This window comes from Syzygium oleosum, unplaced genomic scaffold (genome assembly GCF_021117445.2).
Source record: "Syzygium oleosum isolate NSW1041296 unplaced genomic scaffold, Sole_v2.1 Sole_v2.01, whole genome shotgun sequence".
NCBI classification, from domain to species: Eukaryota; Viridiplantae; Streptophyta; class Magnoliopsida; order Myrtales; family Myrtaceae; genus Syzygium; species Syzygium oleosum.
This window is the reverse complement of record NW_026607485.1, coordinates 868603-940691: the sequence shown is the minus strand read 5'-3', so window position 1 is coordinate 940691 and position 72089 is coordinate 868603. Positions and strand designations below refer to the sequence as shown.

At 43.6% G+C, this 72089-nt stretch overlaps 2 pseudogenes; one reads left to right on the top strand and one right to left on the bottom strand.

Annotated features, from left to right (window-relative positions):
- Nucleotides 1-27217: 27217 nt before the first annotated feature.
- On the top strand, nt 27218-28060 carry LOC115694190 (F-box protein SKIP27-like; annotated as a pseudogene).
- A 1108-nt stretch (nt 28061-29168) lies between these two features.
- LOC115694188 (uncharacterized) lies at nt 29169-30177 on the bottom strand (annotated as a pseudogene).
- Between the last annotated feature and the right edge of the window lie 41912 nt (nt 30178-72089).

Below are 72089 nucleotides of genomic sequence, written 5' to 3'. Positions count from 1 at the left end.
AAAAAAAAAATAATTACGACAACAACAATAACAAAAATTTATGAGAAAAAAAAACACATGTCGCAATAATAATAATAATAATTGCACATAAATAGTGAAAAGTCTCAAAAATCATATTCTTCATCTTCATCTTCATCTTCACTTTCATCTTCAGCTTCGTCTTCGTTTTCATCTTCGTCTTCATCTACTTCATGCGCATCATCTTCATCATCTGTATCATAATCAAGTTCTGTACCAACTTCAAAATTTGATTCGCGAATTTCAGTTGGATCCACATCGATCATCGCTCCACATCGATCTCGTAAAGTTGGAATGGTATATTCATCAGTTTCAATCGTGTGACGAACTTTCTCTTGTTGATATGCTGTGTCCTTCCAGTGTTCCTCGATTTTTTTCCGTGCTTTGGTTTTACATACAGCCCACCAATCGGCTTTGTCACGTTTCAAACTAGGATATGATGCATAATATACTTGAATTGATTGTTGTGCTGAGACAAATGGTTCATATTTCATATATTTTTTCTTGTGATTTATTTCAACTAAATTAAACTTCGTATGCACATTCATTCCTTTGACGGGGTCGAACCACATGCACTTAAATAACACAACCCGCAAAATTAATGGTCCATGGTACTCTATCTCTACGATTTCATCCAACAACTCATAAAAATCATCTTTCGAACTGCCACTATTGGATGATTGAACACACACACCACTATTCATTGTGGCTTTTCCCATTCCATATGTTCGAGTGTGAAAATTGTACCCGTTTATGAAATATGCTGGCCAAGTTCGTACTCTGGACTTTGGACCCCACGCCAGATGATATAGCAATACTTGCTCTGTCGCATGATCATGATTACTGTGAGCCTAAGGTCACATACGCAATGTCAATAATATATATTTTAATATATGATGGATAAAAAATTCGAATAACATTTCGTCCACATACAACTTACATATGTTGTGAACCATGTTGCAAATTGTTCCTCGCACAAACGGTCAAACTCATTTGGTGGTAGTCCAAACATTGAATTTTGGAAAATCTTATTAACAAATACCATTTATATATTAGCAAATGTTTGACACACAATACATATACTTACAAATGTACACTTATTTGAAGTATGGCTCAACTTCTGGACAGTTCAGTAAAATATATGTATAGGCTGCCTACTTTTCTTTACCTGTTAAGTGCCGAAACTTATTTGCGCCGCTTGGTCGACCCAAATAATTGAAAATAGAGAATGATTTGCAATTGGGATCAATGGGGCCCTCATCATTTCTTCCTGCTCTCCGCCTCTTGCACTGCACGTGCGGCTCAAAATAGTATGATGCAAATATTGTCACTTCTTCCACAATGTATGCATTACAAATTGAAGCTTCGACACATGCCTTATTCTTCACTTTTTTCTTCAAATGATATAAGAACCTAGTTGCAATACAAAAAAATTTATCGGAACATAATATATAATGAAGTAATTTCAAATTTATTTAACAAAAAACTTACCTCTCAAATGGATACATCCATCGAAATTGGACGGGACCTGCAACTTTAGCCTCATAAGGCAAGTGAACTAAGAGATACTCCATTGAATCAAAGAACGATGGAGGAAATATCCTTTCTAAGTTGCAAAGAATAATTGGAATATCTCTCTCTAGTTTCTCCATGTGTGATGCTTTCAACGCTGTTGAGCAAATATCATGCAGGAAATTACTTAACTCTGTAATGGCGCCCCAAACAAAGTTTGGCAAAAGTTCCTTGAAGGCTATTGGAATTAGTCTTTCCATAAATACGTGACAATCATGACTCTTCAGACCTATCAACTTGCATTCATTCAAATCAATGCATCTCTCTAGATTCGAAGCATATCCATCAGGAAATCGCACCGATTTCAACCATTGACAAACGACCCGTCTCTGCTCCTTGTCCAATGTATAAACTGCTTTTGGTTTTGGTCCCCTGCTGCATGCATCCACATCTAGTGTTGGCCGATCGCAAATATCTCTCATATCTTTTCTTGCGTTTAAGTTGTCTTTTATTTTTCCAGTGACATCCATCACAGTATTTATGACATTATCGAAAATGTTCTTCTCTATGTGCATGACGTTAAGATTATAATGAATAAGATGGGCCTTCCAATATGATAGATCCCAAAATATACTGCGCTTAGTCCATTTATGTGTACTTCCGTACCTAATAGTTGTGCCGTGAGGGTTTTCAACAACCGTTGGAAACTCCTGCACTCGCTCCCAAATTTGATCACCGGTCAACCTCAATGGTGGATGTGTTCTTTCGATCCTATTCTTGATAAAATCTTTTTTATTCCTTCTGAATGTATGCTTTAGCGGCAAAAATTGCCTTTGACAGTCAAAATAGCCGGCCTTCTTACCGTGCTTTAATCTGAATGACTTCGATCTCTCCATACATATCGGACATCCTAAGATCCCAGCTGTACTCCATCCAGATAACATTCTATAAGCTGGAAAGTCATTTATCGTCCAAAGAAGAGCAGCCTTCATTACAAATGTTTTATCGGTAGAAACGTCATACGTAGGGACACCTTCATCCCATAGCCGTTGTAACTCTTCAATCAATGGTTGCATATAAACATCTATCAACTTTTTCGGATTTTGCGGGCCAGTCATGATTAATGTAAAAAACATATAAGGTGTCCTCATGCACATACCGGGTGGAAGATTATACGGAGTAAAGATAATTGGCCAGCATGAATAACTTTTTCCTGATTTCCCAAATGGGGCAAAACCATCAGCACACAGACCTAACCTAATGTTTTGAGGCTCTATCGCAAACTCGGGATATGTTCTATCAAAATGTTTCCATGCCTCTGCATCTGAAGGATGACACATTAGACCTTCTTCTGTTTTATGATTTGCATGCCAAGTCATGTGTTCAGCAGTGGCTTGAGACGCATAAAGCCTTTGCAACCTGGAGATTAAGGGCAAGTAGAACATTTGTTTACATGGTCTACGCTTCTGATTACGAACTTGCCTCCTGTTAATCTTGTACCTAGGTTGGCTGCAGAATTTGCAAGATTTTGCATTTTCATCATCTCTCCAATATAACATACAACCCATACTACATACATCAATCCTTACAACTGGAAGACCTAAATTATCTACTAGCTTTTGCATATCGTAAAAGTCACTTGGCATGATGTTATCACGAGGCATTGTTTCCCGCATTACTTCAACAAAAGAGTTGAAGCAATCCACAAACACATTATGCTCTGCCTTGATATTTAACAGTCTTGCTGTCACTGATACCTTCGTGTGGTTGTCACAACCTGCCCATAAAGGTTCATCTGCTGTTTTCAACACTTCCCATAACTGATTATATTGAAAAGTTCCATCACACACATTCTCATCAAAACCTGTAACTCCTGCCTCTTCCAATTGTGATGCATGACTAGTTCCCACTTGTTCAAGTGTAGGAGTTAAACTAGTACTTGCATGATTCGATTCTGAAACAAAATTATGGCCGGCTTCATCAAACACCATCCCTTGATATGGGTTCAATTGGTCATAATAGCTTCATTCTTCCCTAACTAACAATTGGTCGCTTCTTCGATATCTGTCATCAGATATAAATGGTTACTATGGTAAGTCCAATTATAATAGTTCGGAGTAAACCCAAATCTACAAAGATGTTCTCTAACTATGTCAATGTATTGAAATTTTCCACTACTGCACTTTCTACATGGATACCTTAACTTATTTCCATCCATGAACTCATATTTATTACTAGCAAAGTCCAAAAATAGTTCCACCCCGATTCGAAACTCATCGGTCAATGTCCAGGTAAGTTCTTATTATACATCCAACCCCTGTCTCTTTGCATTGTGTCTATATAAAAATAAAAAAATTCTCGTACAATATTAAAAATATCATATCTATTGTTTAATATTGTTAATTAAAACCATAAAATTCTAACAATTACAATTTTATTTTTTACGAAACAATTACTTTCAACTTGAAAAAAATGAAAAATTACCGTGTCAAGAAAACTTACCAAGTATTTGACTGAAACCTTGTAGTAGAAAGTGGTCTATTTGATGAGAATTGCAACGTTCACTTGGATTGCGAGACCTTCAAATGGACACGTACCTAAAATAAAAACAAATTATTTAAAATTCATTTTTTAATTATCTTTTATTTTTTTCTCTTTTTTTCTTTTTCTTTTTTTTTGTCCTTTCTTCTTGGCCGGTCGCCGGTCCGGCGACCGGCGAGCTCCACTGGGCAAGTTCAGGCGACCTCGAGCTCGCGGCGGCGAGGCTGGCCTGGCCGAAGCACGCGGCGGCCGAGCTCGCCATGGCAGCGAGCTCGCCCGGGAACTCGCCCGGATCCGGGCGAGCTCCCGAGCTTGCCGGCCATGGAGAGCTCGGCCCTCGCCGGTGCCGACGAGGGCCGGCCAAGCCGCCGCGAGCTCGGCCCTCGCCAATGCCGGCGAGGGCTGCCAAGCCGCCGGCGAGCTCGAGGTCGCCCGGATCTCGCCGAGGTCCGGGCGAGCCGGAGCTTGCCGCCATGGCGAGCTCGGCCCTCGCCGCCGGTGAGCTCGAGCTCGCCCCGGTGAGCTCGAGCTCGCCCGGATCTCGCCCGGATCTGGGCGAGCTCGAGCTCGGCCGGCCATGGCGGGCTCCGGCCCTTGCTGCGATCTTGGCGAGGGCCAGCCAAGCCGCCGGCGAGGTCGAGCTCGCCATGGCCGGCGAGGCCCAGATCTCGCCCAGATCTGGGCGAGCTCGAGCTCGCCGGCCATGGCGAGCTCAGCCCCTCGCCGCCGGCCGGGGCCGAGCTCGCCATGGCCGGCGAGCTTGGCCGGCGAGCTTGGCCGGCGAGCTTGGCTGGCGAGGCCCATGCAAGGCTAGCCCACCTGTGCGTCGGCGAGGTCGACCGACGGCCATGGCCAGGTCACTAGACCTCGCCCCATGGTCGGCGATCGGCCAAACCAGTAAGGAAGGGAAAAAAAAAATTAATAACACCAACAAATACAAATCCAGCGATGAATAATTTTGCGACGAACCGTTTTCGTCGCCAATTATTCATGAAATTAGCCACAACACTTGCCGGCAAAAAAGCTTTACCGAGATTGATTTGCGCGTGCACCGATAAGTAATTCGAGAGAAATGAAAGAGAGAGACGGAGAGAGAACATCGAGGGGATAAGAGGAATCAGTCGACAGAGAGAAATTGGGGGTCGGGACGGATATCAAAAAAATCATTTTTCGTGTCGCAAATTTGCCACGAATAAAATTCGTCGGAAATTTCCGACGAAATTTTTTTCGTCGCCAAAATTCATTGGAAATTTGCGACGAAAAAATTTTCGTTGGAAATTTGCAACGAAATTTCCCACGAAAAATAAAATCATTGGAAATTTCCGACGAAAAATGTTTCGTTGGAAAATTTCGTCGGAAATTTGCCACGAAAAATATTTCGTTGGAAAATTTCGTCGGAAATTTGCAACGAAGAATATTTCGTGGGAAAATTTCTTCGGAAATTTGCGACGAAAAGTGTTTCGTAGCAAAAATCGTCGGAAATTTGCGACGAAAATTGTTTCGTTGGAAAAAGTGTTTCGTCACAAAAGTCGTCGGAAATTTGCGACGAAAATTGTTTCGTGGGAAATTTCCGACGATTTTATTTTTCGTCGCAAATTCCCGGTTTTTTTGTAGTGATATAAGCAATACTATTCAATGCATGCTGCAAATGATTGAGAAATGGAGTCGGTTTTCTCAAAACCTATTTTTCAAATATTTTTACGTTATTTTCAAAATGCTTGTAGACACCTAATTTTTTTTAGCTAAGGTTTGACTAAAATTGACTAGGATATTACTTCCTAACAAATTCGATCCAAGGATATAATTACATCGTACTTGTTAATAGTTTTCCAACAATATCCAATTTGTTAAAGTCAAACGGCTGATTCTCAACATATTGCAACTTTTAATCATACTTACCCGATCGTTCGGTGTCGAGAATTTGGTCATACTTACCCGATCGTTCGGTGTCGAGAATTTGGTGATTGACCTGACTGATTAATTTCATCTTAATTATCAAGTCACGAGTTTTCCGATGCCTCAAGAATCACATAGATCGAATTTTTAATGAAGAAGATATCTTATTTCCACCACAATCGTTTGTTTGGCCCAATTCTCGAAAATCCGATTCAAGTCACAAGCTTTTCGTGGACGCAAAAATCGGGTCAATCAGATGTTGTTAAAACTCTATGCACAATCATAGGGGCCAGTGGCCCCTCCGCTAGAGACAGGTCGGCGCTTCGCAACGTTTGCTCGTCGCTAACAAGGCCTAGGGTGCGCCTACCCCTGCCCAGGGCACAACTGGCCTTTGTCAGGCTTTCTAGCCTTTTACGAGGGTTCTTCTAAGCACAAAATATTTCCATGGAGCTAATTAAAATTTTTTGGCCAAAGCAGATCAAATTGCCTCTACGAAGTTGTGTGACACACCCTCTACTTAGTTAAAAATATTAAACCTCATCTGAAGTTTCCACAACGTCTGTCTATGGATTCCAAGGCCTGAAATAATTAGCTTCAAAGCACAAATTGGAATTTGAATCAAATCAATTTAGAGCTAGGTCTTTATTTCCATGTACTTGGAGTATTGTCTACTCTGTCGATAATGTAAACTTCTTTTACAAAGTGATACATCCAAACTTGGTGATTTCGCCTAATCTCAATATGTTCACCTTCTACACTTAGGCTGCGTTTAGTCATCTGTATTTCTAGCAAGGATGTGATTGGATAAAATTTGATATGAAATCCAAGAGATTTGCTATAAGCTATCTATTGTTCGATGAATCGCAATAATAAAGCGGGATATTTTTACATATTTCCCTGTCTATTATTTGCTATGAACGTCATATCAGGGTAAATGAACCTAAAAATTGCACAAACTGACACGATAAAAATTTCTCACCACACTCTTACATACTTCTTTTTTATTTGCTCATTTTTTAATTACTTTTCCCTCTTTTTAAATTCTTTTCTTTTTTTATTTATTTTTTCCCCTTCCATCATTCTCTAATAAAATTTTATTAAATAGTAAACTATACTAATATACCTAAAATATGTAGTAAATATAAATACTAAATTTATATATATATATATATATATATGAAATTTATATTGTAAGAAAGAAAAAAATTGAATATATAAATAAAATAAGAATAAATAAAAACGAAATTGTTGTTACTTTTTTGTTATTTTGAATTTTTATATTAAAATTCAAATATTATTGATATTCATATATTATTTTAGTTTTATTAGTTTAATAAGTTTGTTATTTGAGAAAAATAATTTTTATGCGAATATTATAAATCCTATCCACCTTTATCTCACCTCCCCATGAGATAATTTTATCTGGGCTATATCCTTCATGTATCCGATTTTATCCTGTCCTAGGCAGGCGCCAAATACAGGGTAGGATAAATCTTGAATTTTATCCCGATTACCAAACGTAGCCTTAGGTTCTTTCAAGCATATTGATGTCCACATATTATTAAAGTCGTTCTCCTTCTATTTGGTCCGTCCAAGTACCTAATGATCTTATGTGCCTCGCTTGTTCACCCAAATCCAATGGTTCTTCCGAGTCTAACACTTTCCACTCAATATCTTGTTCTCTATAGGCAGAGAAAGAAAATTCTTTAATAATACAGACATCATGGTGTTAACATCATCTGCATATAAAAGTGTACATGTAGAGGATAATTCGTCCGCACACTCACACACACATATATCTTCAAAATGCATAAGAGTCTTACCAACATTATTTACCTTGAGAAAACGAGCATTTGACGCCATATTTAATGGAAAAAAACGGAAGCGCAAGGGAAATGCTGCGCAAGGGACTTGGGGCCTTACTCAAGGCCATCGGGCCTTTACAGACCCGGGCCTCTAGGCAATAAAGAACCAGCAAAAGGCGTGAGCTGGGCACTGCAAACGCCATGCCACCCAAGCACAATTTTTTCCTTCTCTTTTTGAAAAATCATTTGTTTTATTTATACATATATTGGAACTTTGACCCCTCATTTCTTTTCCGTCCAATTGACCCCATACCATGACCTGAATATTTTGAAAATTCACTCCGATTTTTCGAAAAGTTTTGGGATTATGGATTTCTACATGTTTGGTTGAATGGTTGGTCGCGGTGAAAAGTCAGAATATCTTCCTTGTTGAAACTCTAACCAACCCAATTCTCGAGGCGTGTTGCGACTAGATATACCTAAATGCATAAATTAATATGGGAAATCATAATTTTCTCAATACCCTCAAAATCGGACGGTCATGGTTAAAAGTCATGATATATGTGACCAGCCATCCTGATGTGGGCAATTTGGGCGTTGTTTCTCTTGTAGAACATACCCTAATTACACTGATCGATCTTAATTTTAACGCTCAAGGCTTCGATAAATTCAAAATCAAGAAATTTTCCACTAGAGCGGGTGCTATCCGAGAATAGTATGCATGGTAAAACATTGGTAATAAATTGGGTGCCTACAATAATAATTGCAAAGAGAGAAGCACTTGTATCCGTTCAGAAAATCTAAACCATCGTGCAAAGCTAATACTAAAGAATGCAAAAGTAATTGAAGGCCAATATGAGTCTATATGTCCATGAACTTTTGCATGTATAAAATTATAGACCTGGCATGGTTTTATCGCTTTTGATTTCGAGAAGAGCTCCTTGAGAGAAAGAGATATATGCTTTCGTACTACAATAGATGAGAAAGAAAAAGTGACCAGCTTCCCATAGTTGATGCGTCTTTATGGGGGTTATGTGGATACTAATTAAGAAACATTAAGTATTAATGGATAATAAGATGAATGAGAAGAGAAAGGGGCAAGTAAGAAAATGACCAAATTTCTTACCTAAGATATAGAGTAATCCTTGACGCAATTAGGAAAATTGTAGAAACAAGGAGAGTCCTCGAAAGCCACTTCCACGATAATGGAAGCTCTTTCATGAACTTTTAGTAATCCAAATGGCTACCATTTGAGTGTAACAAACTAGATTAATTTGTAATTGTATAATAACATAGATAGAGGAATGAAGCATGACAATGCCAACAATAGTGATTGAAGAATCCATCGTACCTAAATAGAATCTTGGATTGACCGATTGGTCCTGACCGCTAGTGCCGAGATCTCGGGCCCCCCGCTGGGGTCTTTGGTTTAAGTGTCAGGGTCATGAGGCTGGCTTGGGGTCCCCGAACTAGGATATCAAGTAAATTAATCGAACTTTTACACTGGGCCCTCAACCTAGCATTAGTGGGTCGAGCTTTTCTAAGTAACACAAATCCTCCAACCTTGCCCATGTTTTCTTCGAGCCTCGCAGGACCGATCGGGTTAACAACCCGGGTTGTGTTCTTATCACGTCAACTTAAGACCATGTTATCAAATAGGCTTAATTCGATTACGACCCCTAAAATAATTGTCTCACAAAATTAAACTTTAATATATCTAGATTATCAAATGAGCCAAATTTTGTCAATCCCTGAAAGAGAACCAGCAACAAGAATAACTTTTTTTTTAGAGATGTAATTTAACTTTTGTGGCTTTGATGTGCTTAATAAGTAGGCATTGTTATTTAAATGCAATCAAATATATAGAAAAACATCAATAAAATTACAAACTTAACTATTCCTTTTTTTTATTAATTTATGGAAGAATTCGATGTTCATATTAGATTGCATAGAAACAGTTTATGAGTATAATACCTTACCAAAGTATAACAATGGCTGGTGTCAATATTTGTTACTATTAGTCACTAGACGGGGGAGAACTCTATTTATAAAGTACTCACTTTTACGTGAAATACACATACGTACATGTTTGTTAAAGAAATTTCTGTCTCCCGCACATTTGCTGAACTTACGGAAAGATACTTATACTTTTTGAGTGAATCGAATTATACATCTATACAACACATGTCATATTATATTCGGGTAAAAGTACTACAAAGAATTTATTTAATATCTTTTGTTTTGTCAACTGATGTTGTAATATGTCAAAATCATTAATGCCCAAATTATGATTATTTTATTTCATATTCACAGAAATATATATAATTCTCTTGTGATTTCTCATTGAATAGCACGGATTAGTAACAAAATTCAGTTATTTGATGATTTTTTTTATAAAGTCTTGTAACTTAAATAGTCCTTCATAATATTTAAAGTCTTCTTGTTTATAATAATAACGTTGAACTTTTTTTTTTTGGTAAGGTAAGTATTGTTATAACTTTTCAACGCAATTTACATAGAGTAGCCAAACACAAAAAACCCCGCACATGAAGTAATAACGTTGAACTTTTATGTGTGGTTATACGGAAAATGACGATATATACTTGTTTGTATTCCGGATCGTATAATTTTTGTCCCATATATTGCTAACAGATGATAAGAATAGATAAGGGATAATGAAATTATAAGTATTTGAAATTTTGTTTGTTTTATAACCAAGTACCTAAACTTCTTTTTTGTTTAATCAAGTACCTCAACTGTCACGCCCCGCACCCTACGAGCGCGCGATTATCCCGCGATGGTCGTTCATTGAACGCGACGTCCCAGGACGCGTCGCCGACCCAACCCAAACATCAGAGATTAGGCACGCGCGGAAGCAAATAGAAACAACCCGGACAATTAATAATGACAAGGGGTAACAATAGCACAAAACAATAACTGTAATTCCTACACTTGGCAAATACATACAATGCTCATCAAAAGGGACAATGGTTCACGAACTTAACTCCTCTACAAAAGGGGAAACTCAAAATACGGGACACTCGACCCGTCCTCGATCTCCGAGATACCCTTGCAGCGTCTCCCATCACTCACGGTCGCGGATCTGAAATGGTTATATAATAACCGTGAGAACGAGTCTCAATAAGCAACCCCCTATACCCCACGTAGGCCAATGCGTACCCAGACAAGTCGTACATGCAAACTACCCCATAACATATAGAGTTCACATCATTATACTTACCTTGCCCTCGAATCACGAGCCAACCCTGCATATTAGTCCAAACAAGATAATGCAAGAATAGTTCATCATCATATCACGGTCACCCGGCACACGCAATCTCACTCGCATTCAACCAGCCCAGCCAAGCAAACCACACGTTCAACTGGTCAATTAAATCACACGCTCAACCAGCCAAATCAGTCACACGCTCAACCAGCCAAATCAGTCACACGCTCAACCAGCCAATTCAGTCACACGCTCAACCAGCCAATTCAATCACACTCAAATCACATGCGTGTCCGAACATCTTTCTCACAACTCGCGCCACTGCGCCTCAAATTCATTCTCACAGTACACAAGCCTCACAATTCGATCAATTCCAATGGCCGCCGTCAACACGTCCCAAGCCATACCATTCAATCAATTCCCAGGGCCGCCAACACGTCCCAAGCCACACTTTCCTTTCACGGACCGCCGTCAACACGTCCCAAGTCCGTAGCCCTCCGATCAATCCGGGCTCAAATTCCAATGACCGACGTAAACACGTCCCGGTCCAACACACCTTTAACGGGCCACCGTCAACACGTCTCAAGCCCGAATCCATTTGGCACATCGGCCATTCATGCCTTCACACGGACCGCCGTCAACACGTCCCAAGTCCGTAGCCCTCCGATCAATCCGGGCTTAAAATCGACAGGCAAGCACACGCCAATCAATTCAATCAATTTCACGCCAATTCCACCAAGCAATCCATATTCACAACTCAGTCCAATTCACAATTCGCCACCTCAATCCACAAACCCGACGTTCAAGTCGGCCACGCACACTCACCAAAATCAAACATATTATTTAATCCAATTCAAATAGCACAATTATATAGCAATATAATTAAATTAAACCATGCCCTAACCGTTCTAAACCCGAGACAAGTCTATAAGTACCCACGTACAAATCCAATTCACATCACAGCCCATTCCACCTGCCCACAAATCCGTCATTCACGCCTACCACATACGAACATCAAGCCCACCCACGAATGCCACAACAATATTATCAATTAGCCCACCATAATTAGTCATTAATTAAGCCCCACAATTCTCACAATTTAATCTATTAATTACGCATGCACAAAAATTGCCCACAGACCACGTTTAGCCCCTAAACCGATACTAATTATCCCCTAGACAAGTCTAATAATACCCAATGTACTAGGTAAGGTTTAGGAAGTCACTTACTTGGTTTTGGCCCGGAGAAAATCGGCTCGGGCCTAAAATGGCCCGGGTGAACAGTGCCGAACTAGGCGCGGGCACGGGTCAATCCTGGCGCGGTGGCCGGCCAACGCGGCACAATGGCCGGATCGGCCAAGGCCCTGGGCGCGCGGGCGCGGTGGCCGAACGGCATGCCCGGGGGCGCACGGCAAGTTGAACGGGCGAGGTGCCCGGGCTGAACGGGCAAGGCGCCGGGCCACGGCCGGCGACGCGCCCGGCTCGGACGGGCACGGCGCCGGGCAAGCTCGGCCACGGCCCGGGACGCTCGACCGGCGAGCTCGAGCACGGCCGGGCACGCCGGCCGGCGAGCCGCCTGGCCGGTGGCTGGCCTATGTGCCGGGCTGGGCCGGACGACGGCTTGGACGGCGACGGAGGCGAGCTACGGCGGCGGGCAGCAGCTGGTCGGCGGGCTGGGCGAGCTCGGGCAAGCTGGCCGGCGAGCTGGCTAGCTGGCCGGCGAGCTGACCGGCCGGCTGGCTGGCTGGCTGGCCGGCGAGGCGACACGACGGCGGCAACGGAGACTGTAGGGGAGAGGAAGAAAGCAGGGGCAGTGGTGGCGAGAGGGGGCGAGCTGGGGGCTGAGGGGGGTCGAACCGGCGGCGGCGACAACGACACTCAGGCGTTGGGGCGGAGCTGGGGAACCGGCTGGACGACTGGACGGCGGCTGAGACTCGTCGAACGCGACGGCAAGCGGCGGCGAGCTGAGCTCGCGCGCTCGGGAGGAGAAGAAGGTAGAGTCGGGGCGGAGCTGCCGGGCGACGCAACGGCGCGACGACGGCGAGAGGAGGACGGCGGCGACGGCGACCAGTGGGGCGGCGTCGGGGCGGAGGTGAAGGGCGGCCGAGCAATGGGCTGCGGAGGCGGGGAGGAGCATGCGGAGGTGGACGGGAGCTCGGGGAGAGAGGGGAGCGACCGAGCGACGGGGCGACCGACGGGATCTCGCTGCGGTTGGCGAGCGGCGGCGCAGCCTCGGTCGGGCGACGGCGGCGCGAGGCGGCCGGCGAGGTGCGGCCTGGGCGGAGGAAGAAGCGAAGCGAAGCAAGGGTCGGGGGCAGAAGAGACGAAGAAGAAGAGGAAGGGAAGAGGGAGAAAAGAAAAAGAAAACGAAAAGAAAAGAGGAGAGAGAAGGAGGAGACGTGAGCGGAAAAGAAGGGAGAGGGGACGTCTCGCATGCATGGGCGGACATGCGCGCCAGGAGAGAGAGAGAGAGAGAGAGAGAGAGAGAGAGAGAGAGAGAGAGAGAGAGAGAGAGAGAAGCAATGATCGCGATCCAACGGTCACGATTCGAACCCGAAAACTATCCCACGGTCCACAAAAATCCTAATTATAATTTAGGAAAAAGGGCCAAAAGAAAATAACCCAAAACACCCTACGAGAGAGGTCTACTAGTCCAAATTCGCACCCGGTCAAAAACTCCCATTTTTCCATTATTCCTGACAATCTCAACGCTGGCTACGATAATATTGACACCATCCAATTTATTTCGTCCTGAAACTCTCGAAAATCGACTGCCAAGTTCGAGGTCTAAATAACGGCCAAATTCGATCGAATGCGATTCTAGCGAAATCTCAAGATTTAAAAATAATAACCGGGAGTGATCAGTTCCCGGGCGAGATTTTTACTATAAGCGCACTGACGAAATACCCGTTTTATAAATCCCAAAAATGGGCCAAAATTCGGAATGTCACATCAACTTTTCAAATTTGGCTCAAACTGAAACCTCCATTAAATAAATTGTCATGTTATGTAATTATGATAAGATGGGGGGAGGGGGGGTCCATTGATGTGGTATCATTTTAAGAGGTCACATTGAATGCCAATATGGACAGTTAATTGTTATTTACAAAGATGAATAAATAAATAAAATATTTTTATTGTACACGAAAATGTTTAGACATAAATTATTATCGATAATGAAAATATTTTTCATTGTAATTATTTTATACGATACAAGTGGTCGTTTTTTGGAAAATGTTTTCATTTTACTCGAAACCAATGAAATCTTAAAATTTTAATCTGCATTCAAATGGGATTATATTGGTCGTTGCACTTAAAATAACTGTCGTATTAATAATTGTTGACAATTACACACATAACAAATAATATATTTTGAAAAAAAAAACTGAATGCATAAGGCTTTATTTTATGTTATTGCTCAAAAGGATCAGGACAATCCACCTAAGGCAAATTAGGAGAAAAAAAAAATTCATTCTAACAAAGCTGAGAGCGTCATCTCCCCGTCATCTCCTGGTCGTTCACATTCTTCATGACTATCTCGAAGCGTCGTACCACTAACTAGTAAAGCCAGAAAATTTTTATCCTCCACATTGGAAATATTTTCATAGGCTCGACTTAAAAGTCGTTACTCTTATTTTCTTCTGGTGCTAAGAGAAAAAGAAGATGCCTTGTCTCATGGTGAAGAAAGCCTTGTTCAATGTGAAAACGTTCGAACTTGACTTGGATTTGACCACAGTTTGCATTTTTATGATTTTCTTCTGTTAATTATAGCATACATTGTCATTGTCATTGTCAAAAAAGATTTATACAAGTCGCCTTATAATCCTAACATAAATTGTAGATAGGTCGATTATGTAAAAAAATTTATAAACTTGCGGTCTCTTTTTCTTTGTTCTCATTTATTTGTCATAATTAAGATTCAAGATGACTTAGATTTATACAATGATATCCAAATATGGTTTTGGGAGGGGAAGAGACCAATGATTGTAGAGGACTTGTCCCAAGGCTCTTGGGCGATTCTTTTGCCAAGAGAATTTATACGATGGCTTCTATATATGGTTTTGGGAGGGGGGAGAGACCGATAATTGTAGAGGAGCTTGTCCCGAGGTTCTCACGTAATTTTTTTCGCAAGGGAGGATAAGTGTTTTTTTTTTGGTGTAAAATGTAAGTAGTATATAACAGATGATGTACAGAAGTTTAAGGGCATTCCCCGGCATTACAACTAGTACTAATAATTCGAGAATATGGAGGTAGGAAGTCTCCATAAAGTAGCTAAAATAAAGTTAGCTTGCGAAGGTTTGATTTTTTGGTATAGCGAAGCTCTACCTCTTACATTTTTCTGCACCTTCGCCAAAATAATCTGAATGTCAGTTGGATTGTTTTGAAACCGCCTATGGTTGCGCTCCATCCAAGTACAATATACAATCGCTAGGAAAGATACTTTGAGGAGTTTCGCTGCCAAATCTTTGCCTCTTGTTGCTCTAACCATCCATTGAAGCTCCTCATTCCATCCCCATACATTATGCCTGATCCCATGTTGCGCAAGAATATTGCGCCAGATGCTACCTGTCCATTCGCATTGGAAAAAGGGAGGATAAGTGTTACTCACGGTAATACCAATCATCCAGAACCGGTGATTGCAAAGGACTTTGTCTTGAGGTTCACATGTAATTCTTTTAGCTAGAGAGGGTAAATGTTGCGCACTAGTAATACCATTATCTCGATTAATGAAGTAGAGAACGCGTGAGAGGAGATTCGGGCAATGTTAAGGGATTTGAATGCAAGGTGGTAGGCAAGAGTTTGATACATCAGTATCGGAGAGATTAAAGGTAGTTCTTTTGTTGTGAAATTAACTATCAAATAATCGGTTTAGGGTATTTACATTGAAGGATGAGAATTTCCTGTTAAACATGATGGCATATTAAAACGGTGGATGGTGTATCGCAACGTATGAGGAAGACACAAGTTAGAGGTAAGAAGCCCATGTCATAAGGGCATAAGTTGACATTAAGCACAATAAGAAAACGTTAGGGGCTGACCAGGTTTCTGAATGTGCTCCGCTCAGAATGTATGAAGTCAAAACTCTCTAAATCATTTCAAATAATGTTACCTCTGCCACCTATTCATTGTTGAGACGCTGCCTTCTGCTGAAACTTTAGACCGCCACTTTATTTATTTATTTATTTATTTATTTATTTTTGTTGCCACTTTGCTTGTCTAGAAAATTACCTTTGGAATTGGGACCTACTACTTTTTTCCTTTGATTTTTAATCTACGTTCAAATGGTATTATATTGGTCATTGCACTTAAAATAACTGCCGTATTAGTAACTGTTGTTGCGACAATTGTGTTGAGGAAAACCCCTATTGATTTTGAAGATGACAAAACCTTCTATGTTATTGTAAATCTAATACTTATTCTGAACAATTTTATTCCAGGTCTGTATATTCTGGAAGCTCAGAAGAAAGTTATTCAGACTTTACAAACTGTCAAGTATGTTTTTGAAGACCCACATAATCGAAGTTCTGAGATTCAGACGCAGAAGTTATTCAAATGCAGAAGCATAAGTTATTCAGATGCAGATGCAGACGAAGAAATTATTCAGACGCAGAAATTCTTCAGACGCAGACGCAGAAGTTCTTCTGATATAGACGCAGAATTTCTTCAGACGCAGAATTCAGAACATAACACAACAGTTAGTGATCTGGCATGGATTTCACAGAAGGAATGTTCTGATTGTCTCAATCTAAATCAAATTGATTGACAATCAAACATCACGACAAGAATGCATTACAACGGACAAAGCTCTACTTATGGAAACCAAGATTCTGATTGTATGGGCGACCAGAATCAGCGGGATTCAGAATCTGTCACCCAACGGCTACTCAATCCTTTCTATACAAATCTGTCCAAGGTGAAGATTGGAAGATGATCCTCTGAATGCTGTCCAACGGCTAGTTTGGAAGCAGAGGAGTATTTAAGGAGATCAACGAGCAGCAGAAGGTGTACAGAATCAAGAATCAACAAGTCCAAAGTCTGAGCATACTCCAATCATTTCTCTTGTCATTCTGAGCAAAACATTAAGATCTTGAGGGACACTTTGTAAGAGTGATTCTGTGAGATAGAGAGTCCTATCATACACAAGAGTGTTGATACTCAAAAGTTGTAATTCCTCTTGATTACATAGTGAAATCCAGCCGGTAGGCTGTAAGCGTGGGAGAGTGGACGTAGGCTTGCTATAAGCCGAACCACTATAAACTTGTGTGCAGATTTTCTATCCCTTATCTCTTACTTTACATTCTGCACATCAAGAGCACCGTCTATATAATCTGTCTTGAATCTAAATTTTATTCAGACTCTTCTGTGGTTTATTTTGTTTCCGCATAAATTATTTAAAATTGTTTTAGATCACCTATTCACCCCCCTCTAGGTGATCCTTGCTAGCTACATCAATTGGTATCAGAGCTTGGTTGCTCATTTATTGAAGTGTCTTACTTCTGAGCTAACGATCTATATGGCTAGTTATGGTGCTCCAGGGCTCATTGAAGGACAGAGCAACAACAGACCACCATATTTCGATGGCAAGGAATATAGTGTCTGGAAGAATAAGATGAAGGCATTCATAAAGTCAATTGATCACATGCAATGGGATGTCATCATCAGAGGAGTCAATCCAAGATCTTCTGATTCAAAAGAAAAGGCAGATGCAAGCTTAGCAGCAGTTCCTCCATTATCTCAAGCTGAGATATCCAAAGAGAAACCTTAGATTCCAAAGCAATTTATTCTCTCTATTGTGCTTTATCTCCTATTGAATATAAAAAAATTGCTGCTTGTGAATCAGCTAAGGAAATCTGGGATACTCTCCTTGTTACTTATGAAGGAACAGATCGAGCCAAGGAAACTCAAATTAATCTTTTGCTTGGTCAATATGAATCCTTCAAAATGAAGCCTGGAGAATCAATTGCTGATTTGTATGACAGGTTTACTGATATAGTAAACGGTCTTGCTTATCAAGGACAACCAGTTCCAGATGCAATGAAAGTCAACAAACTTCTGAGAGGACTGACAAATCAGTGGGATAACATCAAAACATCTCTTCGAGAGACACAAAGGATCAAGCCTCTATCAGTGAATGAGTTAATTGGAACTCTTCAATCATATGAGACTGAGAAACGGAATGAGGAGATTGAATCCAAAGGTAATAAATCAATTGCTTTGAAGACTAACATTGATTCTGATGCAGATTCTGAAGATGAAGACGTTGATGATGAAGAACTAGCTCTCTTTATAAAGAAGTATAAGAAAATGAAGATCAAAGGAAGAAACCTCAGAGGTAAGAAGCCTTTTGAGAAGAAGAAATTTTTCGATGAAACCGAGAGATCGAAAGATGTTATATGCTTTCACTGTAAGAAACGTGGACATATCAAGCCAAATTGTCCACTTTTGAAAAAGAAGACCAAGTTTGAGAAAGCAAAGAAGGCCTTAAAAGCAGAAACCTGGAGTGACACAGAGTGTGAAGACAGTGATGAAGATATCTCAAATTTCTGTCTAATGGCTAAGTCAGACTCAGACTCAGATTCAGATTCTGATCCCAAAGTGGAGATTGAGGTAAAACATTCTGACATGCCTCTTGAAGTATCAAATTACATTGATGAATTATGCTTTGAATTTAAGACTGCTCTTAAATGCATCTCTTCTTTGAAAAAGGAAAATTCATCACTGAGGCAACAGGATGTTTCACAAAAAGAAAAAATCGATTTCCTTCAAAAAGAATTTCATCAAGTCAAGGAAAGTCGAGATTTTCTTTCCAAAGAAAATGCGGTTTTGAAAAAGCAAGTTTCAGAAATTACTTCCCAGTTTTCAAAGGGTTCAGAAACCTTGAAGCATATCCTTTCTATCCAAATTTCTTACTACAACAAATCTGGTCTCGGATTTGCGAAGGAAAGTGATAGCTTGATTGATTTTCCAAAGGTCAAGGAGAGATTAAAACAAAGACCTCCTCGACAAGCTTATAAAAACCATTTCAAAAGGAATTTTGTAAAACCTGTTGGCCGAAGTGCACTCAGGTGCTCAAAATGTGGAGATCCACAACATTTTGAGAATGAATGTCCTAAGGTCTGGAGACCTGTTAGAAGAGATTTTGTTAAGACAGCGTATACTAATACTCAAGGACCCAAACAAATTTGGGTACCAAAGAAAACTTGAGATGTTGTGATTTTTGCAGGTTACCACAAAGAGAAAAAAGAAGTGGTACCTAGACAGTGGATGCTCTAGACATATGACAGGAGATCCAAGCATATTCGCTGATCTACACAGTCTGAATGGTGGAAAAGTTTCCTTTGGAGGAAATACCAAAGGAAAAATTGTTGGCAAAGGAACAGTTGAAATTGGAGGACTTACAATCAATGATGTCTCTTTGGTGAAAGGACTCAACTACAACTTGATAAGCATAAGCCAACTATGTGATACAGGTTTCAGAATCAACTTTCAAAAAGATACATGCTCAGGGACAAGCAAAGATTCTTCTCAAACATTTACAGGAAGGAGACATGGCAATATCTATCTTCTAGATGTCAATCCAAACTCCACTCATTGCTTGATCTCAATAAAAGAGGATGAAGATTTATGGCATAGAAGATTGGGGCATATCAGTATGAAACAAATCTCAAAGATCTCAAACAAGAAACTGGTTCGAGGTCTACCAGATTTGAAATACAAGAAAACAGAGTTATGCAATGCCTGCACTCTAGGAAAACAAGTAATAAGTTCCTTCAAGTCTATTCATCATGTTTCCACTAATCGTGCCTTGCAGCTTCTTCATATGGATCTTTTTGGACCAATCAGAACACAAAGTATTGGTGGTAAGAAATATTGTTTAGTCATCATTGATGACTTCACAAGATTCTCTTGGGTGTTCTTCCTTGCTCATAAAAATGAAGCATTTTCATATTTTTCAAAATTTGCAAAAAGAGTTCAAAATGAAAAGGGCTATTCCATTTCCTGTATTAAAACTGATCATGGGGGAGAATTTGAAAATCAAAGTTTTTCAGATTTTTGTGAGGAAAATGGCTTTCAACACAATTTTTCTACTCCTTATACACCAGAACAAAATGGTGTTGTGGAGAGGAAAAATCGTTCTTTGCAAGAAATGGCAAGAACTCTGTTGATTGAAAGCAAAATTCCTTTTCATTTCTGGGGCGAAGCAGTTTTTACAGCATGTTATATCATTAACAGAACTTTTCTCAGACCTATTCTTGAGAAAACCCCCTATGAGCTTTACAAAGGTAGAAAGCCCAACATTTCATATTTTCGTGTGTTTGGTTGTAAATGCTTTATTCTGAAAAATCCAAATAACCGCACTGGTAAGTTTGATGAGAAAGCAGATGAAGGATTTTTCCTTGGATATTCTACTTCAAGTAAAGCATACAGAGTCTTCAACAAGAATTCTCAGACTGTTGAAGAATCAATGAATGTAAGGTTTGAAGAAAACATTCAAACTCACAGAGATGAATCTGAACCATCTCCCAACATTCAAGAATTATCAGAAGATCATCAACAATCAGTATCAGAAGGAAAAGAAGAAAAAGAAGATACAATACAGACTCAACCAGAAAGTTCAGAGTCTGCAGATTTTCAGAAGAAAAGATTTGACAAAAACTGAAAACATAAATCCAGTCATCCGAAGAACCTAATCATTGGAGAAATTGAAGATGGCATCAAGACAAGATCCAAATACAAAGAGAACATCAGCAACTTGGCGTTGATATCAGAAATAGAACCAAAAGAAGTTAGTGAAGCTTTATCAGATGAAAGCTGGATCGATGCTATGCAGGAGGAACTTCAGCAGTTCAAAATCAATAAAGTATGGGAGCTTGTGCCAAGACCCAAAAATCATCCAGTAATTGGAACAAAATGGGTGTTCAGAAACAAACTGGATGACAAAGGGAAAGTTACAAGAAACAAAGCAAGACTGGTTGTAAAAGGCTATTCTCAAGAAGAAGGCATAGATTATGATAAAACATATGCACCAGTTGCAAGGTTAGAAGCCATTCGGCTACTATTAGCTTATGCTTGTTTCCATAACTTTAAATTGTTTCAGATGGACGTGAAAAGTGCCTTTCGAATGGATATATCAAAGAAGAAGTATATGTGGAACAACCACCTGGTTTCAAGAACCAAGAAAGACGATCATGTCTACGACTCAAGAAGGCTCTTTATGGTCTGAAACAAGCACCCAGAGCTTGGTACGAAAGGTTAAGTAACTTCCTTCTGCAAAATGGCTTCACCAAAGGTAAGGTTGATACAACTTTATTTGTTAAGAAAAAGGGTAAGGATTTCCTACTTGTTCAAATTTATGTTGATGATATAATCTTTGGATCCTCTAGCGAATTGCTTTGCAAGGAATTCTCAAAAAATATGCAGAACGAGTTCGAGATGAGTATGATGGGAGAATTATCATTCTTTCTTGGCCTTCAAGTGAAACAAACCAAAGATGGTACATTCATTTGCCAAGAGAAGTATGCAAAGGAGATTATCAAGAAGTTTGGATTACAGAATTGCAAGAAAACAGACATTCCCATGTCTCATTCATCCACACTGGACAAAGATGAAAATGGTAAAAAGGTTGATCAGAAGGTATATAGAAGCATGATAGGTTTATTATTGCATCTAACTGCATCTCGACCTGACATTCTTTTTAGTGTCTATATGTGTGCGAGATTTCAATCAGACCCAAGGGAATCTCATTTTTCTGCAGTAAAGAGAATAATCAAATACATTGGAACATATCCAATGTTAGGTCTTTGGTATTCCAAAGATTCAGATTTTACTCTTCTTGGATATTCGATGCTGATTTAGCGGATGTAAAGTGGACAGAAAAGTACTTCGGTACATGTCAACTGCTTGGGAATATGTTGGTATCCTGGTACTCAAAGAAGCAGAATACGGTTGCACTTTCTACACGAAGCGAGAATATGTAGCATTGGGAAGTTGCTTGTGCACGATTCTGTGGATGAAGCAAGAATTACAAGACTTTGATATTGAAGAATCAAGTGTTGCAATCAAATGTGACAACACAAGTGCAATCAATTTGACAAAAAACCCGATTCTTCATTCTCGAGCTAAGCATATTGAAATCAAGCATCACTTTATTCGAGATCATGTTCAAAATGGCGATGTGAATATTCAATTCATTGATTCTAAGAATCAATTAGCTGATATATTTACAAAACCTCTTGATAAATCTTCATTTGAGTTTATAAGAGACAAACTGTGTATCACTTATCCATTTTCTTGAAGTGTTTGATAGACAGGAATTTTTTTCAGACTCAAGTACCTTCAGTCTGAACATTTTTCAGACTCACAAAGAAAGGTACGTTCCTTATTCAAATTTTTTGGCGGGTATATTTTTGGCATTTTTGGTAGGATATTTTTATAATCATTACTTTTGGAAGCACATCAGGTATGTATTCTAATTTATCTGATAATATGTGCTTAATATATTGTAATGATATCATCATGCTCGGTTAAGCTTCAAAGTGTATATTTTCTTCCTATTTGTTTGGGATATCTTTTTATTTTCTAAAAGTAACTTTTCCTTCCAAAAATTATCCACCTCCTTTTTAAACCCGTCCTTCTCTTTTCAAAACCCTATCAGTACGATCTTTTTCTCTCAAAACCCTTCCGATATTCAGAGACTCTCCTCTTCTTCCTATAAAGATCGAAACTTTCGTCTCCAAAGGTGATCATAATGCCGGTCAAGATGGTGGCCCATAGAAGATCTTCTCGTATTCTCAATCAAGACTCAAAATCTACTGCACCGGCGGAATATTTGGAAGTTTCAAACTCAGAATCCGATCATCCTGTAGACCCTTCTGAAGCGTCAACACCTCAGCAATTGTCTCCACCAAAATCGTCTGGTAAAACTGATTTTCGGTTCAGAAGCATTAAACATGTGTGGGAACATTATCAAAGGTTGAAAAGGTTCAATGCCTCTGAGTCGGCTCTTCGTGCTTGTCTGAAAGACAACGATCTTCGCTCTGAAACTCACCTTGTGAAAACCTATTCTGATTACTGCACTAAATCTGGACAAGTTCCAACCCGTTCTACCCCACAAGAGACTTCCTCCAGAAAGGGCAAAGAAAAGGTTGGAGAAGCTTCAACTCCTTCTGAAAAGAAATCGGTCCATGTAAGCCCTAAATCCACTAGTGCTTCAAAATTTGTTGTTCCTGATGATGATGCACGATTTTTTGAGACTTTTGAGATAAAAGTGGGAATAGCATCTGGTTTGCTTAAATCAGGAGGCTTGTTCAGAAGCACTGCGCATCATATGTACTACAAGTTGTTACTTGCTAGAGGAGTAATGAACAATAGAACTGTGGATTTCGAATACCTGGAGAAGGCTGGCATTTCTGTACAGCACCTGTTTGAGAAGTTAGGGATTTATGAATTTTGTCTTCAATCTGCCAATACTTATGCTGAATTAACTGCCTACTTCTATTCCAATCTTTCAATTCTGTCACCAAATTGGATACAGTTTACTGTTGGTGACAAGAAGGTTGATTTAAAGGCGCATGAGTTGGCAAGGATAATTGGAGCCACACACTCCACTTTTACTCCATTGGCAGTAAATCTTGAAGAGGCTTCTCAGGTAGCTTCTGAAAATCCGAATTTTGCTTAAGGATCAAAGCGACATCTCTCCTATTCTGACTTATCCAGACGATCTGTGATCTTGCATAAGATCATAATAAACTGTTTGAAGCCAAAGGATGCCTCAAAAACTGACCTATCAAAATCAGAGATCAAGCTCATTTGGGCTATCTTGACAGGTCAATCTTTCTCTCTCCCTCACCTCATCATATTCCATATGTACAGAGCATTACAGAAGGATAAGGGTCATCTGCCATATGGAGCTTTAATCTCTCGTATCTTCATGTTTCTCAATCTATCTATTCCTGGTGAGTTGCGAGAAACTATGCTTCCTCGTATGTTTGTTGGAGAACGAATGCTCTCCAAAATGAAGAAATTTGAAGATATAAGGGACAGAGTAAAAGGAAAAGAGGCTGAAAAGTCAGAGGTAAAATCTGTTGGCAAGAAAATTGAGACAGTAAAGGAGCAAAGGAAAAGAACCAGTTCAGCCAGCAAGCAGCCTGATTCTCCTACCCCACTAAAAGTGTACAATAAGAAGCGTAAAATACTTCTGCATGATGAAAATGATGAAGCAGAAGCAGAACACTTTGCAACAGGAGGCTCAGAACATGTTCCTGAACCAGATCCCAAGGTTTCAGAATCCATTCATGCAGAACATGTTTCTGAAGATCCATCACCTGTTCAGGGGGAGATTCCACCAGAATCAGCCATAGGGTAAAATCAGTCTGAGGAAGCTAATGTCCAAGGTCAGCCATCCGAAAATCAGAACATCCTTTCTATTCTGCTTGAGATTAAAGACAAGCAAGCTGCTCTAGAACAACATATGCAGAATCTACAGAACATTGTTGAGGAAAACACTAAGGCTCAACAACTACAGGCAGCAGCAGATAAAGCAGCATTAGAGGAAGCCATTACTATATGCTCATCCAACATGGATAAGGCCATAAGTCAATGCAGTTCAAAGATTGAGGAGGCTGTCTCAATATTGGAAAATTTTCAACTGATTCGTACTCCTAAAAAATAGCATGTTTTTCAACTTTTCTCTCCACATTTTTGTAAATTGGTCTGTAATATATATCATACTTTTTGTTCGACTGGTTGATTACTTAATCTCAGTACATTATTCTATCTATTATTATACTTTTTGTTGATGATAAAAAGGAGGAGAAATTATATGCAGATTTGAAGATTCACAGGTTATATTCAAAGGAAGAAAGACACAGATATCAACAAAGTTTGCTCTTTCAATCCGTGTTTAATGAGCTTAATATGTTTATTTATTTTCAAAATAATTCAATCTGCAAAGAAAGTTTTGTCACCATAAAAAATGGGGAGATTGTTGAGGAAAACCCCTATTGATTTTGAAGATGACAAAACCTTCTATGTTATTGTAAATCTAATACCTATTCTGAACAATTTTATTCCAGGTCCGTATATTCTGGAAGCTCAGAAGAAAGTTATTCAGACTTTACAAACTGTCAAGTATGTTTTTGAAGACCCACATAATTGAAGTTCTGAGATTCAGACGCAGAAGTTATTCAAATGCAGAAGCAGAAGTTATTCAGATGCAGATGCAGACGCAGAAATTCTTCAGACGCAGACGCAGAAGTTCTTCTGATACAAACGCAGAATTCAGAACATAACACAACAGCTAGTGATCTGGCATGGATTTCACAGAAGGAATATTCTGATTGTCTCAATCTAAATCAAATTGATTGACAATCAAACATCACGATAGGAATGCATTACAACAGACAAAGCTCTACTTATGGAAACCAAGATTCTGATTGTATGGGCGACCAGAATCAGCGGGATTCAGAATCTGTCATCTAACGGCTACTCAATCCTTTCTATACAAATCTGTCTAAGGTGAAGATTGGAAGATGATCCTCTGAATGTTGTCCAACGGCTAGTTTGGAAGCAGAGGAGTATTTAAGGAGATCAACGAGCAGCAGAAGGTGTACAGAATCAAGAATCAACAAGTCCAAAGTCTGAGCATACTCCAATCATTTCTCTTGTCATTCTGAGCAAAACATTAAGATCTCGAGGGACACTTTGTAAGAGTGATTCTGTGAGATAGAGAGTCCTATCATACACAAGAGTGTTGATACTCAGAAGTTGTAATTCCTCTTGGTTACATAGTGAAATCCAGCCGGTAGGCTATAAGCGTGGGAGAGTGGACGTAGGCTTGCTATAAGCCGAACCACTATAAACTTGTGTGCATATTTTCTATCCCTTATCTCTTACTTTACATTATGCACATCAAGAGCACCGTCTATATAATCTGTCTTGAATCTGAATTTTATTCAGACTCTTCTATGGTTTATTTTGTTTCCGCATAAATTATTTAAAATTGTTTTAGATCACCTATTCACCCCCCCCTCTAGGTGATCCTTGCTAGCTACATCAAATTGCACACATAACAAATAATAGATGTCCAAAAAACTGAATGCATAGAGCTTTGTACTAAGTTATTGATCAAAAGGAACAGGACAATCCACCTAAGGCAAATTAGGATAAAAAAAAAATTCATTCTTGCATAAAACCTTTTACAGACACCTCGAAACAAAGCTGAAAGCGTTGTCTTTGTCTCCTGCTCGTCTCCTGGTCGCGCAAATTCTTCATGACTATCTCGAAGTATCGCTCCTCTGACTAGAAAAGCCGGAAACTTTTTCCTCCCACTTTGGAATGATTTCATGGGCTTTGACCTAAAGTCGTTGTCGCTGTTCTTTCGGTGCTAAAGGAGAAAATATTCAGTGGTTAGCGCACGCCAAGTCATCCGCTACGTGGCGCGCATGAGCTTAGTTGGCTCCACTCAATGGGAGACACGTGGCGCTGAGTTGGACTTGCTGAAAAATAAAAAAAAGGCTTTCTTTTCTCTACGTGGGGACAGAGCTGAAAAATTAAGTTCCCGCCTAAAACATCCCCCCTCTCTCTCTCCTCTTTTCAATTTCCAAGGCCCTTATTTACCTGCACTCCTGGGGAAGAACAGCCAAAACACACACTCTCTCTCTTTCTCCACCGCCTCCGCCTTCGCCTCCGCCTCTGCCTCCGCCTCCACCTCTCCCAAGAGCCCCGCCGGTCGCTCCGAGCTCAGATCTGCGCCCAAGAGGGAGAGCCCCGCGTCGCTGCGAGCTCGGATCTGCATCTGGCACGTCGCCTCCCCCAAGAGCCCCTCCCTCTCAGTTGCTGGATCCCGAGCCCCTCCGCCTCCGCCGAGCTCAGATCTGCGCTCAAGAGGGAGAGCCCGCGTCGCTTTCTTGTTCTTTATCTTGAGTCCCCCATATGCTGAGTTTTCTTTACTGTGTGCCTGAGCAGCACCGTAAAATGGTTTCTTGACGCAAAGCGTGAACGAGAAGCAGCGAAATCACTCCGAGTACACACACACACACTTCACACGAATCGATCGAATCCGACCAGGTTCGTGTCTTTTAGCTCCTTCGATGTCCGACGAATTCGTTCTCGGACGGTGGTTTTGATGCGCGGTTTTGCGCGCTTCGTTCGTTTCCTGTTTGTGGGTGTTCTTCATTACTGACTATGGTTTGGTTTCTGCAGAGGGGGGAGTAGTAGAAATGGCGTTGTACGGTTTGGACTCGAAGGCATGCGTAGTTGGAGGGCAGAGCGAGGTGAGGGATGGGGAGGAGGCATTGGGGTTCGGGCTCGTGAGGTGCACGCGGGGTCTCGGGAGGAAGAGGGTCGGGATCTCGGAGGGCCCCGATGCGGCGGCGTGGCAGGCCGAGTCGGCAGAGTTCAGAGCTCCGCTGAAGAGGCAGTGCAGCGCGAGGCTGTTGCTCGACGGCTCCGAGAAGTCCAGTCTCGAGGCCCTGCCTCAGGACATTCTGGTGAGTTGGCTTGCGCTTTCGATTTGCTCGAATGCTGCTTAAATCAATGCCCGGTTTGGATTATGATATGATACTTTATAATGGGTTTTAATGATTGAGCATTTTGGGTTTAACGGATTAGGATACTCGGTCACGTCGTGCACGGCGATTTGAAGGAGCTGTTTCGCGTGCCCAAGACAATCAAAGAAGCTGTAAGTTCATTTGTAGTAATAGTATTGCAATTTTTCTATGCTCAATTTGTTTCTTGCGGGGCGGCGGTTGATTCGTTTCTTCTGCTGCAGACTGTCGTGGCGAAGCAGTGGCATTTTGCGTACACAATGCCCACGAAGATCCGCGCGTTCAGGAACTCGATCGATCCGCAGAACTCGAGTGACTGCAAGGAGATTGAAGCCCGAAACGCCCTATTGAGGACTTTCAGGTCGTGTATCAGCCAGAGGAAGCTCGTGGATGTCACGACAGTGCTGTTCGCCTCGCCCGATGATGGCAGTGGACCCGGAGAGGTCTGTTCATGGAAACTGAGATATGAATTAATCAGCTTAGTGCTCCAGATCCGGGTTCTGTAGAGTATAGATAAATTTCTCATTGTAGATTGGTTGACACGGATTTGGCGGGGAGAGAGACGGAGACGATGAATAGGGTTATGATGAACATGTAGAAAGAATCATTGAGCCGCGGTTTCTTCAAATGTTTCATTGAAGATGGATTGGCTTCAGAAGCTTATTTTTTTTGTGTGTACATTGTAAAGAGACAGATTTTTAGGTGATTTCCGAGTTGTTTGAAGGGCCATGGGCTATCCTATGGCCCTTCCCATGCTGATAAAAACACGAGAGAGAAGTGCAGAGTTAATCCTGCGCTCTCCTTGTTCTGTGTAATAAACCTGAGAAATGATATATTTGCTTCTGTTGTTCTATTCTTATCTTGGTTTCATCTGTTCTTGTGTGTGATCACTTTGAAATCTGTGGCCTGACTTGCACCACCACCATCACTTTTGTATGCTTTTGACAATTTTAATTTTGAATCTTTGATGATTTGCATTGATATCTCCAAGGGTCTTGGAAAGGTATAAGGTTTTAGGGCTACTACCTTAGAGATGATTCCTGAATCGCTCACTTTTTGGGTGCTTTTTTAGATCATGACATGATCAAACAAATGATGGATCAATAAACGTTGTCAAAAGTTCTTTTCCAAAAGCAAACGATTCCGTTTCAACATTCGATAACTTTATCGTCAGCTTGGAAAACAGTCATGTGCTGTTTTGAGATTACCTAAATTCGCCAATCTCATCCCTATAAAATGGAAAGCATTACACCACTTGGGTATGAATTTAAGAAGATTGATGTTATTCTTGACAATTAAATACAGGAACAACCTGATAAAAAAAACGCATCTTGTAATTGCAGATTGTAAAAGACTATGCAACAAAATTTGAAATTATTAAGCGGGTAGGCAAAGTCCAATTTATTGCAACAAGAAAATGAGAAAAAAAAGGGTGGGTGATTCAGATGTTGCTTCTTCCATTTTCCTGCTTGATTGCCAGACTCTTCTTGAAGACGAATAAATGCTTAAATCACAGACTCAGACGCTCTCTAAAACTTGTAACTAGTAAGTCTGCCTCCCTTAACACAACCTGCATCAGCTAAGATATATCTTCAAAGAGGAAGAGAGGTACTTGACCATAGAAATAAAACAAGCGAAGGCTCGGAGCATCGATTTCAATTAGCGAAAGATTCGAGCAATCTCCCAACTTTAACACCTTAAACCTCTTAAGATTTTGCGCATTCAACTTCAACTGACGAATGGCATCAAAAAATTAAATCTCATGAAAAAAAAAGCGATATTATGTGAATATGTTGACTTGATTTCATGAATCCATTGACCGAAATATCAAAAGACACAGTCCCCGTCATCCTGGTCACTTTCTTGCTTGTACGTCATGCGAATTTCGAAATTCATATCGCCTCACTTCGCCCTTCTTACTTGCAGGTGGTCGCCGTCGGCGGCTCTCCGGTGAAACCAGAGCTTTCTCCGACAAGTCCACTCGCCTCCACCATGCCGAAGCGGACCTCCTGAACGCCACCTTCCTCCCCCCTTCGCAGTCACCATTATATCCATCTCCGCCGCCGGACACCCCCGCCATTCCCCACCACCACCACCACCCTCTTCTCCTCAAAATCCTGAAGCTCATCGAACGCTACCTCCGCGACCGGCGTCACCGCCTCCGCGGCCAGCGTCGCCTCCACGACCCCTATCTCCTCTGCGACCGCTATCGCGATCCTCTCCGGCTGTGCGTGGCGGAAGCACTGGAGGTGGCGGCGATGATGCCATTGACGACGACGACGGGGTACGGAGGCCTGAACCACGAGAGGAGCGATCCCAGCGAGGGAGGCAGCCGAGGACCCAGAGGGCCGGGGATAGATGGAACAGCAGCCCCGAGAGTGGCAACGGCGATGGACATCGCGCAGGCCGACACGAGCGGGGCTTTCAGGGACGCCATCAAAGCGCTCGATGACACCATCTCGCGGATTCTTTCGCGGCGAAGTCCGAGAGTGTGAGCTCGCCAAGTGAAGTTTTCAGTGATGGAGAGCATCGGCTGGGAGCAAAGAAAACTCAGCATATGGGGGACTCAAGATAAAGAACAAGAAAGCGACGCGGGCTCTCCCTCTTGAGCGCAGATCTGAGCTCGGCGGAGGCGGAGGGGATCGAGATCCAGCAGCCGAGAGGGGCTCTTGGGGGAAGCGACGTGCCAGATGCAGATCCGAGCTCCCAGCAACGCGGAGCTCTCCCTCTTGGGCGCAGATCTGAGCTCGGAGCGACCGGCGGGGCTCTTGGGAGAGGTGGAGGCGAAGGCGGAGGCAGAGGCGGAGGCGGAGGCGAAGGCGGAGGCGGTGGAGAAAGAGAGAGAAAGAGTGTTTTGGCTGTTCTTCCCTAGGAGTGCAGGTAAAGAAGGGCCTTGGAAATTGAAAAGAAGAGAGAGAGAGAGGGGGGATGTTTTAGGCGGGAACTTAATTTTTTAGCTCTATCCCCACATAGAAAAAAGAAAGCCTTTTTTTAATTTTTCAGCAAGTCCAACTCAGCGCCACGTGTCTCCTGTTGAGTGGAGCCAACTAAGCTCATGCGCGCCACGTAGGCGGATGACCTGGCGTGCGCTAACCACTGAATATTTTCTCGTGCTAAAGAGAAAAGAAGATGCCTTGTCTCATGGTGAAGAAAAGTCTTGTTCAGTGCGCAGCGGGACCGACAGCACATACATTTTTTTTTCTCCCAAACTCTAACATTGGTGCTCTCTGTCACTGACACACTCTCTCTAGAAGAACAATTAAGACACTCAAAACGTTCCAACTTGGCTTGGATTTGTTGACAAGAAAAACAAGGTGGAGAATTTATTATGAGAATTTATAGTCTTCCTCGGATTAAGTTCAATTTTTGTTGTACTCGCCGGACAAATTGTGACATTCCGAATTTCGACCCATTTTTGGGATTTATAGAACGTGTATTTCGTCAGTGCGCTTATAACAAAATCTCGCCCAGAACTGATCACTCTTGAGTTATTTCTTTTTAAATTAGAGATTTCGCTATAATCGCACTTGAACGAATTTGACCGTTATTTAGAGCCCAAACTTTGGTGTAAAATTTCTCAGAGTTCCGGGCCGAATTTAATTGGACAGTGTCTATATTATTGTGGCCAGCCTCGATATTGCCCGGGATATGCGAAAAGTGAAATTTTGACCGGGTGCGAATTTGGATTAGTAGACCTCCCTCGTAGTGTGTTTTAGCTATTTTCTTTTGGCCCTTTCTTCTAATTATTATTTAGGATTTTCGTGGACCGTTAGATCGTTTTTGGATTCTAATCATGATAATTGGATCGCACTCGAGGACAAAAATTGACTTTCGTCATCTCTCTCTCTCTCCTCTCTCCTCTGCCGCGCCCACAGCGCGCACGTCTCTCCCCTGTGCCTGTCCTCTTTTTCTCTCTCTCTCCTCCTCTTTTCCCGCTCACGTTTCCCCCTGTCCCGTCTGTCCTCTCTCTTTCTCTCTCTCTCTCCACCTGCTCGCGCACGTTTCCCCCCCATGCACACGTCCCCTCGCGTACGTCCCTGCCTATGCAGACCTACCCCCTGCCTCCTCTCTCTCCTCCTTTTCTTTTATTCTTCTTCTTCCTTTTTTCTTCCTCTCCGCCTAACTCGGTTTTGCCTCCCGCTTCGTTCTCGCTCACCCGACCACCGCCGCTGCTCGTAGCCCGATCAAGCCGCCCGCGCTGCCGTCAGGCCAGCCTCGACTGTCGCGCACGCACAGACTGTCCGTCGCGACCCGCCGCTCGATCGATCGCTTCTTTCCTCTCCTTCGCGCCAGCCTTGTCGCTCGAGCTCGCCGCACCGGACCGCTACCGTGCCTGTCACGGTCCGGCATTGCCCAGCCGGCCGTCCTGCTCCACTTCGCCACCTGCGACGTCGCCGTGCCACCCCCGACCATCGCCGGCCCCGCCGTTCCCGCCACCGACCTTCCTTCCCGTGTTCCTCCTTCCCCGAGCTCCTTCCCCCCTTTGTCCAACTCGCCAGTCGCCGCCGCACGCCGCCGTGCCGGCCGTCGCTGCTCCCACCACCACCACGCAGCTCCCCTTCGCCACCAACCGCCGCCATGCCGCCCCGTCGCCGCCGGCTCGCGCCCTCTCAGCCCCAGATCTTCCTTACCTTCGCCACCACTGCCCAGCTTTCCTCCTCCTTCCCTTCGCGTCGTCGCCGTGCCAGCTCGCCGGGACCAGCTCGTTGCCGCACCGCCGTCGTCCCTGCTGCCCGACGACAACGCTGCTGCCCTTCCCTTCTCTGGCTGAGATAGTTGTCGAGCTCGTCGCTGCGTCGCCGTCGTAGCTGCTTGCCGCCGCCGCCGCTCGCCAGCCCCTGGTCGGCCAGCTAGCCGGCCAGCCAGCCAGCCCAGGCCGTGCCCAGGCCGTGGCCGAGTCGCCATAGGCCGTGCCCGAGCATGTCCAGCCGCTGCCCTTGCCGTGGCCGAATGTCCTAGGACGTGGCCGAGTGCCGCCCTGAGTCGCCGGGCTGTGTGCCGAGCCGTGGCTGAGCCCCGTGCCCGTCGTGCCCTCTCCCGTGCCAAGCCCAGCACTGTTCACCCGGGCCATTTTGGGCCCGTGTGGATTTTTCCCGGGCCAAACTTAGGTAAGTGACTTCCTAAACCCTACTTAGTATAATAGGTATTTTTAGACTTGTTTAGGGTGTGATTAGTACCGATTTAGGGGTTAAACTTGGGTTAGGGCCAATTTATGAATGTGGTTAATTGGTAGGTTGAATTGCAATTATTATGTGGCATGTTTAGTGGCTAATTTATGTAGGTGTGATGATTGGATTGTCGTTGCGTTTAGGGGTGAAATTGACGTATGATTAGGCCGACTTGAGTGTTGAATTGGTGGGCTAGTGTGATGAGTTTGTGATTGAAATTGGATTTGTACTACGTGTGAGAATGACGAATTGTGATGTGGTGTATGTGCATGCAAAATGTCCAGTGAGGAATGGAGCCCGGCTTGATCTAAGGGCTGACCTGAGGCGTGTTGACGTGGGTCGTATGAAAGTGTGAAATGTCCAGTGAGGGACGGAGCCCGGCTTGATCTGAGGGTTGACCTGAGGCGTGTTGACATGGGTCGTGTGAAAGTGTGAAAGGTCCAGTGAGGGACGGAGCCCGGCTTGATCTGAAGGCTGACCTGAGGCATGTTGACGCGGGTCGTGTGAAAGTGTGAAAGGTCTAGTGAGGAACGGAGCTCGGCCACGCATGCGAATTGAGTGTGATTGAATTAATTGAATATACGTGTGAGAATAGCGAATTGTGATGTGGTGTATGTGCATACGAAATGTCCAGTGAGGGACGGAGCCCGGCTTGATCTGAGGGCTGACCTGAGGCGTGTTAACGCGGGTCGTGTGAAAATGTGAAAGGTCCAGTGAGGGACGGAACTCGGCCACGCATGTGAATTGAGTATAATTGAATTGATTGAATATACGTGTGAGAATGGCGAATTGTGATGTGGTGTATGTGCATGCGAAATGTCTAGTGAGGGACGAAGCCCGGCTTGATCTGAGGGCTGACCTGAGGCGTGTTGACGCGGGTCGTGTGAAAGTGTGAAATGTCCAGTGAGGGACAGAGCCCGGCTTGATCTGAGGGTTGACCTGAGGCATGTTGACGCGGGTCTTGTGAAAGTATGAAAGGTCTAGTGAGGGACGGAGCTCGGCTTGATCGGAGGGCTGACCTGTGGGGTGTTGATCCAGGTCGTGGAAAGTTGCTCGGCCACGCATGCGAATTGAGTGTGATTGAATTGAGTGGATGTACGTGTGTATATGGCGCCCGAATGATAGCGATGTGTTCATAAGTTATTATGATATTCATGTGATTTGACTAATGTGCAGAGCTGCCATGGGAATCGTGGCAGGTAAGTTTGTTGTGTGAAAATTGATTGTGTTGGCTGGTGAATTATACGTTAAACTCGTCTGGGTACGCATTGTCCTAGGTGGGGTATAGGTTGTCTACTTATTGAGATTTATCTCATCCTCCATTGTTAAAATATTTTCAGGTTTGGAGTGACGAACAGTCGTCACGTGCGAGTCGGAGACCGGGAGTGGTGTTGGATATTAATGCCTTATCCCTTTTGTGGATGTCCCCTTTCTGTATGGTGAAGTAGGCTACCCAATCACTGCCCATTTTGATGAACATGATTTAATATTATGTTTATGGATGTTTTAAGCAATTGTTTGATCTATGCAAGTGCTATCCTATCGTCATTGTTTATTGTCTGGGTTGTTTCTATTTCGCTTCCGCTTGCCTTTGTCATTGGGTGTTTTGTTTGGGGTCGGCGACGCGTCCTGGGACGTCGCGTTCAATACGGGCATCAAAGGAGTGTCGCGAGCCCGTCGGGGTTCGCGGCGTGACATCCTCGGTTGATTTGGTATTAGAGCAAGGTCTGCTCGATCCAAGTTGGTCGAAACCTTGAGTGATAATGAACGATGACTTTGGGGTAGTTAGTTAAGGAGACTTGTGTGCCATGCGTACCCCAGACTGTTTGATTGTGATTGCTGAGTGATTTTATGCAATAACATGTGAAATATAGGTGCGTTAGGACTTGAGGTAAGTGCACGAACCCTATTAGTTGTGATTGAGTGACGTTGTGATTGGCTGCCTGCTTAGTAAATTGTTGTGTGATTCACTATCTAGGGCTTTAGACTGGTATAGTTGGCCTAGGTTGTCACGCCCCGAACCCCTACGAGCTCGCGACATCCCCTGCTCCGGTCGAATAGTGCGACGTCCCAGGAACGTCGTCGACCCAACCCAAACATCAGAGCCACATGCGGAAGCGAATATAAAAACCCCGGACAAAAAGATGACGACAACGGGGTAGAACACCATAACGATCAAACAACAACAAAATCATACAACACCAAATATACAAACATTTTATTACCGACATATATACAGACGAACATCCTTCGCCACCGTTTTAACAAAAGTTCAGGGGTTTGGTTATCTTAACTTCACTATCGGATAACCCAAGTTAAACAACCCCTAAAATACCCTAGAGAAAGCTTACCGGTCGCCTCCTATCCAATCCGCTCCTGTTTCTCTGGCTTGGATCTCCGGACACTCGCCTGCAGTTCCACCGGGCACCAAAAGCGATTCCTCGAACTTCCAAAAAGAAAAGGCGCACTTCCTGGGTTTACGACTGGGGGTCTGAAATTGTGGATTATACAACTATGAGACGAATCTCAATAAGTGTACAACCCCAAACCCCACGTAGGCACTCACGTACCGCCAGACAAAAACACGCATAACATACGACAATCAATCAAACTACCAACCACACACGCCCCTACCTGGAATCCATCATGCACGTTCCTGCACGTTAGATCATAATACAGCCAGCACCTCACAGTAATACATCACAGACGCGCGCGTGCCTTAATTATAAGACAGAAACCACTTGGGCACGTCCCATACCGTGCCTAGCAGTTTCTACCCCATAATTAAGCATCACATCACGCGATACAAACACACTCGCACACTACTCACACCATGCGTCACTTTCTCAAACCTCGCACCTCAAGCCAATTCCCGCTCCTTCTTAACTCTTCCACCACTACCGTGCCCGCGTAAAACGCATCAGGCCAACGGTCTTCTGACCTCGTCAGGCATCGTCACCCCGTCGGGCCGGGCATCGTCACCTCGTTAGGGACGGCATCGTCCCGCGTAAACGATCACGTCTCAGAACGTAATCCTACACACACTTTCCTTCTATCGCGCCCGCGTAAAACGCATCAGGCCAACGGTCTTCTGACCACGTCAGGCATCGACACCCCATCGGGTTGGGCATCGTCACCTTGTCAGGGACGGCATCGTCCCGCGTAAACGAACACGCCTCAGGACGGAATCCTACACACACTTTCCTTCTACCGCGCCCGCGTAAAACGCATCAGGCCAACGGTCTTCTGACCACGTCAGGCATCGTCACCCCGTCGGGCCGGGCATCGTCACCTCGTCAGGGACAGCATCGTCACGCGTAAACGAACACGCCTCGGGACGAATCCTTTCCAGCCAATCCTACATTTCCATATCCTCGTTCCACTCAAACCACACTTACACACGGCCAACAATCGCATGGCCAAACATACACACCTCACACACATACATAGCCATGCGCCAATTCACATCTCACGTACACTTCACAAACGTTCTCGTCATACAAATACACCACACGACCAAGCATATTTAGCACGCGAATCCAATACATATTCACACGACCACGCCACTACACCTCACGGCCATACCCACACGGCACACCACCTCATCACATTCAGCCCATGCACAAACCAGAACCAGCCAACCACAGCAAACGATGCAATTAATCCAATAAACCCAATCAAGCCAACACAATTCCAATCAATCACCCATTTAATTCCCGATTAATCCTCAACATCACAGCCCTAACTCAGCATTCCTAAACCTCTAATTTCATCACCCAATTAGCCCACAACCACCAAACAACCAGCCCCTAACTCAGTCCGAGAGAGAGAAAAACCTGGAATATACAAAATCGGGTCCAAACTGGGCAGTTGCACAGTGACAGAAATCCATTTGAAATAAATGGTAAATCAATTCCAAAAATTATGAAATTTGGATATGTTGTACAAAATATCTCGATGAACATTTTCCGTGAGAACTAGAAACCCAGTTCTAACCGTAACTACCTCGTTTTGACACTCAAAGTCGGACAAAATCCGATTCACTCGGACAGCCCCTCAGGCTATTAAAATACAACTCATTCAGTATCCAAATCATTTTGGAAAGCCTTAAAATTTTTATATGTTATAGCCACAAATGTCCCCAATAATTTTTGTGAAGGAAGTATTTTGAAAATAGCCCTGGAAAAATTTATAAAAATTCGAACAGACCCGAAGGTCGGGTGAACAGTAAATCGGGCAGTTTAATTTTGGTCCAAAGATGGACTTCCGAATGGCCTCAAATGATTTCCAAAAATTCCCAAATTAAAGTATGTTATACTTTAAGATGTTGGGAGAAACTTTCATGAAGAAAACTTCCTCAAATTCGGCCCCAAAAATTCTCCACAAAAATAGTAAACCGGACGGGTACAATAGTCACAAATCCGAAAATCACACCAAATCACACGAATTCAAACCGTGATCGTTCCGTATCATCACGGCCCTATCCGAACCTCCCAAACCTCATATTTTCAGTCTCCAAATCAGTCCACAACCACCCGAACCACCAGCCACTATTTCAGCCCAAAACAACCACGAAAATCACCTAAACCGAACCCTAAATGAGCCTAGCAATACCCGAGGTCCTAGGTATCGATTGGGGAAGTCACTTACCTAAGAAAGGCGAGACGAACAGGCTGGATGGGTGGCTGAAACGGGCGAAACAGCAGCAGCAGCAGCAGCGCCGGCGGTGATGGGAGGAAACGAAGATGGAGATAGAGAGAGAGAGAGAGAGAGAGAGAGAGAGACTGATCGTGGGGGTGGTGATGGCCGGTGGTGATGGGCTGGAAATGAGGAGAGAGAGAGTGAGTGGGTTTGACTAAGTTGAACCAAAATTTCCAAATGCCTAAATTGCCCTTAAACACTTGGTTCTCATAAAAGCTTATCCAATAATTGAGGGGTATTTTGGTAATTCACTAGGCTGCATTATTGGGCTGATATTATCCATAAAATATCCCCAAAATAATTTTCCAAAAATTTGGAATCCCCATAATTAAGCCTAGGGGCAAAATGGTCATTTTCCGGTCCCAGGTCGAAATTCCATTTTTCGATGGTACCAACCCCACATGTGTGTGGCCAACATAATATGGCGTCGGAATTGCGAAAATAGCCTCTTAAGCCCTCGAAAATCGACTGCAAAGTCCTGGGGAATAAAATAATATTATTTTTCACTTCCGAGCCAAAATTCCAATTTTTGACCGTAACAACTCTAAATGTGCGTGGCCACCCCAAAATGACATTGGCCTCGAAAAATAATCTTATACGGCCTCAAAATCGGCATCGGTGACCAGAGGGGCAAAATCGTAATTTTTCCGGTCCCGAACCGAAATCCATTTTTTTGCAGAAATGGGTGGCCCCAAAGTTGGCCAAGCCAAAAACGTCATCGGCCGCTCAAAATTGTCACTTTCAAAATTCTCGATTCCCGAGCCCGAATTCCAAGAAATGACTAAAATCGAACAATCACGACTTTAGCTTATCTCTGGCTAACGGGTGGCTCATTGGGATTACGCGCTCTCGACCCATGACCGACACCAAGTCAAATCACGTTTAAGTTTACTCTACCCTGAACGACCTCGGTTGTCATATAATTGCGAGGGTCTGTCACTAGTTCCCTTCGGACACGATCAATCAAATAGACCGGTCTCGGTTGGCTCAAAACATTCCCTCATCAAACCATATGGTCGAAGATCGGACCCAGGTCGAGTTCTTTGGTCGTGCGAACTCAATCCCGTAATAGCCCTACCCTTAAGGTTAGCATCCCGTGAATGCGCTGCTCCGGGTGAGATCTCACTATAGTGCATTGATCAAATTCATTTCTTAAATCCCGGGAAAAGGATCGAAAATTCAGACTGTTACATAGGTCTTTAATTCCCGAGGGGAATTATAGCAGGTAAGTGAGTGGTGTGAACCCTGTGAGTTTGAGTAGTTGAGGTCGAGGTCGTGTAAGTCCGCAAGCTGGAGTTGCAAAGGATCCCAGGGTGGATGAAATTCTGAGGGCACTCGAGGAAGTTGGAATTTTAATGGAAATGATGGGAATCAAGGTCAAGAGCAAGTTAATGCAGTTAGATAGATGCAACAACTGGATGAGCAATTTTTGAAATTGAAACCTTCGAAGTTCGATGGGAAAAGTGACCCTGAGGCTGCATCACTTTGGATATAAGAGTTGGAAAAAGGTTTTGAGGTATTAGGGTGCTTTGGTCGAGGCTTTCATTGGGAAGTACTTTTCGGAGAGTGCGCGAAAATAGAAAAAGACAAAGTTTCTTTGGCTTCGCTAAAATCGGATGTCAGTCGATCAGCACGAGGTTGAGTTTGTAGGGTTGTCTAAGTAAGCATCAAGGATGGTCAAGGATCATGTGGATAGGGCAAGGAGGTTCCGAGATGAATTGAAATCGGAACTCCGCAGTCAGTTAGTACTCTTGAGTCTTAAGGAATTACAATGAGTTGTATGAGAGGGCTCGATGGTTGAAATGGATATGAGTGAAAGGGCTGCCGCTTCTGGATCACGGTACACACTGGCTAGGTGTCATGCCCCGAACCCTACGGCACGCGGCATCCCTTCTGCGATCGTATCGAACGCGACGTTCCCAGAACTCGTCGCCGACCCAAACCCCAAATCAGAGAATATACACACGCGGAAACGATTAAACACCCATACACAAATAAACATGACCAAGATAGCAACGGGAGACACATAACAACAAACTTCATAAACACATACTTATATTAATCAAAGAGAATTTACAACATTCGTTTGTAGCATAAGTATACACAAACCAAATGGGTCAGCAAGCCACTATCATCAAAAAGGAGTTGTGGCACGGGGCGGTTAGGTACTATATCCAAAAGGCTCCCTTCAAAAAGTATCGGCCCTAAACGCTAGCTATGCTCTAAACTAACCCCTAGGTGGTATCCAATCCGAGTCGGATCCAGAAGACTCGGATGAATCATCGGACGATTCGAACTCGGAATCCATAGGCTCGGGCTCGGACTCAACCTCCAACGGCTCCTCCTCGGGAACATCCTCGGGCTCCGGCACCTCTTCTGGGTCCTCCTCAGGCTCTGACTCCAACTCCATCGGCTCCGGCTCGGAATCGAACTCCCACTCCATCTGTTCCTCCTCCTGGTCCTCATGCTCGGAATCCATGTCGAACTTTATGATGACGGGCCGAGGGTCAGAATCTGCCTCGAACACAGAATCGGGGCTTACTACCTCCCCATCAGCTACCTGCGGGTCCCACTGACCCAACCTGTCAATCGGAACATCAAAAGTCCTAAGGGGTCTATAAAAGCCGGACTGGTCCCGAAAGCACCAACCAAGGTAAGGATGGGCTTGAGTTGTGGCCTGCCCTCATCGACCCCTACGATAGTGTAAAATCTAATATAAGCCTCCCCATTCCAATCGGGGTACTCGATCACCGAATGCTCTATATGGTCCGAGATCCCAAAACGTAGCAGCACGCTGGTCATTTTCAAGGTCGGGGGTCTGAAATAGTTATATAATAACCGTGAGAATGAGTCTCAATAAGTAACACTCTAAACCCCACGTAGGTCAATACGTACCTAGACAAGTCGTACATACAATCTAATCCATAACATATAGAATTTACATCATTGCACTTACCTCGCCATCAAACACATGACAACTCTACACATTAGTCGAAATGTGATAATACAATAATGATAATCCAGTAACATATATCACAATCTCTCGAAGACCAACCACACTTGCACCCAGTCAATCCAACCAATTCAATCACACATTCAACAAGCCAATTCAATCACACTCAATTCGCATGCGTGGCCGAACATCTTTCTCACGACCCGTGCCACTGCGCCTTAGGTCCATTCTCACTGCTCGCGCCACTGCGCCTCAGGCCGAATCTCACTGCCCGCGCTACTGCGCCTCAGGCTCAGCCCTCCGATCAATCCGGGCTCTGTCCCGCGTAACCACGCCTCAGGACATTTTTCCCCTTCCAATGACCTGCGTAACCACGCCTCAGGTCTGGTCATGCCTTTCTCGCCACACCCGCATAACCACGCCTCAAGTTGGCAGCCCTCTGATCAATCCGGGCTTTTCTCATGCACATACACCACAACACAATTCGCCATTTTATCAGTTGTATAATTCAAATTCAATCATGCTTGCCACAATATTCCACCAACCCGACATTCAAGTCGACCACATTCAGATATCAATTCCACTCACAAACACCACAATAAACAGACAATCCATCTCAATCAGCCACTGGATATATATCACAATATAATCCACTACGAACCACATCCAACTAGCAATTCTACCCCAAGCTCAATCCCTAAACCAGTACTAATTAACCCCTAGACAAGTCTAATAATACCCAATGTACTAAGTAGGGTTTAGGGAGTCACTTACTAAGTTTCGGCCTGGGAAAAATCCACATGGGCTCAAAATGGCCCTGGTGAATAGTACGAGCTCGGCACAGGCGAGGGCCAAACGGGCGTGCTGACCGGCCACGACGGGCATGGTGGCCGAACGGTGTGCCTAGCGCACGGGCGCGGTGGCCGAGCGGCGTGCCTGGCGCACGGGCGCAGTGGTCGATCGGCGCGCCTGGGGTGCACGGGCGAGCTGGACGGGCGACATGCCTAGGTGACGGGTCGGCTGAACGGGCGATGACGGCGCGGCCGGGGGCGACGACGGAGTCGGCTGGGCGATGGCGGGGACGACTGGGACGACGGCAGCGACGGCTGGACGCGGTGGCGACGGCTGGGGGCGACGAGCTGGCACGGCGATAGCGCGGAGGGAAGGAGAGGGAAAAGATGGGTGGTGGTGGCGAGGGCGAGGAAGGGTTGGGGCTGCGGGGACGCGAGCCGGTGGTGACGGGGCGGCACGGCGACGTCGTAGACGGCGGAGCGAGGCAGGACAGCCGGCTGGGCAGCGCCGGGCCGTGACAGGCGCAGCGGCGGCCGGACACGACGAGCTCAAGCAGCAAGCTAGGCGTGAAGGGGAGGGAGAGAGAGAGTAGTCGGTTGGGGGCGGCGACGGGCGAGCCGGGGTGGTCGACGCGCAGCAGCGGGGCGAGCAGCGACTGGGCGAAGGGCGACATCCGCTTATTTGGGTGGAGACGGCAACCGCGTGCAGCTCGGGTGGGCCGGCAAGGGAGGCCGAGCGGCGACAGGCGGTGACGCGGCTCGGTCGGGGCAACGGCAGCGCGAGGCAGATGGTGAGGGGCGGTCGGCGATGAGCTGTGGTCGGGCGAGCCGAACAGAAGCAGGAGCAAAACTAGTCGGGCGGAGGAAGGAGAAAGGAAGAAGAAGAAGAGAAGAGGAAGAAAAAAAAGAAAAGAAAGAAAGGAAGAGAGAGAAGGGGGAGGAGGGTAGGTCTGCATGGCAGAGAGGCAGGGACATGTGTGAGGGGACGTCTGCATTGGGGGGGAAGTGCGCGGCCAGAGGGGGAGGAGAGAGAGAAAGAAAGAGAGAGAGAAAGAGAGAGAGAGAGGGAGAGGACAAACAAAGGGGGGGCGTGCGCGGCAGGTGGGGTAGCGTGCGGTAGAGGAGAGAGAGAGAGAGAGGACAAAAGTTGATTTTGTCCTCGAGTGCGATCCAATGGTCATGGTTTAAACCCAAAAATCGATCTAACAGTCCACGAAAATCCTAAATAATAATTAGGAGAAAGGGCCAAAAGAAAATAACTAAAGCACACTACGAGGGAGGTCTACCAGTCCAAATCTGCACCCGATCAAAAATTCATTTTTCCACTATTCCTGGCAATATCAATGCTGGCCACAATAATGTCGACACTGTCCAATTAAATTCGTCCCGAAACTCCGAGAAATTCGACACCAAAGTTTGGGCTCTAAATAATAGCCAAATTCGATTGAATGCGATTCTAGCGAAATCTCAATTTTAAAAACAAAAATCGAGAGTGATCAGTTCCCGGGTGAGATTTTACTATAAGCACACTGACGAATTACACGTTTTATAAATCCCAAAAATGGGCCAAAATTCGGAATGTCACACTAGGGACAACAGGAACTTTGGAAAGAAGCCTATGATAGGGAATATGAGACTTGTCCCTTCGGTAAGGAAGAACTTTGGAAAGCCGAACCACTGCTCCAACGCCGCATGTCGGTCTTGTGGAAAGAGGCATGGGAATGGCCCTTGCCCAGGTGGACTTGGAGCGTGCTTCGGATGTGGCCAGCAAGGTCATCAAGTGAGAAATTGCCAAACCGACATATTAGACCACTGATGCAATCACAGCGACCGCAGGTAGGATATTAAGCAAGAGCTACCCCGCAGATTAATCATAATCGGCTAAGGACGTAAGGAAAAGTGTATGTTGTGGCTAAGAAGGAAGAAGAGAATTTGTCTTGAAAGTCTGGATGCATAATGTGATGATGATAGATGTAATAGGAGATGATTTTGAAGTTATAACTTAAATGATCATGTATGACGTATAATTGTTTATAGTGGATAGGCGCAATCAGTTTATGGATTTTGAAATTACTGATGATGTTCTTTGGGCAAGATTTGGATGAATGAGTTATTGCTTGGAAATTTCGAATTTTGTAAAGGACCGGGGTGATTTACTTTGGGAGACTGTTGGATTGAAATTGGTTGGATTAAGCCTTGTTTTTGAGGTGTGGAAAGATAATTATTTTGTGGTTAACTCGTTGGTTAAGGAGCCAAGGCTAGAAGACATAGTCGTGATGTGCAATTTCTCCGATGTTTTTCCTCAGGAATTACCGAGATTGCACCTGATAGAGAAGTGGAGTTTGTAGTTGAGTTGGCGCCAGGGATAGAACTGATCTCGAAAGTGCCTTATAAGATGTTACTGTCGGAATTGAAGGAATTGAAGGAATTGAAGGTCCAAATGTAGGAGTTATTAGATAAAGGCTTCATTTGTCCGAGTGCATCTCTATAGAGAGCGTCAGTTTTATTCGTGAGGAAGAAGGTCACATCGTTAAGGTTGTACATTGACTACAGACAGCTGAACTAGGTGACCATTAAGAATAAGTACCCGTTGCCAAGGATAGATGACCTGTTGGATCAGTTGCAAGGGGCGTCGATATTTTCCAAGATCGACTTAAGGATTGGCTATCATCAATTGAGGATTAAGAAGGAAGATGTGCCGAAGATGGCATTTAGGATGGGGATATGTGTACTATGAGAGTACAGTGATGCCATTTGGATTGACTAATGCCCTTGCTGCTTTATGGATTTAATGAATCGGGTATTCAAGGAATTTTTCGTCATAGTCTTCATAGACGATATCTTGGTATACTCAAAGAGTTCTGCCAAGCCTGAGCTACATTTGGAAAAAGGTTCTACGGACTTTAAGAGAACATGCACTCTACGCTAAGTTCAGTAAGTGCGAATTCTTGCTCCATTGAGTAGTATTCTTAGGATATGTGGTATCCGGAGAAGGAATTGCAGTGGATCCGACAAAGATTGAAGCCATCACGAATTGGCCGAGGCCAACAACAATGACCGAGGTTCGAAGCTTCTTAGGTCTAGTGGGTTATTACAGATGCTTCGTGGAAAGATTTTCGGCATTAGCGACACCGTTGACACGGTTATTAAAGAAAGAAACGAGGTTTGAATGGACGGATAAGTGCGAAAGGAGCTTCCAAGAATTAAAACAGAGGTTGACGACCGCACCAGTGTTGACAATCCTGTCAGGTCCGGGAGGATATGAGATTTACACTAATGCGTCGCTAAGAGGATTGTGATGTGTGCTAATGCAACACGGAAGAGTAGTGGCATACACATCGCGACAATTGAGACCGCATGAGCTGAATTATCCGACATACGACTTGGAATTGGCCGTGATTATTTTCGCTCTTAAGATTTGGAGACACTACCTGTGTGGGGAGAAATTTCAGATTTATAGACCATCAAAGTTTAAGGTACTTATTCTCCCAAAAAGGAATTGAACACGAGACAACGCTGTTGGATAGAACTCCTTAAGGACTATGACTGCGAGATTATGTATCATCCCGGAAAAGTTAACAAAGTAGCGGATGCTCTAAGCCGGAAATCGAGCATCACGCATATGATGGTCAAGGAATGGACTTTATTGGAGGGAGTTCGGGATTCGGAATTTAAGTTTGAAGTGAGTTAGGTCTCAAGTCTTCTTGCAGCATTGAGGATTGAACCGGAGATCCAGACTAAGATTAAGGCCTTACAATCAACGGACCCGGAGATTCAGAAAATTTTGGGTATGGATGCCACAAAAAGGAAATCGGATTTTCAGGTATCCGAGGATGGGATTCTGAAGTTCCGCGGAAGGTTGTGTGTGCCCGATGATGCAGAATTGAAGGAGGAGATTTTGTCTGAAGCACACTGTAGTAATTATAGTATTCACTCAGGTAGTACGAAGATGTATCAGAACTTGCGACAACATTATTGGTGGAATGGCATGAAAGTGGATGTAGCCAAGCACGTGGCCAAGTGTTTAACATGTCAACAAGTGAAGGCACAACATTGCAAGCCAGGTGGAATGTTGTAGCCATTGGAAATCCTCGAGTGAAAGTGGGAATACATCACGATGGAGTTTACAATGGGATTACCAAGGAGTCAGAGGGGTCATGATTCAATTTGGGTGGTAGTTGACCGATTGACAAAATCAGCACATTTTCTGCCGGTGCGAAAGGACTTCGCCTTGGAAAGGTATGCCGAGATTTACGTGCGACAAATAGTCCATCTTCACGGAGTGCCAGTGACGATTACCTCAGACCGTGATCCTAAATTCACTACCACTTTTTCGAAAAGTCTTCATACGGCATTAGGAACGAAGTTACAGTTTAGCACGACCTATTACCCCCAAACGGATGGCCAGTCTGAGAGGACAATTCAGACTTTGGAAGATATGTTGCGGGCATATGTATTGGATTTTAAAGGTAGTTGGGAGGAACAATTGCATTTGGTTGAATTTGCCTACAACGATAGCTACCAGCAGAGTATCAAAATGGCACCGTATGAAGCGCTGTATGGCAGAACTTGTAGAACACCGGGTTTGTTGGGATGAAGTTGGTGAGAGGAGCATCGCGGGTCCCGAGTTGGTTCAGCAGTCAATCGAGACAGTCAAGGTGGTTCGGGATAAGCTTAAAACCGCTCAGAGCTGCCAAAAGAATTATGCAGACCGGAGACGTAGACCTTTGGAATTTCAAGTGGGGGACCATGTTTTCCTCAAGGTATCGCCTATGAAAAGATTGTCACGGTTTGGCAAGAAATGGAAGTTGAGCCCGAGGTACGTGGGTCCATTCGAAGTCTTGGAGAGAATTGGCACTTTGGCCTATCATCTCGCACTACCGCCGAATTTGTCACAAATTCACAACGTGTTCTACGTGTCTATGTTAAGGAAGTACGAACCGGATCCGACCCATGTGCTGAATTATGAAGAAATAGACGTGGACGACAGAGTATCGTACGTGGAAAGGCCAGTAAGGATCGAGGACGGAATGGAACGAGTGCTGCGGAACAAGACAATTCCGATGGTCAAAGTAATTTGAGAGCACCATGAAACCGAAGGTGCTACGTGGGAAAGCGAAGAGTTGATGCGACACCAATACCCCCATTTGTTCGAATGATTGAGTTGGATTGTAAATTTCGAGGACGAAATTTTTGTAAGGGGGAAGAGTTGTGACATTCCGAATTTCGACCCATTTTTGGGATTTATAAAATGTGTATTTCGTCAGTGCGCTTATAACAAAATCTCACCCGGAACTGATCACTCTTGGGTTATTTCTTTTTAAATTAGAGATTTCGCTATAATCGCACTCGATCGAATTTGGCCGTTATTTAGAGCCCAAACTTTGGTGTCGAATATCTCGGAGTTCCGAGACGAATTTAATTGGACGGTGTCGATATTATTGTGACCAGCCTCGATATTGCCCGGGATATGCGAAAAGTGAAATTTTGATCGGGTGCGGATTTGGACTAGTAGACCTCCATCGTAGTGTGTTTTAGCTATTTTCTTTTGGCCCTTTCTTCTAATTATTATTTAGGATTTTCATGGACTGTTAGATCGTTTTTGAATTCGAATCGTGACCGTTAGATCGCACTCGAGGACAAAAATTGACTTTTGTCCTCTCTCTCTCTCCTCTCTCCTCTGCCGCGCCAACAGCGCGCACGTCTCCCCCTACGCTTCTCCTCTTTTTCTCTCGCTCCTCCTCTTTTCCCGCTCACATTTCCCCCTGTCCCATCTGTCCTCTCTCTCTCTCTCCCTCCACCTGACCGCACACGTTTCCCCCCCATGCACACCTCCCCTCGCACACGTCCCTGCCCATGCAAACCTACCCCCTGCCCCCTCTCTCTCCTCCTTTTCTCTTCTTCTTCTTCTTCTTCTTCTTCTTCTTCCTTTCTTCTTCCTCCGCCCGACTGGTTCTGCTCCTGCTTATGTTCTGGTCACTCGACCGTCGTTCGCCGCTCGTCGCCCGACCGTCGCGCGCCGCTGCCATCGCCAGCCAGCTCGACCGCCGTGCTGCACCGTCCGCCAGCCGCCGCCCCCAACCGACTGCTCTCTCTCCCTATCCTTCGCGCCAGCTTGCTGCTCGAGCTCGCCGCGCCCGAGAGCCGCCGCTCCTGTTACGGCCCGGCGCTGCCCAGCCGGCCGTCCTGCTCCACTCCTCCGCCTGCGACGTCGTCGTGCCACCCCCGACCGTCATCAGCCCCGCCGTTCCCGCCACCGACCTTCCTTCCCGTGTTCCTCCTTCCCCGAGCTCCTTCTTCCCTCTGTCCAGCTCGCCAGTTGCCGCCGTACACCGCCGTGCCAGCCATCGCTGCTCCCACCACCACCACCCAGCTCCCCTTTACCACCAACCACCACCGTGCCGCCCCGTCACTGCCGGCTCGCGCCCCCTCAGCCCCAGCTCTTCCTCTCCCCCGCCACCACCGCCCAGCTTTCCTCCTCTTTCCCTCCGCACCGTCGCCGTGCCAGCTTGCCGGGACCAGCTCGCCGCCGCGCCGCCGTCGTCCCTGCTGCTCGACGACGACACTGCTGCCCCTCCCTGCTCTGGCTGAGATAGTTGTCGAGCTCGCCGCCGCATCGCCATCGCAGCTGCTCACTGTCGCCGCCGCCGCCATCGCCACCGCTGCTTGCCCGCCCCCGGCCGGGGAGCCAGCTAGCCTAGGCCATGCCCAAGCCGTGGCCGAGCAGCCCATGCTGTGGCCGAGTCGCCCCGGGCCGTGCCCAAGCATATCCAGCCGCTGCCCTTGCCGTGGCCGAGTGTCCTAGGCCGTGGTCGAGCGTCGTGCCGAGTTGCTGGGCCGTGTGCCGAGCCGTGTGCCGAGCCCCATGCCCATCGCGCCCTCACCCGTCCGAGACCAGCACTATTCACCCGGGCCATTTTGGGCCCGTGTGGATTTTTCCCGGGCCAAACTTAGGTAAGTGACTTCCTAAACCCTACTTAGTATAATGGGTATTTTTAGACTTGTTTAGGACGTGATTAGTACCGGTTTAGGGGTTAAACTTGGGTTAGGGCCAATTTATGAATGTGGTTAATTGGTAGATTAAATTGCAATGATTATGTGTATATTTAGTGGCTAATTTATATAGGTGTGATGATCGGATTGTCGTGGTGTTTATGGATGAAATTGACGTGTGATTGGGCCGACTTGAGTGTTGAATTGATGGGCTAGTGTGATGAGTTTATGATTGGAATTGGATTTGTACTACGTGTGAGAATGGCGAATTGTGATATGGTGTATGTGCATGCGAAACATCCAGTGAGGGACGGAGCCCGGCTTGATCTGAGGGCTGACCTGAGGCATGTTGGCGCGGGTCGTGTGAAAGTGTGAAAGGTCCAGTGAGGGACGGAGCCCGGCTTGATCTGAGGGCTGACCTGAGGCGTGTTGACGCGGGTCGTGTGAAAGTGTGAAAGGTCCAGTGAGGGACGAAGCTCGGCCACGCATGCGAATTGAGTTGATTGAATTGATTGAATATACGTGTGAGAATGGCGAATTGTGATGTGGTGTATGTGCATGCGAAATGTCCAGTGAGGGACGGAGCCCGGCTTGATCTGAGGGCTGACTTGAGGCGTGTTGACGGGGGTCGTGTGAAAGTGTGAAAGGTCCAGTGAGGGACGGAGCTCGGCCACTCATGCGAATTGAGTGTGATTGAATTGATTGAATATACGTGTGAGAATGGCGAATTGTGATGTGGTGTATGTGCATGCGAAATGTCCATTGAGGGACAGAGCCCGGCTTGATCTGAGGGCTGACTTGAGGCGTGTTAACGCGGGTCGTGTGAAAGTGTGAAATGTCCAGTGAGGGACGGAGTCCGGCTTGATCTGAGGGCTGATCTGAGGCGTGTTGACGCGGCTCGTGTGAAAGTGTGAAAGGTCCAGTGAGGGACGGAGCCCGGCTTGATCGGAGGGCTGACGTGTGGGGTGTTGACCCAGGTCTTGGAAAGTTGCTCAGGCACGCATGCGAATTGAGTGTGATTGAATTGAGTGAATGTACATGTGTATATAGTGCCCGAATGATAGCGATGTGTTCATAAGTTATTATGATATTCATGTGATTTGATTAATGTGCAGAGCTAGCATGGGAATCGTGGCGAGGTAAGTTTGTTGTGTGAAAATTGATTGTGCTGGCTGGTGAATTATACGTTAAACTCGTCTAGGTCCGCATTGGCCTAGGTGGGGTATAGGTTGTCTACTTATTGAGATTTATCTCATCCCCCGTTGTTAAAATATTTTCAGGTTTGGAGTGACGAACAGTCGTCACGTGCGAGTTGGAGACAGGGAGTGGTGTTGGATATTGATGCCTTATCTCTTTTGTGAATGTCCCCTTTTTGTATAATGAAGTAGGCTACCCAACCACTGCCTCTTTTGATGAACATGATTTAATATTATGTTTATGGTTGTTTTAAGCAACTGTTTGATCTATGCAAGTGCTATCCTATTGTCATTGTTTATTGTCTGGGTTGTTTCTATTTCGCTTCCGCTTGCCTTTATCATTGGGTGCTTCGTTTGGGGTCGGCGACGCATCCTGGGATGTCGCGTTCAATACAGCCATCAAAGGGGTGTCGCGAGCCCGTCGGGGTTCGGGGCGTGACACAAATTCCTCTTACACCTATAACTAAGATCGTGCGAATCAGTTATCATTTTTAGCCCACAAGATCATCATCTATTACAATCGAGGGATTAGGAACATGGGTAAACATCTAATTTGCTTGCACCATTATGATCACCCCATCATTTCAAAAAATAATTTAATGAATCTGATTTACCAAGGATGATTGGATCAAACATATTAAATAAGGAGGGTCTTACGGGAGATCCATCCTTCCAAAGCATGAAATTTAGCAAATTGAGATTAGACAAGTGGTATTGTTTCCGTCGAATTCTCGAAAGGACAGCTCATACGTATTAAGAAGTAGTGGCACGGTTGTCTATCTAGAAAAATTATTGAGTGAACTTAGTGTATAAACCAAAGTGAATTTGAACCATTAAAAATTGGGGACTCCATACCAATCTCTTCAACTTTTACGATTTAGATTTAGTATACCATATATTTTCTATTTAATAATTTCTTACTTATTAGACGCAAATAACTTTTGGTCGTGGAAAGCACCTCGGACTCAGAGTGAAGAAGATCGAAGACAGAAGAATTGCAGTAGGTGGTTGATGACATGATGCCTTGAAAGCATCTAACATTTTCTCACAAAAATCAAACAATTGTGGATGAGCTATTGCTGGCTCATTTATTTAATAAATTTGTTGAAACAGTACGTCCATTTATGCAAGTCTGATTTATCTTCTTGCCAAAGTATTTTTCTTATTTGGAATTTCAATCTCCGAAAGATTTGAGTTATGTGATAAAGAAAATGTAAACTATTTATACACCATATATGGAGGCAACTCTAATGAGATTTTTTTTAACCAATATAGAAATTTTTATTATATCGTACATTTTTAATATGCCCAAAGCCTAAAATTTTCACGAGGCTTGAACACCAACTTGATTGCTTGATCATGTGCAATATGGGAATACGTACTGCTTCTCTTTTTAAGACTGCAAACCACTCACAAACATTAATAAATGAAAGAAAAATCCTAAAACGAAGAGTACGGCAAGGAAGATGTTTAAACGATCTTTTAGAAATTTGATATGATGGTAAATTTTCTATACAATAATAAGAAGAACTTAGTGTGATTTTGAGTTTTGATATGTAATTTCTATGTTTTGATTAAAATATATTTATTAAAAGGTTAACACATAATTTTACCAAAGTTATGCTTCATATATTTTGTTACCTAAAAACTTACTAAAATGATTTGCAAAAGATTAGTGTCGTTTTAATAGTGTTCATTATGTTTTAAAATATAAGAAAAATTAATCCTTCAATTGCGGGCGTCCTTCGCCTAAGGCTGGCGGACAAGGCTCGGCGATGGTCGGAGATGGGAAAAAGGGAAAAAGAAAATAAAATAAAAAGAAAAAGAAAAAGAAAAGAAAAAATTACAAAAATTGTCCACGTAAGCGCCGGCCGTGCCACGTAGGATGGCCGGTGTTGACTAGATCGCCACGTCAGCGATTTCTAGCCAAAATTGACCGAAAGTACTATATTGGCAAATTGTTAAAATGTTATGTTGATTCTTCGGGACATATTTCGTCAACTGATTAATTTATAAATAACTTTGGCTAAATAGGTTAAAGCTAGTCTTCACTTATAGTTCTTCGATGACAAATAAAAGCTACGCATACGGGAAGATGGAAAAGATATCTAGAGAGATTAACGGCCTTTGCTTCGCTGGAATGGTGGATGATGGAAAACTAGTCAATTTACGGAAAACATTTTACATGAATTGAAAACAAGTTTAGATTGAAGAAAAATGACTTCCCTTTTTGGTAAGAAGGAAATCACTTTTTTTAAACCACCAAACAAATGAAAACTAAGAATTTTTCTTGAAAAAAGTTTTCTTTTGTCATGAAATTTTTCAGTGAAACAAAAGAAATATCAAGGCGTATTTGCTTGGTCCTACGCTAACATGCCGAGTTTAAATCTTGAAATCATGGAGCATGCATTACCAATTGATTCGAATGTGCCGCCTAAGAAACAAAAGCTTAGGAGAACAAAGCCGGAGTTATCTAAAAAGATTGAAGAAAATGTCCTTAATGTTTTAGCCACATCAGCGCTGCGTAGCAGAGAGAAAATAATAAATAAAAAAGCCACGTTAACATTTTCCGACTCCATGGTTTATAACTTGCTTCATTGGATCATTGACAAGGAGACTATCAACCGGGTTACCAATCATTAAGTTGTCGATTCTTCCCTTGACGTTTAAATTTATCGTTTCACAAATATTAGTTGCTGATTTCGAGGCGAATCAATAACATATCAATGGGCATGGGAGGTTGTTCTAAGTAATTTCCTATGACATTTGCTGATTTATTAAGGTGGTTATCCACTGGTCAAATATGGTGGACGAATTTTGGAGATAACCACAAGGCTCAAGATTTCAAATTTCTATGTGTCATCAATGCAATTCTAAGTTCCTAAGTCTTAACTGTTATGTGAGTCTCAAGAGTGAAAGTTTTTAGTTGATAGGTATTTAAATGTTTTCTAGTTCCCAAGTCCTTAAATAGTTGGATAGTTCCCAAGTCTCTTTAATGTTTGTCGATTTCCTAAGTCTTAGTTACCCTATAAATAGAGGATAGTCCTCCATTGTAATGCAGAAGACTTTGATGAATGAAAAGACATGAAATTTTTCTCTGTTTGAGCGATTATCTTTAGAGAGTGGATAACTCCTATATTGGTTTCTTTACCCCCAATTCCTCTCCTTCCATAGAAAGTATATTGCAGCATTCTAGCTCAACTTTAGCAAAACCACTTTCAATCTTCTTCCTTTATGATGCTCCAGAGCCCAAGCTAGTTCATCGTCCAGTCACCAAAAACTTAGTTATACCTCTAAGTTGTAATACATGCTCCCAAACTTCCTTTGAGAAAGTACAAGGGAAAAACAAATGAGCCCTCAATTCATCACTCCCATTACACAACCCATTATCAGTATTGACATTACAGATTTGCTCGTCCCTTCAAAGGTCTGTAACCTATCAACATGAACCGTCCAGTCGATTAAAGCAAATTTAGGAACATAGGGCATGAAACCACATAATCGATGCCGAGTCATTGTCAAGCCTCTAATCCCAACAAGCTTCCAAGCCTCATCCTAACTAAAATCACCATTTGTAGATTCATTGGAGACAATCCTAACTCCAATACTTTGATTTGGGAAATGCAGCCACATAAGGTTACTTGAATATAAACCATATGCTCAGAGCTTGCTGCAGGCCACCTCCATTCTCCTCCTTCAATCACATCAACAATTTTGGCATGGAGACCTAAACCTGAATCATATATCTAGAAAAATTATGCAAAAAGTCATAAACCTATTGCACTTTGCCAATTCAATCTTAAATCTTTCAATTTAGCCAATTGAGTCTAAACCTTTTGATCATTTGCCAAGTGAATCTATTAGGCCAATTTGGTTGAAAATCGTTGACATGAACAATTTTTAATAATATCAAAATATTTTTTGATTATTATTATTATAGTTTCTTTTTTTCTTGACCTTTTTTATGAATTAGGGTTTGAACATAGGGCCGACAAGGGACGGGACGCCCTTGACAGCATTGGGCGAGGGCCGCAGTGCCTTCGCTCAGCCTAGATATGGCGAGGGCGTGGTGGCCCTCTCTAGATCTAGGCGGCCCTCGCCATATCTGGGTGAGGGGTTGTGCACCCTACTTTGGCTTGCGACGACTTTGCCTTATATGGGCGAGGCCGAGACGCCCTCGCCAGAGCCCATGCCCTCACCAGAGCCGGCAAGGGCTGCGATGCCCTTGCCTAGAGCCGACAAGGGCTGTGATTACCTATTACATATTTAACGCATGGCATCAACAAGCTTCTCACATTTAAGTATTTTCGTCCAAACGTACGTATTGTCAGCTTTTTCTTTGAGTGCCCATGTAGAGGAGTCCAGGTTGGGTTAGTTTTGACCCTAGGCAATCCACGAAGAGACCGACTTCTTCAACACATACCACATAGGGCTGAGCACCGGGCTGGGTCGGCCCAAGTGCCGGGCTTGAGCACAAATAGTTGAACTTTTTTGAAAAAAAAATTAAAATATATATTTTTAAATATTAGAAAAGCGTTCACCTGAGTGCTCATAGATGTTTTTTGAAAATTACAACACTCAATTGATTGGTTAAATAATTATTACATTCGAGTGAAAGCAGTAAGAACATTATGACACTTAAAGTGATCGATTGAAAAGTTATTACACTAACGTGAGCGCCGTACAAAAGTTATGAACCTTATAAAACATTTTTTCCTTAAAAATGGTCTTCTCGTCACGATTGACATTGATCTCAAGCCGAAAGTTCCTCCAAACATGTTCTTCTTCGTGAAGCCTGCCCATAGTTGCTTGGGGCTTTTCAAGGGTAGGGGTATTGTTCCGAGAAGTGTCCCGGTGGGTGTTAGCTTCCGTCATTCATCCTTGCAGTGTCTCTCGTGGTAGTCAAATTCAATTGGTTGCGGAGGCTGACCTAGCACGTATATGTTGTTATTGCGATGGTCATTGAATGAGTTCCACGACAAATGTAAGGTAAAGTCAGGATTGTGTGGGAATGATCCACCACAGTAATTATTGCTGTTGTTTTTGTTCTCCACTGTGATATTTAGAACGCGATTAAATCCTTGTAAGGAGAAAGGAAATAAATTAAATTAACAAATGGTCTTAGAGACAAAGAGCGTTTGAAATTAATATACGAGTAAAGATTGGAAAATGAGAGACATGGGGTCAACTGATTACTAATCAATGATCATTAGTGACCAAACGATCACTTATATATACATATATTTTTAAAATTTGGTTAGGCCGAATTGGTGACTGGATCAGTGACAATACAGGCCAAGGCCTCAAAAGTTCTTCAAGGTTGGGCCTCATTATTTGATTTGGCCTCCAAGGCTGAATCGGGAAAAATGTTGGGCCAAATCTAGCCCATTAGAGCCCATGGGCCTAACTCGGCCCAAGCCCAAAATGGTGCACGATCTGCTACGTAACAGGCTGCGCCTAGGCACGATCCTGTTTCAAACGGGCCTGGACCTAGGCACTGGCCCAACCGCGCTGGGCGGTGCCGTACCTTACTAACACCACCACATCCTCTTGAGTGTGCATGTTGTATTCCAAGAGACAAAAGACTCCAATTCATTGACTAATAATTTAAACGATATAAGCGTTTATTTTAATAAAAATATCTTTCATATTATTCATTTTCCGCGAAATAAATGTACCCAAATAAGTAGAAGTACGGTTATCTATCTAGAACAATTATTGAGTGGACTTAGTGCATAACCTAAATTGAATTTAAACCGTTACAAATGGTAATCTCCATACGAATCTCTTCGACTTTTGCAAATTTGATTTACATTACTACATATATTTTTCATTTATCAATTTTTTTACATAATAGACTAAAATAACTGCAACTTTGGACCTTTGGTTGTGGAAAGCACCTCGGACTCGGAGTGAAGAAGATAGAAGATAGAACCTCCCACACAGCTTTTTTCTAACCAAATTTGCCAAACTAAAACGACTTCTCACCAACTGCTCGAGTTTACCAACTATAGTGTCAATGATCCAACACATTTTGTCAGTGAGAAATACATGCGCAAATAGAGAAATTGTTAGGTGCTCCCAATACATCACATGATGGTGCATTGAACCAGTTTGCTTCATCATAATATTTTTTTTTAGAGGAAAGTCAAAAGTTCATGTGATATTGCAAAATCAGTTGGGTGGTTGATGACATGGTTTGAAAGCATCTCACATGTTCTCACAAAAACAAATAGTTGTGGATGAGCTGTTGTTGTCTCATTTATTTAAATAAAAAAAGCTACACCAACATTTTTTGTTAGTTGAATGGATGGAGTTAACAGAGAGAATTGATTGCATCTATTTAACAAGTTTTATTATTTGATTGCACCATCTAAAATTTTCAGGACTCCATTGTATTTCTTGACAAGTTTTAGGACTTTTGGTGAACTTATTCCTTTTGGAAATTATCAATCTTAATTAGCGTGATTATCAATTTTCACCGATTAGGTTACCGGGCCAGTTTTAGTTAGTTTCTGACGTTCATTTGTTTTGTTAATTACCTGCTCGTTATATCTGTAGTGAAAATACTTATTTTACCGTTTACTAATTTTTATTTGCCTTTTTTATTGACGGCTCAAATTTACCGTTGATTGTGTCGATGATTCAACATTTGCAATAGGGAAATACAAGTGCAAACAGTGAGATTGTTAGGTGCTCCCAAAACAACGCATAGTGATTAATTCAACCTGCCTGCTACCTCACAATATTTTACTTTAGAGGAAAGTCAGAAGTTCATAGCACTTGATATTGAATAGTTAGTTGGGTAGCTGAGCGCATGATGCTTTGAAAGCATCTAACATTTTCTCATAAAAACAAACTATTGTGGATGTGCCGTTGCTGGTTCATTTATTCAATAAATTGGTTGAAACAGAATATCCATTTAAAAAAATCAATATGTGCCACTTTATGTAAGTCTGATTCATCTTCTTACTCATTACTTTTTTTTACGATTGAAAATGAAAATTTTAAATATTTACATGGGAGTAAAAACTATAGATTGTCAATAATGTCGATCCACATAATTCAGCACAAGACATTATGCATGGTTAACAATTTAATTGTATCATTTTCTGTATGAGCCCACGGTACTTTTCTTATTTGGAGTTTCAATCTCCGAGAGTTATGTCACAAAGAAAATGTAAACTACTCATAAACCACATATAAAGACAACTCTAATGAGATTTTTTTTTAACCAATAGAGAAGTTATCTCATATTTATCGAATGAATACTTTAGGGTATTTATAGTGTCTCAACCTCGTGTAAGGAAGGAACAAACAAGGGGCAAGTAGCCCATGTCATAAGGGCATAAGTTGACATTTTAGCTCAATAAGAAAATGTTAGGGGTTGATAGGTCAGACCATCCTTAAGATGTACCACTTAAGAGTGTATAAAATCAAGACTCCCTAAATCATCTCAAATAAATTATGTTAACTCTGCCAGAAATCCAGAGTTGAGACACTCCCTTCTGTTTAACTTTAAACTTTAAACTGCCACTTTATTTATCTATCTTTTGTTGCCATTTTGCTCGTCTTTAAAATTTTGTTTGGAAATATTTCATCCCTCCATGGATGAAGGCCTTTCGTCTTTCGAACAAGATAAATGCTAAACCTTACTGCTTCTCGCTCTCTCCAGGGGTCAGCGGTCGTCATCAACTAAACTTTACACAATCTCTGCTCAACTTAACTCAATTTATCGAAACCAAATTATAGCCGGATAACAACCACTACAAAAAAACATGTAATTTGCGATGGAAATTTGCGACGGAAATTTTCCGTCAGAAATTTGCGACGGATTATATTTTCCGTCGCAAATTAGCAACGGTTTATTTCCGTCGCAAATTTGCGACAGAATTTGCGACGGATGAAAAATCCGTCGGAAATTTGCGACGGAATTTTTATCCGTCGCAAATTCCGTCGCAAATTTGCGACGGAAATAAAAAACTGTCGCTAATTCCGTCGCAAATTTGCGACGGAAAAAAGTTCATCGCAAATTTCCGACGGAAAAAAAACCGTCGCAAAATCCGTCGCACAGCAAATTTGCAACAGAAAGAAGTTCGTCGCAAATTTGCAACGGAAAATAAATCCTTCGCAAAAAGTTCGTCACAAATTTCCGACGCAAAAAAAAGACCGTCGCCAAATCCGTCGCAAATTTGCTACGAAAACGAATGTCCTTCGCAAATTTGTAGTTTATTAGCCCGTGATATTCCAACTCTATCTCTCTCTCTCTCTCGCTCTCTCTCGCTTTTCTTCCTCTTTCATATGTCTGAAATTAGCAAAATCCGCGCACGCACATATTAATCTCGGTGAAGCTTTTGTACCGGTAAGTATCATAGCTAGCTTCCTGACTATTCATCGTTGAATTGTAATTTCTTTTATTTTATATATGTTTATGTTTGTTTTTTTTTCGTATCTGCATCACTGGTTTAACGACCGGCGACCGGCGACACCTCGCCGGCCTTTGGATGAGGCCGAACGGCCACGCCGTTTTGTGACGGAAATAGTTTCCGTCGCAAATTTGCGACGGAATCAAGGATCCGTCGCAAATTTGCGAGGGATGAATTCCGTTTCCATCGCACATTAAAAATTATTAAAAAATGATTCTTAAGTGATTATTCTTTTTGGGTATGTATCTAATTGAAGGTCTCGTAATCCAAGTGGACGTTGCAATTCTCACCAAATTGACCACTTTCTCCTACCAATATTTCAGTCAAATATTTGGGTAAGTCTTCTTTACATGGTAATTTTTTCTATTTTTGCAATTTCATATTAATTGTTGCGTGAATAACAAAAATTATAATTTCCAAAATTTTATGGTTTTAATTAAGAACAATAGATATGATATTTTAAATATTTTACCAGAATTTTTTATTTTAATACAGACACAATGCAAAGAGAAAGGGCTTGGATGTATAATAAGAACTTACTTGGACGTCAAGGATTGACAGATGAGTTTCGTACTGGGTTGGAACTATTTTTAGACTTTGCTAGTAGTAAATATGAGTTCATGGATGGAACTAAGTTAAGGTGTCCGTGTAAAAAGTGCGGTAATGGTAAATTTCTTGTGTGTGATCAAGTTAGAGAACACCTTACTAGATTTGGGTTTAATCCGAACTATTATAATTGGACTTTCCATGGTGAACCATTTATATCTGATGAAGGATATGGAAGAAGTGACCAATTTTCAGTTAGGAAAGAATGTGGCTATTATGAGCAATTGAACCCATACGAGAGGATGGTGATTGATGCAGCTAGTTATAATTTTGTCACAAAATCAAATCATGCAAGTACTAGTTTTACTCCTACACGTGAACAAGTGGGTACTAGTCATGCTTCACAATTGGAAGATATAGGAGTAACGGGTTTTGATGAGAATGTCTATAATGAAACTTTTCAATCTAATCGGTTACGGGATGTGTTGAAAGCGAGCAGATGAACCTTTATGGGCGGGTTGTGAGGACCACACTAAGTTATCGGTGACAGCCCGACTATTAAATATCAAGGCGAAAGCATAATGTGTGTCACGGATTGCTTTAACTCTTTTGTTGAAGTAATGCGGGAATCATTGCCTCGTGATAACATCATGCCAAGTGATTTTTATGATATGAAAAAGCTAGTGGATAACTTAGGTCTTCCGGTTGTAAGGATTGATGTATGTAGTAGGGGTTGTATGATATATTGGAGAGATGATGAAAATGCAGAATCTTGCAAATTCTGTAGCCAACCTAGGTACAAGATTAAAAGGAGGCCGGGTCGTAATCAGAAGCGTAGACCATGCAAGCAAATGTTTTATCTGCCCTTAATCCCCAAATTGCAAAGGCTTTATGCGTCTAAAGCCACTGCTGAACACATGACTTGGCATGCAAATCATGAAACAGAAGAGAGTCTAATGTGTCATCCTTCAGATGCGGAGGCATGGCAACATTTTGATAGAACATACCTTGAGTTTGCGATGGAGCCTCGGAACATCAGGTTAGGTCTCTGTGTCGATGGATTTGCTCCATTTGGGAAAATAGGAAAAAGTTATTCATGTTGGCCAGTTATCTTAACGCCGTACAATCTTCCACCTGGTATGTGCATGAAGACACCTTATATGTTTTTGACATTGATCGTGACAGGGCCGCAAAATCCGAAAAAGTTGATAGATGTTTATATGCAATCATTGATTGAGGAGTTACAACGGCTATGGGTTGAAGTTGTCCCTATGTATGACGTTTCTACCGATCAAACATTTGTAATGAAGGCTGCCCTTCTTTGGACGATAAATGACTTTCCAGCTTACGGAATGTTATCTGGATGGAGTACAGCTGGGATCTTAGGATGTCCGATATGTTTGGAGAGGTCAAAGTCATTTAGATTAAAACATGGAAAGAAGCCCAGCTATTTTGACTGTCACAGACAATTTTTACCGCCAAGTCATCCTTTCAGAAGGAATAAGAAAGAGTTTACCAAGAATAGGACTGAAATAACGCGTTCACCATTGAGGTTGACTGGCGATCAAATTTGGAAGCGTGTGCAGGACTTTCCAACTGTTGTTGAGAACCCGCACGGCACGACTTTTGCGTACGGAAGTATATATAAGTGGACAAAACGCAGTATATTTTGGGATCTACCGTATTGGAAGGCCCATCTTATTCATCATAATCTTGACGTCATGCACATAGAAAAGAATGTTTTCGACAATGTCATAAATACTGTGATGGATGTCGCCGGAAAAACAAAAGACAACTTGAACGCAAGAAAAGATATAAGAGATATTTGCGATCGGTCAATACTAGTGTGGATGCAAGCAGCGGGGACCAAAATCGAAAGCAGGTTTATACATTGGATAAGGAGCGGAGGCGAGTTGTTTGTCAATGGTTGAAATCTGTGCGGTTTCCTGATGGATATGCTTCGAACCTCGGGAGATATGTTGATTTGAATGAATGCAAGTTCACAGGTTTGAAGAGTCATGATTGTCACATCCTGATGGAAAGACTAATTCCAATAGCTTTGAAGAAAGTTCTATCGAACTTTGTATGGGGCGCCATTACAGAGTTAAGCAATTTCCTCCATGATATTTGCTCGACAGTGTTAAAAGCATCGCACATGGAAAAACTAGAGAGAGATATTCCAATTATTCTTTGCAACTTAGAAAGGATATTTCCTCCAGCATTTTTTGATTCGATGGAGCATCTCTTAGTTCACTTGCCTTATGAGGCCAAAGTTGCAGGTCCCGTCCAATTTCGATGGATGTATCCATTTGAGAGGTAATGTTTTTTTTTAAAATACAGTTCAAATTAGTTTATCATATACTATGTTCCGATAAGCTTCTTTCTATTTCAACTAGATTCTTATATCATTTGAAGAAAAAAGTGAAGAATAAGGCACGTGTTGAAGCTTCAATTTGTAATGCATATATTGTGAAAGAAGTGACAACATTTGCATCATACTATTTTGAGCCGCACGTTCAGTGCAAGAGGCGGAGAGCAGGCAGAAATGATGAGGACCCCATTGATCACAATTGCACAGCATTCTCTATTTTCAATTATCTGGGTCGACCAAGCGGCGCATGTCAGTTTCGTTACTTATCAGGCGAAGAATTTCATGCAGCCCGTACTTATATTTTACTGAACTGCCCAGAAGTCGAGCCATACTTCAAGTAAGTGTAAATTTGCAAATATATATTTTGTGTGTCAAATATTTGCTAATATTTATATGGTTTTTAATATTAGAATTTTCCAAACTTCAATGTTTGGACTACAACCAAATGAGTTTGACCGTTTGTGCGATGAACAATTTGCAGCATGGTTCAAGACATATGTAAGTTGCCTATGGACCAAAACCAAGTTATTAAAATTATATACATCATTTAGTATAATATATATTATTGACTTTGTATGTGTAACCTTAGGTTCACAGTAATTATGATGAAATTGGAGGGCAAAGATTGCTATATCATCTATCATGGGATCCACAGTTAAGAGTTCGAAGTTGGCCAGCATATTTCATAAATGGATATAATTTTCATACCAAGAATATGGAATGGGAAAATCCACAATGAATAGTGGTGTGTCTGTTCGGTCATCCAATGGTGGCAGTTTAGAAGATGATTTTTATGGCTTGTTGGATGAAATCATAGAGATAAAGTACCCTGGACCATTAATGATGCGGGTTGTGTTATTTAAGTGCACGTGGTTCGACCCCATCAAAGGAATGAAGGTGCATACGAAGTTCAATTTGGTTGAAATAAATCACAAGAAAAGGTATATGAAGTATGAACCATTTGTCTTGGCACAACAAGCAATTCAAGTATGTTATGCATCATATCCTAGTTTGAAACGTGACAAAGCTGATTGGTGGGCTGTATGTAAAATCAAAGCACGGAGGAAAATCGAGGAACACTGAAAGGATAGAGCCTACCAACAAGAGGAAGTGTGTAACACGGTTGAAATTGAGGAATATAACATACCAACTTTACGAGATCCGTGTGGAGCAATGATAGATGTGGATCCAACTGAAATTTGCGAATTAAATGTACAAGAATGTTCAGAATCTGATTTTCAGACAGATGACGAAGACGAGGACGAAAACAAAGACGAAGACGAAGACGAAGACGAAGATGAAGATTAAAATTTTTGTCACAAAACACTACAGATGTGTAATTATTAATGCTACAAGTGCTATTTTGGTTATTATCATTATTGTTCTTGTTATTATTATTATTGTGCTTTTTTATTATTGTTATTGTCGATTATTCTTTTTATTTTAATTGATCGTCCAAAATTTTGTCCCTAAATGCCGACAAGTCAAATATTATTAACGTGCCCTAACATTTCCGATATTCTAATTTCCATTGCCAAATTTGAGATGCCAAAATTTTGGACTGAAAAAAAGACGTAGCAAATTTAGGACCCAAATAAATGAGAAGCTAAATTTTTGACAAAAAAAAAGACGTCACAAATTTGCAACGATTATGTAGTATGTCCATATTTGCGACGGACTCAACCTGTCCGTCGCAAATTTGCCACGGACAGGTTGAGTCCGTCGCAAATTTGCGACGGAATTTTTACCGTTCGAAATTTGCGACGGATAATTTAATCCGTCGCAAATTTGCAACGGATTTTTTTTTATGGAGCAAATTTGCGACGGATTTTTATTTCCGTCGAAAATTTTTTGTCGGTCGAAAATTTGCGACGGACATAGAAAGTCCGTTGCAAATTTGCGACGGACTATAGTGGTCCGTCGCAAATTTTGCGAGGGAATTTTTACCGTTCGAAATTTGCAACGGATAATTTAATCCGTCGCAACTTTGCGACGGATTTTTATTTCTATCGCAAATTTGCAACGGATTTTTTTTTACGTTACAAATTTGTGATGGATTTTTATTTCCGTCGGAAATTTTTTGTCGGTCGAAAATTTGCGACGGACATAGAAAGTCCGTCGCAATTGCGACGGACACTTTAAGTTCCGTCGCAAATTTGCGACATTATTACCCCCTCCTCCTCCTCCCCCATTCCCCGACGCCGTCCAAGCCCGATCTGCGCAGCTCCTCCGCCATCGTCGCCGTCGCAGCCGTCACCGTCGCCGCCCAGCCTCGCAGCCGCCCCGAAGCTCCCCCCGCCCGTCGCCGGTCGCCCATGCAGGCCCCGCCCATCGGCGGTCGCGGGCAACCCGCTCCGTGACCCACTTGCCCGTCGGCGGTCGCGGGCCGGCCGCCCCCGTAGCCCCACTGCCCGTCGCCCGCCCCCGCCGGTCGCGCCATCGCCGTCGCAGCCCGTCATCGTCGCCGTCGCCGCCTGCCAGCTCCCCCGCCGTCGCCGGTCGCCCAGTTGCAGCCCCGCCGTCGCCGGTCGCGGGCCGCCGCCCCGCAGCCCCCGTCCGTCGCCCGCCCCCGCCGGTCACGCCCTTGCCCACGCCTCGCCTCGCCGCCCTCGCCGCGTCCGTGCGGCGGCCTAAAGCCTCGCCGCCGCCAACCGAGCAGACCGACGCCGTCGCCACCCGCCTCGCAGCCCTCGGCCGCCCGCCAGGAGCCGCCCCACGTCGTCGGCCCGCGGCCGCCGCCGTCGCCGTTGCCGCCCACCATCAACCGGCCGAGGCTCTCACCGGAGTAGCCCCCGCACGTTGCCGCCCTCGCCGGAGACACATGCCCACCGTCGGCGCGGCCAACCGCCCGCCCTCGGCCGCTGGCGCGGCTGTGCCCAGCTGCCGGCCGCCCGGCCACCCGCCTCCCGGGCATGCTGGGCCGCTGCGACGCTGTCGCCTCCGCCGAAGCTGCCGTCCCGACGCTGTGCCGCGACCGACGCCGTCGCCGCCGACCGACACCGTCGCCGCCGAGCTCCGCCGTCGTTCACCCGGTCGTGGCCGAGCACATGGCCGACTAGTCACCATTTGGGCCCACGCCCGCGCTGGGACCTCCACTGTTCGATCGGCCGGTTTTTGTTGTCCTTGAACCAAATAAGCAACTCTCTAAACCCTAGTTAGTATAATTAGGTAATTAGTCGGACTTGTTTAGGGATTATTTAGGATCACTTTTCGTTGGCTAAGTTACGGATCGATTTCAGGATTGCATGTGGCTTTGATCGATGGTCGACTGGTTAATTTGTCTATTATGTGGATGATTAAGCGTTAAATGACGATATGGTGATTGATTAAGCGTTTTCACAGAAAATACTTGAAAATTGAACAATTCTATAAAAAATCATGAAAAATTACGGAAAATTAAAAAAACGGTATATGTTGGCAACAAATATGAAATTTGACCGTAAAAGTTTTTTAAAATTTTTAAAAAACTAAAATTTCATAATATCACAAAATGGCAAAAATTAATAGTGACCACCCATTTTGAGTGAAATTTAGTTTTTTTAACGTTCCGGGACAAAAAATATTAAAATATTAAAAATTTTCATAACCTTATAAAATGGCTTAAAATAAATGTGGTCACCCATTGTGAGAGAAATTTTTATTTTTTTGGGTGAAAAAAAAAATTAAAAAAATATAAAATTTCAAAACTGCATAGAATTGCCTAGAAAACATGTGGCCATTAAATTTTTTTAGGTGGCCAAAAAAAATTAGAATTTAAAAATTTTCAAAACTTCACGGAATGTCTTATAATACCTGTGGCCACCCACTTTTAGTTATATTTAATTTTTTTAACGTGCCCTAAAAATTATTAAAATAAAGAAGGACAAAAATTTTGGAAACTTTACCTATTAGCTTAGACTACCTGTGGCCACCCAATTTTAGTATGGAAAAAAAATTTTATTTCATGGAAAAAATTTCATATTAAAAAATAATAATTTAAAAATTATAAAAAATTTTAAATTTCAAAACTTTACAGAATGTCTTAGAATATCGGTGGCCACCAACTTTTAGTGAAATTTTTTTTAGGTCCCAAAAAAAATTTAACAATAATAACAATTTTTCTCTTACAAAACTTTACGGAATGACTTAGAATACTTGTGGCCACCCACTTTCAGTGAAATTTTAATTTTTGTACATGGTCAAAAAAAATTTAATCAAAATGAATGCGATTCATATAGTGATGTTTGATACTTGTGGCCACCCATATCATGCTCATATATTGATGTTTCATATCAAAATGAATGTGATTCATAGTATATTTGTTCGTAGGAAATTGTACATCATAAGCACTCGACATTGGCTCATTTCAAGGAAACATTTTCTCAGTCTTTCCATCAAAATGGTAAGCTTCGTCATGTACATCATTATGTGTCCTAATACGTGTCAATAGTTCTTTACATATTCGCATAACCTTCCTACTTGTCAGTATAAACGTGGAGGTCATTCGTATAGAAGACAAGCCTCTTCCTCGTCCTCGTCCCCGTCCCTTTCCTCTTCCCCTGTCCCGTCATCTAACCCTCAACTACAATATGGTCCGTCACAATATGGACACGTTGGCCCTTCCTCCAACACTCAATAACATGTTACGGGACTTGGCCACATGCGAACTGAATCTCCTCCAATTCAATCTCCTTTAGCTCCCTCTCCTTCCGTTCCACCTCATTATTCGGCGGAACAATCGAATATTGACGGAAACACAGGTCAAGAAGATAACCGATTCTTCATATGCCCATTTGGAGATTTGTAAGTACTTCATTTTTATTTTAATATATGTAATATTTAGGGCTTTAGATATTGATGTCAACTGAATTGTCGATGTTGCACAATATCCGTATGATTGCAAATTCACGGATGCTCCGTCTGTTGTGAGGGAATTGAACAAAATAGTAAGAAACTTTTGGATGGGAGAGTATATTACTTACAGAAGTGTTCCACAAGAAGTGAAAGAAATGTGGTGGAATGAGTTCAACGTAAGTTTTACATATTTTATTTTCTCACCAATTAAGTTTGGTATAGTATATTGATGGTCAAGAATGATGTAAAGGGACCAGAACAACTCTGTAGTTTTCGATACCTAAAGTACCAGATATTTTCCCCGACATGAACTTTACAAAATATGTCTATATTTGTCTGGTGCATGGTTATGGATATGTGATCATCATAATAACTTTCAATTTGTGTTTTTATTCATTGCAGCGGAAGTTCAAGTGGGAGGAAGCGGAAGACAATGAAGTGAGAAGAATTTTCGATAAGAAAAACGGTGATTTTATGCGAAATGTCATGAATAGAGCGAAGATCAAGCAAGTGAAGCCGTCTTTCTTTACAGCTGACAATTGGGCGGCAATTAACAGATTTTGGGCATCTGAACAGAGTCGGCAACTCTGTGAGCAGAATAAGAAGAATCGATCTTCTAGTTCTAGTGATGGGTCAGCCACATATGCTTGGGGCTCTATCAACATTGCGGAGCATCGCAAATGACTGGTAAGTCTGTTAAATGAGTTATAAGTTAATTTAATTCAATTACTCATGTTTACATTTTGTAAGCACAAGAATTGGGGACGGAACCGACATTTGCAGCTACATTTGAATGCACATTTCAAAAGAAAGATAAGACATGGACTGGCGATCGAGCAAAAGCTGTTAAGGTATGTAAGGTTATACTTTGGCTTATATATAAACTATAATGAAAACCGTGAATGCTTTCAATATTTATGGTAGATATATATAGTGATTTTATTTTCATCTACATTGTTAATGTAGGAAAAATATGATGAACTTTTAATGACCAGTGCTAGTGGTAGTGATGATTGTCCTGAGTCCGAGCCATCAGTTGATAATATGGCATTATGGATGGAGGCAACGGGTGGGGTGAAAAAAGGGAAAATATTTGGGATGGGATCGTTGTCAAGGATGTACATGCCAAATAATCCTGGAAGTTCATCATCCACTGCGACTGGTCGAAGGAGGTCACGACAAGACGAGCAATTGACCCAAAAAGTGCATCGTCCGAATAATTTACTTGTTCAGAAGGACGAACAAAAAAATAACTTGGAACAACAAATGAGACTCGTTATGCGACACCTTAACCTCAATCGCTATGACGATCCTCCTGTACCTCCAGCCAATCCAATATGTGATGGGCACAATGATGATCAACACATTGATGCCGAGAATGCTGATGATGATGATGATGATGATTTTCTCCAGACTTTCTAGTTAAAATTCTCAAAATCGGGGGTAAGCTTGCTTCATAATCTTGGTTTTTCATAATTTCACTCATATTCATATGTAAGAATATTTATGTTCGTCCTGAAACGTATTTTTGTTAACCCTCTTGTTATTTTACACCTAGTTTCACATCCATGCATAAACGCTTCTTTTATATTCTGGACTTATTTATGTATCGACATTTCGTCAGGTCTCGACAAAAGTGACTACTTTTGGTGTCTTGCCATCGTACCAAAGCTGCCTCTTCTCGTGTATTGTCACGCCCCGCACCCTACGAGCGCGCGGTCATCCCTTGGTGGTCGATCATTGAACGCGACGTCCCAGGACGCGTCGCCGACCCAAATGAAACACCCAACAATAAAAGCAAGCGGAAGCGAAACTAATTAACCCAGACAATAAACAACGACAAAGGGATAGTGCGAAACAATAATTGCATACCATCATAAAATAGTCACTATACAAAACGATAACTCGGGCTACCAATTTAGAACCACAGTTTTCAAAAGGGGGCGGTGGTTGACGAACTTATCTCCTCTACAAAAGGTACTCAAAAGACAGGGTAAATGATCTATTCTTCAATCCCTGTGGTGCTCTGGCGGCGTCTCCGAATCAATTACGGTCGCGGATCTGAAATGGTTATATAATAACCGTGAGAACGAGTCTCAATAAGCAACCCCCTAAACCCCACGTAGGCCAATGCGTACCCAGACAAGTCATACATGCAATCTACCCCATAACATATAAAATTCGCATAATTGTACTTACCTCGTCATCAAGTCCATGCCAACTCTACACGTTAGTCGTCACGTGATAAGGCAATAATATTAATTAAATAACACATCACAAGTCGCTCAAACACCAACCACGCTTTCACTCAATCACTCCAACTAATTCAACCAATCAATTCAATCACACTCAATTCGCATGCGTGGCCGAGCAACTTTCTCACGACCTCCCAGTCCTTTCACACGGCCCGCGTCAACACGCCTCGAGCCAGCCCTCGAGATCAAGCCGGGCTCGGTCCCCGCGTAACCACGCCTCAGGACATTTCTCTCGACCCGCGTAACCACGCCTCGGTCCTTACTTGCCTTTCTAGCCACACCCGCGTAACCACGCCTCGGGTTAGCGGCCCCGAGATCAAGCCGGGCTCGGTCCCGCGTAACCACGCCTCGGGACGTTTCTCTCGACCCGCGTAACCACGCCTCGGTCCGTACTTGCCTTTCTAGCCACACCCGCGTAACCACGCCTCGGGTTGGCACCTCGGATCAAGCCGGGCTTCGTCCCTCACTGGACATTTCACACTTTCCCACGACCCGCGCTACTGCACCTCAGGTCAGCCCTTAGATCAAGCCGGGCTTTTCTCATGCACATGCACCACAATACAAAATTCACCATGCTCTTAGTCATATAAATCAACTTCAATCACCACCCTTTCACCAATGTCAATCTAGCACGCCACATCAGTCAACTCAATTCATGCTCCCCACATCGGTCCACCGACCCGACATTCATGTCGGCACATTCAATTAATTCAATTCACCCACAAGCGCCACAACAATTCAGTCAGGCATATTTATCTCAGTAAATCACTAAATTAGTCACACAATTACCGCCACAATAATTCATAAATCGAGCACAATCAGTCAAATTAGCCCACGCCTAATTAAATTCCTAAGCCGGTACTAAATTTCACCCTAAACAAGTCTAAAAATACCCAAAGTACTAGGTAGGGTTTAGGAAGTCACTTACTTGGTTTTGGCCAGGAGAAAATCGGCTCGGGCCTAAAATGGCCCGGGTGAACAGTGACGAACTAGGCGCGGGCACGGGCCAACGGGCACGGTGGCCGGCCAACGCGGCACAATGGCCGGACGCGCGCAGCGGCGCTGGGCGCGGTGGCCGTGCGGCGTGCCAAGGCGCGCGACGGCGAACGGACGGGCGACGCGCCTAGTCGGACGGGCGACGCGCCTGGTCGGACGGGCACGGCGCCGGGCGAGCTCGGCCACGACGCTCGGCCATGGGCACGACCTCGGCCACGGCACAAGGCTCGGCCACGGGCTCGGGAACGGGCACGGCGACGGGCGCGCGGCTTGGTCGCGTGGGCGACGAGCCGGGCTACGGCCCGGGCTGGCTGGTCGGGCGGGCGACCGGCGGCGACGGCGACGCGGCGGCGACGAGCGGCGGTGAGCGGCGGTGAGCTGGCCGGGCGAGCCGGCGATGGAGGAGCCGGCCAGCGAGCAAGAACGACGGGGACGGCCGGGCGACGTGGCGACGACTCGCAGCTAGCGGCGGTGGACAGCACGGGACGGTCGAGCTCAGGTCGGCGAGCTCCCAGTGCACGAACAAACGAGCGGCGAAGGCGATGGGCGAGCTCCGCGGCGGCGAGCCGGGACAGCGAGTGAAGCGGAGCAAGGCGGCCGGCCGGGCAGCGCGGGGCCGAGACAGGCAGTGGCGGCGAGCCAAGCTCGCGCGCTTGGGAAGGAAGGGAGGCGGCGTCGGGGCGGGGCTATCGGGCGACACGGCGGCGCGACGACGGCGCGAGGAAGACGGCGGCGGCGGAGCTCGGCGGTCAGGCGGGCTCGGGCGGCGGTCGGCTGGGTGAGCAGGAGCGGGGCGAAGCAGAACCAGACGCCGGCGAAGAACAAGGAAAAGAAAGAAGAAGAAAGGAGAAGAAGGAAGAGAGAAGGGAGGAGAGAGAGAGGGGGGAACAGGTCTGCTTTCATGCAGAGACACAGGAGGGGACGTGAGCTGAGAGGGGGACGTGCGCGAGAGAGAGAGAAAGAGAGGACAGACGGAACAGAGGGAAACGTGAGCGGGAAAAGATGAGGAAAGAGGGAGAGAGAGAGAGAGAGAGAGAGAGAGAGAGACGTGCGCAGGAGGGGACGTTGCACGGGGGTGGGTGGCGCGGCGCAGAGGAGAAAGGAGAGAGAGAGAAAGAAAAAGCTAATATTTATCCTCGAGCGCGAACCAACGGACACGGTTCAAACTAAATATTATTCTAACTATCGCGATTCAAACCCGGAAAAAGATCTAACTGTCCCCGAAAAATCCCAAACAATAATATAAGACAACGGGCCAAAATAAAATAACTCGAAACACACTACGAGGGAGGTCTACCAGTCCAAATTCGCACCCGGTCCAAAAATCCACTTTCTCACTATTCCTAATCACCTCGACGCTGGCCACAATAATATCGACACCGTTCAATTTATTTCGTCCCGAAACTCTCGAAAATCGACTGCCAAGGTCAGGGTCTAAATAACGGCCAAATTCGATCGAATGCGATTCTAGCGAAATCTCAAGGTTTAAAAATAATAACCGGGAGTGATCAGTTCCCGGCGAGATTTTTACTATAAGCACACTGACGAAATACCCGTTTTATAAATCCCAAAAATGGGCCAAAATTCGGAATGTCACAACTCTTCCCCCCTTACAAAAATTTCGTCCTCGAAATTTACAATTCAACCCAACTATTCAAACAAATGAGGGTACTGGTGTCGCATCAACTCTTCACTTTCCCACGTCGCACCTTCAGTTCCATGGTGCTCCCAAATCACCTTGACCATCGGAATTTTCTTGTTCCGCAGCACTCTTTCTATTCTGTCTTCGATCCGAACTGGCTTTTCCACATACGACACTCGTCGTCCATGTCTATCTCTTCGTAGTTCAAGCACGTGGGTCGGGTCCGGTTCATACTTTCTTAACATTGACACGTGGAATACGTTGTGCACTTGAGACAAATTTGGTGGTAGCGCGAGACGGTAGGCCAGGTACCAATTCTCTCTAAGACCTCGAATGGGCCCACGTACCTCGGGCTCAACTTCCCTTTCTTACCAAACCGAGATAATCCTCTCATAGGCGATACCTTGAGGAAAACGTGGTCCCCCACTTGAAATTCCAAAGGCCTACGTCTCCGGTCCGCATAATTCTTTTGGCGGCTACGAGCGGTCTTAAGCCTATCCCGAATTATCTTGACTGTCGACCGATTGCTTGAACCAACTCGGGACTGTGATGCTCCTCTCACCAACTTCATCCCAACAAACCGGTGTTACGCAAGCCACCGCCATAAAGTGCCTCGAATGGTGCCATTCGATACTTTGCTTGGTAGCTATTGTTGTAGGCGAATTCCACCAAATGTAGCTGTTCCTCCCAACCACCCTTAAAATCCAAAACACATGCTCGCAAAGACATGTCTTCCAAGGTCTGAATCGTCCTTTCGGGACCGGCCATCCGTCCGGGGATGATAGGCCGTGCTAAACGTAACTCGTTCCTAATGCCGCATGAAGACTTTTCCAAAAGGCGGCGTAAATTTAGGATCCCGATGCAAGTGATTGTCACCGGCACTCCGTGCGACGGACTATTTGTCGCACGTAAATCTCGGCATACCTTTCCAAGGCGAAGTCCTTTCGTACAGTAGAAAATGTGCTGACTTTGTCAATCGGTCGACTACCACCCAAATCGAATCATGACCCTTTGACTTCTCGGTAATCCCATTACAAAGTCCATCGTGATGTGTTCCCATTTCCACTCGGGAATTTCCAATGGCTGCAACATACCACCCGGCTTACAATGTTGTGCCTTCACTTGCTGACATGTTAAACACTTGGCCACGTGCTTGGCTACGTCCACTTTCATGCCGTTCCACCAATAATGCTGTCGCAAGTTCTGATACATTTTCGTACTACCCGGGTGAATACTGTAATTGCTACGGTGTGCTTCAGACAAAATCTCTTCCTTCAGTTCTGTATCACTGGGTACACATAACCGTCCACGGAACTTTAGAATTCCATCCTCGGATACCTGAAAATCTGATTTCCTTTTTGTGGCATCCATACTCAAAATCTTCGAGTCTCCGGTCCGTCGATTGTAAAGCCTTAATCTTAGTCTCGTATTTACGGTTCAATCCTCGTACGCAAGTAGACTCGAGACATGACTCACTTCAAACTTAAATTCTGAATCCCGAACTCCCTCCAACGAGTCCACTCCTTGACCATCATATGCGCGATGCTCGATTTCCGACTCAGTGCATCCGCTACCTTATTAGCTTTTCCAGGGTGATACATAATTTCGCAGTCGTAATCCTTAAGGAGTTCCATCCAACGGCGCTGTCTCATATTTAATTCCTTTTGGGAGAAC